The 59,985-nt window shown below is 32.6% G+C and overlaps 4 protein-coding genes across 10 annotated transcripts; 2 read left to right on the top strand and 2 right to left on the bottom strand.

The window, feature by feature from the left end:
* The first annotated feature begins 9,174 nt into the window (after positions 1-9,174).
* LOC134266305 (catenin alpha-2-like) lies at positions 9,175-30,497 on the top strand. Of its 7 annotated transcripts, none has more exons than XM_062748518.1 (23): positions 9,175-9,201; positions 9,700-9,822; positions 11,685-11,874; positions 12,134-12,300; positions 13,653-13,772; positions 14,648-14,737; positions 18,802-18,975; positions 19,482-19,685; positions 20,017-20,046; positions 20,912-20,992; positions 21,304-21,456; positions 21,705-21,797; positions 23,598-23,754; positions 24,004-24,204; positions 24,486-24,637; positions 24,959-25,016; positions 25,134-25,148; positions 25,805-26,033; positions 26,723-26,828; positions 27,434-27,571; positions 29,108-29,200; positions 29,495-29,515; positions 29,663-30,497. In XM_062748518.1, exons 2-23 carry the CDS (start codon positions 9,712-9,714, stop codon positions 29,825-29,827), a joined length of 2,748 nt encoding a protein of 915 aa, XP_062604502.1. In that variant the 5' UTR covers positions 9,175-9,201; positions 9,700-9,711; the 3' UTR covers positions 29,828-30,497. The 7 variants fall into 7 exon arrangements, with proteins under 7 accessions (XP_062604502.1, XP_062604503.1, XP_062604506.1 ...); XM_062748519.1 differs by lacking the exon at positions 27,434-27,571 and adding an exon at positions 27,236-27,370; XM_062748522.1 differs by lacking the exon at positions 20,017-20,046.
* A 10,418-nt stretch (positions 30,498-40,915) lies between these two features.
* Positions 40,916-44,365, bottom strand: LOC134266300 (trypsin-2-like). Its single transcript, XM_062748513.1, has 7 exons — positions 44,272-44,365; positions 43,566-43,806; positions 43,304-43,367; positions 42,426-42,543; positions 41,924-42,079; positions 41,530-41,660; positions 40,916-41,236 (listed from the first exon to the last, which is right to left on the bottom strand). Exons 1-7 carry the CDS (start codon positions 44,324-44,326, stop codon positions 41,081-41,083), a joined length of 921 nt encoding a protein of 306 aa, XP_062604497.1. The 5' UTR covers positions 44,327-44,365; the 3' UTR covers positions 40,916-41,080.
* A 2,031-nt stretch (positions 44,366-46,396) lies between these two features.
* On the bottom strand, positions 46,397-50,341 carry LOC134266299 (trypsin-4-like). The gene is made up of 7 exons (XM_062748512.1): positions 50,127-50,341; positions 49,254-49,521; positions 48,606-48,678; positions 48,099-48,219; positions 47,667-47,822; positions 47,243-47,373; positions 46,397-46,883 (listed from the first exon to the last, which is right to left on the bottom strand). The coding sequence occupies exons 1-7, from the start codon at positions 50,245-50,247 to the stop codon at positions 46,725-46,727; spliced, it is 1,029 nt and encodes a 342-aa protein (XP_062604496.1). The 5' UTR covers positions 50,248-50,341; the 3' UTR covers positions 46,397-46,724.
* Positions 50,342-51,260: 919 nt separating this feature from the next.
* LOC134266304 (putative serine protease K12H4.7) lies at positions 51,261-57,742 on the top strand. Its single transcript, XM_062748517.1, has 10 exons — positions 51,261-51,501; positions 53,208-53,389; positions 53,606-53,748; positions 54,042-54,137; positions 54,576-54,711; positions 55,100-55,214; positions 55,686-55,887; positions 56,181-56,277; positions 56,780-56,988; positions 57,510-57,742. The coding sequence occupies exons 1-10, from the start codon at positions 51,283-51,285 to the stop codon at positions 57,614-57,616; spliced, it is 1,506 nt and encodes a 501-aa protein (XP_062604501.1). The 5' UTR covers positions 51,261-51,282; the 3' UTR covers positions 57,617-57,742.
* Positions 57,743-59,985: the final 2,243 nt, after the last annotated feature.

Genomic DNA, 59,985 nt, shown 5'->3' with positions numbered 1-59,985 from the left:
GTTTTATGGACTTTAATATTGAATACTGTTCGTTATCTCCATATCCTTCATTCATGCATTGTAAAAGTTTCGTCCTCTACAATAAAAATATTTATGTACAACAATCATTGATTATTTATATATAATAATGCAATATACAAACAGTTATTAGGTTTGATTCTGTCTAATGTACTTCTAAATTTTTTTAAAAGTTTCATTCAGTTGGAATTATAATCTTGGCATTTTTTCTAAAAATGTTTAGTTGAAGTCTATCTTATTTATTTACATAATTTGTGAAAGTTTCTTTCCAATTTCATGTGCACAATTAAGACAGAGGAAGAGAACTTCAAATATTTATCAATATTCATGTTCCTTTCAACGCATCGTTTTTGCAAAGGATACAGTTGGAATTCATGAAAGCGCTTGTTTGGTTTAATTTTATGACACTTTTCGATGAAGAAAAACGAAGACAGGATTAGCACAGCTGGGAATCGAGGTATCGAGTAAACAACTAAATTCCAAAATTTACATAGTTTGCCAAGACTATGCACAATATTTCTCTAAATAAATTGTAAAAATAGCATAATGTTTTGCAGGTGTGCACAAAAATTTTGGACTTTCTTCCATGAACGCCTTGACAAAATTGCGAGAAGTAAAGTTGAACCCAAGGATGTTACAGAGTAAGAAATCATTAACCGAAATTACCTCGTAAATGATCCCAAATGTATGTTAATTGCAAAACAAAACTTTTTGTTACAAAAAAAAAGAAAGATTAAAAACAAACCATACATCTTTGGAGGTCTTTTAAGGTTCTTTCCCTCCAAAATTAATGAAAAAAAAAAATTGTATAAATCAAAAGAAATAAAATTTTATTGAAAGATGGAGTAAAAATATAAATGCTCTAAGAACTTTGAAATAATGAAGATGAACGCAAATCTTTATCTACAAAATATTTATAATTATTTTCAATACGCAATATCGGAAATAAACAACTCAGTCTGTGTTATTTTTATAGTAAAGCATTGACAGCAATGGTAACACGGTACAGTACTATATATCCAGGTCTGATTTAATGAGAAGTGCCTTCAATGCTTTCTTCCTAAATATATCAACACCTGTAAAAAACAAAGATTGAAAAAAAAATGTTTCTTTTTTGATATATCAGATATGCAACGCATATAATTGTCTGTCCTTTGCAATCTTCGGTATATAGACGGAATGTTTTCTCATTTTCCAGACATGATTGCATAAATTTTACTTGTATTGCATGATAAAATTTTGCTAAGAGAAAGAGAGAGAATGAGTATGTAATATAAAATGGTCAATGGTATACATATGAACTTGACCAATATTGATAAAAAAAAATTACTAACATGTAATTAAAATCTATGAAGATATCACACAAATGGGCCTGGAAGTTCTAGAGAAGGAATCAGGTTCCAAAGAGGAATAAACATCCACTGTTCACCAGCCACAACCGCCCTGTGTATAGGTCAGGTAGAGCTGTCGTAGACAAATAAGTATATGATAAAGGCCTATAGCAATTGGTCTTAACCAAGTCGACCCAATGATAGATTATATTTGCTAACAAGATCTTTATAACGACCATATAATTCATGAAATGCTCACTTAAAATGAGATTGTTGTTCTACATGCCGAGGTGACCATGAAGGCCACTGCAAGTGTTTTCTTCTTCTTGTGTACAATGTAGAAGTTTTTTTTTTGTTTTTTTTTAAATCTTCTTAATAGGAATAAAATTGAAGGTCTGGAGTAATGCTATTGCCCATCGAAGTTTCAACAAAAAACTACATAAATGTTGTTAATTAAGAACCACAGCTTTATTTTAATATCAACTTCAGAGTATTTGTATGCATACGTGATATACCCGGTATGTACCAGTCGTGTAGAGTATGGCTGTCCTTCTTAAATATTTCCTGCTGAATTACTTGCGTTATAAAGTAGACTCCCTCAACCTCCTGCCCCCCCCCCCAAAAAAAAAGGCTCTAGAGTAGGATTTTGCCTTGGAAAAAGGATCATAAGGACTATTTTCCTCTAGAAATCCTCCACCGGATTCAAATTTTTCCTGCTCTTCATACAGTTATAGAATGCAATTTCCTCCAGATCCAATTTTCATTCCATTAAACTAATACCAATTAGTATGACACATCCGTTTCATAATTTGTTATTTTACAGGAAAAAAATGTTAATTAATATCTATGGTAATTAATCTAACAACCAAACTTGATGAATGCGATGACCAACTTTTCTATCGTCAACTTCCATTGCTTATATAGAAATATGCAATTACTGTTATACTGTACCACCCTGAATATGGAGCCTAAGTATCTGAATATTAATTCGATACGCCAGAGCATGATTTACGTATAAACAAAGTATGAAACGAGGCAAGCTTTAAACAAACGAATTCATGAAACAAAGATGTCAAAAGTCTTTTATGAATTTATTAAGTCATTTCGCAAGTTTTATGGTTGATACAATTTACAACCTATCACTAAGTCAAATATTGAATGAGCTTTACAAAAATGAGTTACGAGATTTTTTATTAAATACCTTCAGTTGAAAGAAACGTCCAGTAATAATGAAATATAAAGACTGGATAATGAATATATTTAGCTACTAGTATATGCTTCAAATCAAGTTTCAATGATTTTTTTAGTTTTAAACATATTCAATGTATTTTTGTTAATAATGTTAATCTTTCCAAACATTTCCAAAAATTTGGCATACGTGGAGAACACTGTCAAGAAACTTTTCCTAAAACAGATTAACCGATCACATTTGACATTATTGCGGTGACGTCGTTTTGTTTGTGTTGTTGCCCGACTTTGCCCGCGAAAGTTCTACGTGTAATGCTTGCTACAAATTTCAAAATAGTTCCTTGCAATAGTAAGCAGAAAGTACCAGAGTAGCTACGATGAGCCAACTTGTCTATAGTGCACCCAATGACTTCTTACCCTAGAAGCCAAAGACCATGTTAATGTCTACTATTATAGAACCTTTCTCCCTTGATATTTATGAATGTGTAAAAGTACAAAGAAATACTCGAACACGAGAAAGATGAGCTAATATCTTAAGGATTTTCTCAGTAATGTAAACGACCTAAAGTTTTGTTTAATCCTGGGAACTTGGAAACACTTTGTCACGACACAATTAACTCGTTGGGTCGTTAGTTCGCAAAGCTAATTCTAAGTTCATCTTTAAAATGAATCTTTTTCAAGTTCTGTTTTTGTAACCAACAGATGTTTGCTAATATTAGAGTTCTTTAAGTTGAGATCGAGTTTACATTTCTTTTCTGTGAATTTCAATATTTCTGACAAAATTATCGTAGCTAGTTTGTAACAACACATCAAGTCAATCGGTAATTTGCTCTTATAATTTTTCAAAGCTTTAAATGAGTAACAGTTTTGAAAAACAATGTTTAGTGAGTACGTCTTTTGTACATACACCACAAGAATCTTTCACAGCTGCTGAGAGAAACCTCTCCCGATTAAGTTTTGTGTCATAAAGAGAGAACATGATAACTCAGTGTGAGAAACTCATGAATCTGACTCTATGTTTCATTTTAAACGACCCTCGGGGGATTAGCGTGATTAATGTCGGAAATTTTAGTTGATAAGTATGCCCTTCTTTGGACGCAAACTTGCGAACCATGAAATCTTGCACAGAGGACGGTTGATGATTAAGTAAAAGGCTTCTTGTCGAGATGTCGGTGACGGTATAGGGTTAAAGTTCTCAGGGTGCTTTTGGGCAAAGATGCCGATCATGCAGAAAGGGAATTTTAAGTTTATGCGTGTCTTAGTTTATTCATTTCAATATTGGTTATAAATGGTGCTTTGTATTTTGTATCGATGAAATAATTTATTTTCCCCCTTTTAGATTCAATCTAATTTTGAACAATGTGTCATATTATGCGGCAAAATGCAGACTTTAAAAAGCTTAATTGTAAATTAGTACAATGCATTGTCCACGAAGTCTTCCTATACATATAAATTATAATCGAATTTAGTTTTATTTATCGTAAGTTTTTACAAATTTTATTAAAGCTACATTAAGAAAAAGAAAATCCTTTCTACATTCTCAGTTTTGCACTAGCTTAGATTAAATCTTAGTGAGTACAAAACTATTGGTGTCACATTTATTATGAATTCAGTTAGGGAAAGTCGGATAAACATTTGGTTGATTCAAGTATATACTTAACAATACAAGCACCTCTTAACTCATCGCACAACAATGTTGTCTATATACTTTACCAAGAACAGACATATTCCTTTATGCTAGTAAGCTTGACTTGTCTCCCTTAATTATACCCGGGCACTGGAATTAATCAGGTCCATCTCTTGCTCAGAATGTCAGATGTCAGGGGAGATAAGTCCAAAGGTGACTAATACAATCTTATTAATTGCAAAGGAACACAATTGTCTGATAATCCACACGCTGTTGCCAATAAATGACAAAAGCACACTCGCCAATTTGTAATTAGTCATGAAAACTAATCAAATGACACAAGTTTCAGTGCTTATAGTTGCAGGGTTGGTAATAGTTACTCATAAAACGATAACAAAAATTTGGAATTCAAACAGGTGTATTCCCAGATTTGCACGGACATGTATATGGACTGATCAGATTAAGTTTTCCTCTGACAGTTAATGTTCTACCAAGCCTTTTTCTTTACTCCTCACTAATTAAAATATTTACAATAGTGAAATGAGAAACTTTAGGAGTACTGTGAAACACTATATTTGAAAAGTGGTGTGAATCAGATGTGGATCCATACATAAAATCGAAGGAACAGTCAGAAAAACTGAAATCACAAAGTTTTATTAAAATCAATAACATCAAGATGAACGACTTTTCTTCACTTGATACAACTACTCCCCACGATGAATTTAAGTCCAGGCTTATTGACATCATAGATGACAAACAGCTGCTTTTTCAATAAAAATGGAAGTTCTCAATATACATACCTTGCCACTAATTACCTGCAAAAATTATTTTGTTAAAAAGCATTCTGGTTGTTCACTAGGTACTCTGAAGTTTATACATGTATTTAAAAAGATGCTTGAGTTTCTGATGGACAATAGCTATATATGTCCGTGGTTCTTGGAGGCGATTCTTTCAACACTCTATTGGAATTTCCAGGGTACCAAGGCCGCCTCCCATTATAAGCAGACCTATTTTTATATTCACATACTTATGAAGCAGAATTTATTCATAAGCTTATACATGAGAAGAAAACACTTGTCCCCAACTCGACATTTCGATATATCGACGACGTATCATGAATTATCAATTGTGACATAAGTTATTTCCATTCATATGTCGACTCCAAATATCCCAGTGAGTTTGAAATAAAAGATACCAAAGAGTCTAACACATCTGTTTCATATTTGAATATATTTAACTAGAAAAGGGCGTTAAGGGTGATTCAACAGCCACGTTTAATGCATGTGATGAGTTCAACTTTTCAATCGTCAACTTCCCTTCTAAATTAACTTAATGTTAATTCGATACGCTATAGCATGCTCTACATATGAAATAATTAAACAAAAACACCAACATTCTCCTTTAAAGTCATCATTTCGCAAGTTTCATGGTCGATACAATTAATTACCTTGTCAGTAAATACATCGAATCATTATATAAAAGTAAATGCTGACTGATGTTTTTCATACTAACTGTAATGCTATTATTTAAACACTGAATTTTCTGCAGATTTTTTTCGCGTTTCTCGGTCATACAAGGAGCACAAGGGAGGTAAGACCTGTCGGTAGCAGATGCTTATTCCTCAAAGACGCATGTTCTCATGTTTTAGGAGGTCTGTATTAGCTCTGCTTCCGGTTTGTATTGTTATTGAATTCTTCAAAATCATTTGTCAGTTTTATAATATATTTTTAATATTCCTGACAACCAGAATGAATTTGAATTACCATATCCTTATTGGATTCCAAAACTTCATAATAAAAATCCTTACAAACAAAGATACATAGCGGGTTCCAGTAAATTTTCTATCAAGTCTCTTTCTTTATTCCTCACTGAAATATTAACAGTAGTGAAGGAGAAACTTCAAGAGGACTATGCAATAATATTTTCAAAAAGTGGTGTAAATCAGATGTGGATACTTAATAATTCCAAGAAACTTATGGAAAATGCGAAATCACAAAATTTTACGAAAATTATCAACATTAAATTTACGACTCTTAACTTTATATACAAGCATTCCCGAAGATAAATTAAAATCCAGGCTTTTTGATATTACTGACAGCTGCTTTTGCAATAAAAATTGAACTTGTAAATTAACTTACCTTGCCACTGGTCATTTGCAAAATTAATTTGTTCAAAACATTCTGATTGTACACACAAGTACTCTGAAGTTGATATCTAAAAAGATGCTCGGGCTTCTGATTGACAATATTTATGTGGTTTTTTGTAGGGTTTTCCAACAATCTATTGGAATCCCCATGGGTACCAATTGCGCCCCGTTATAAGCAGATTTACTTTTGTATTCAAGCAGATTTTTCCAAAATCGTCTACTGAAAAAACGAAGAAAACATTTGCTGTGGCCTTCAACTCGAAATCAAGATATATCGTCAACGTATTATTTATTAACAATAGTTATTTCCATTCTTGTGTCGATACGATATATCCCTGTGAGCTTGAAATAAAAGATACCACAAATTCTGACACATCTGTTTCACATCTAGATGTTTTACATGAAAAGACGTTAATGGTACTCTAACAACCAATCGTTATTAGGGCTAGGTTAGCGTTAGGGCTAGAGTCATAGTTAGGCTGCAAGGGTTAGGGATAAACGAGATGAATTTAACTTTTCAATCGTCAACCTCCCTTATTTATGCAGAAATATACCTTCATCAACTGCATACGGTTTTATATCTCTCAGTTGATTCGATAAACGAGTTTTAAAACTTGACAAACAAGTTGCTGAAACAAAAATATCAGCAATCTCGTTTAAAGTCATAATTTCGTAACTTCTATGGTCAAAACAATGACCTTGTCAGCAAATACAATTTATCATGAAGAATTTGATTGACGTTTTTCATACTATTGTTAGGCCATTATATACACACTGAATTGTCGAAGTGTTTTTCCGTTATTTGCCGATCATTACGTAGCACATGGCACCTGATCCCACCTCTGGTATTGTGGAGGTCCGTGTTTGCTCTGCTCTTATTTTGTATTGTTTTATGGACTTTTGATCTTGAATACTGTTCGTCTCCATATCCTTCATTCCGCCTGTAAACATCACAATTTAGACCTTATCTTCAGAACCATTAAACAATTCATATATGGCACCAAGTGGGTTTGAATAAAGGGGATTCTTAGTTGTTCAAGACCAAATTCCCCATCCAATGAAAGACAATCAAGAAAAGGCAAAAATAGGGAATCGTAATAAAAAAAATCTTTCATAGAACCACTGGACCAAATCTTAAATCTTTGTAGAATGCTTTCTGAGGTAGTGTTGCTTTTCTTAATTATGGTCACTGGGGTGGGGTCATAATGAAAGGTCAAAGTCTTACATTACATTCAATTATAAATAGGAGAAACTTTCTTTAAAAATCTTTTCTAGAAAAAATGAAAACTTCCAGACGTTGTGTAGAAACTAAAATGTTCAATATGCAGCAATGGGTAGGATATGGGACGTACCACACTTTGGGATCAAAGCTGTACAGTGTGTATATATATATATATATATATATATATATATATATATATATATATATATATATATATATATATATATATATATATATATATATATATATATATATTTGATATATAGAACAAATCTTTAAAAAATATCGTCTTTTCAAGAACAATTGGACCAAAACAAATAAAATAAAATAAAGCAAATGATAACGATTATGAAACTAAAAAGCATTTTATGTCAATAAGAATTATTTTTGTATTCAAGCAGATTTGTCCAAAATCCTGTATGTACTTGAAAAGAAGAAACGATTTGCTGTTTTTTTTTTTCTGATGCAAGGAAGTACGTAGCATCGTCTTTGAAAAAAGGGGGCAGTCAGAGATTTAAAAAATTAACTAGCTGAAAAAATCTAGAAAAATGGAGGGTTTCCAAACTCCATACTAGAAAATCAAATGGGGGTGGGGGTGGGGGGGATCGAGGTCGATCCTCGAACTAGTACCCCCCCCCCATATCTAAATTATAATTTTGACTATACTACAACTACATAAGTGGAGGGAGCAAATAAATTAAATCAATTGATAACACATCGGAGAAAATCCAATGAATATCATTTTCCCATCATAACCCGAAGTGGGTAATTGAGGCCCATATGATTTTAATCTTGATTAAAGTGTGGGGAAAAAATACGTGTGTATAAAGACAATAAAAAAAAAGATAAAATAAAGGAGCGAATCGAGGATCTGATTTTCATCTGATTGAAAAATCAAGTTACAGATGTATGTAGACATGGTAGATCTGCACATCAATTAATTTATGAAGTTTGATTTTTGCACAAATGTCAGCATTTCAATAACTTTTGTTTTAGAATAAATCAATTTACTAATAATTGAATCAGTCATCATATAACTACTTTTAAAGGTTTTTTCTGCAAATGTAAAAGTTAGTATAATTTTTATACACAATAGTGTATAGAAAATAATTAAAAATACTGATTTTCATCTAACATATCAGAAATGAATAATTCTTTTTTTTGTAATTACTACAAATATCATGTATGTCAGCAGAACTGGTCGAAATTACCCCAGTTTTCCCTAGATCTAAATGAAAAATATTTTTCTGACTGGTACACGGGCTTTTCAAGACACACAATTATTACACTTAAGGACATACATGAAATTCCGTACACCCAGGGATATACACTGGCATTTCTTTGACAAGGCCTAAATGTCACGTGATTTAAATTCCTAGCTGTTCTAATATTAAATTCCACAATGCAATGATTTTTTCCTGATTTTATCACCAGCAATTTTTGCATTATTTTTTTGAAAAACAAAAGAAGTAAAATGAGTTGTACTGCACTATTAGTTTCCAGTATATTTAATTTTTGCAAACTATGGAGAAATGAAATGAAATTAAAAAGAAAATGACGTAGGGGGTAAAACAGAACAGCGGAAGTTGTGATTCAGATTGTTGTCACTAAATTGGAATTTCTTCTGTCGAGTGTTGTGCATAAAAATACTACAAGTTATAGATATCTGGTAAGAATTTTTGATGAATATGAAAGCAGATAGAATTATGTAAACCTTTCAGATGCATTTTCACGGTAGATATATTCTCGAATGGCATATTTTATGTATTATGTTGATTGATAGAAATAATCTGCAAAACTTTGTGGAATGTACACTGTACGTTTGTAATCATCCGATGGTATACACAGTGTTTATAATCAACATTAGCATAGTTAACACATAACACAGAATCTAGTGAAAAAAATACACAAATTATACACAAATCCAAGGACTAAATATAATTTTATGATACCATTGACATGATTATGATGAAAGAGGTGGGATACATCACATGTTGAATGAAAATATTTATGGTTATCATTTTCTGTTTGAATAATCGATCTGAAATATTGCACATGTATTATTATAGTCTGATTCTCACACCTCTTTGAAATCTACATTATGCTTTCTTAATTGATTTTGATTTGTTCTGTTGTTTTATCAACCACTTGTTTCTCCCTTTAATAGCCCTAGTGTGCCATGAGTGTTGGTTCCCCTGCAGTGGGGTCCCTCCAGTTGAAATGGGACCCCAAAAATCTGGAGATCCGGACAATGTCTGTGGAGAAGACATTGGAACCTCTAGTTACACAGGTATTATGTTTTTTCTCTTACTGCTATGCATATTAGCAGGGCTCGACATTAACACTTGTCCGCTTGTCCGGTACCAATGAAAAATAAATACGGACAAGTGAATATTGCTGAGCACTTGTCTGATTGGACAAGTGCATTTTAATGTAAAGGGGTCTCTAAATAATAAAAAGAACGACTGTTGAAAGCTAAGTCCAATCAATTGAGCGAAATCGGTAGTCTCAAGACGGAAGCTGTACATAAAATCTAAACTTCGATCCCGATATGTATAGTTATTATTAATATTGAGTTCACATTTGATCGGGATCGAAGTCCACTAATTGCATACTACTGAAAAGTCATGGAAGATACGAACTGAAGTGTGAATTATTTGATGTTGACAGGTTCACTTGTGGACATTTATTTAGAAAGCCTAAATTAAATTTTGTTTTATGTGTCTGCTGTATTTATCAATAACATCAAGAATCAATCAAGCGCATGACATGTGTAAATAAATGGACTTAATTTTAACTTTCAAGTTGAAACTATTGAACTTTGTTGAAAAATTTTCCGACAAATGAAGTTGAAATTCGGACAAGTAAATGCCTTGGTCACTTGTCCGAATGGACAAGTAGGAAAAAAAGTTAATGTCGAGCTCTGATTACAGTGATTGGGATAAGCTAGGGAGTAAATGTGACAATGGCACACTCCAAGTCAGTGTCAATGTGACATTTCAAAATTTAATGCCCCAAACAGACTTTTTAATGGGACGTTTCCTAGTTACAAACTTGCAATTGATTAGTTGATGTTAGAATTTCAGTTGACTTTACATAATTGAAATTGTCGAATTATTGAATGACAACATTAAAAGATACAAAATTAGTATATTTAAATTCACAAGTGTCAGGAAATAAATAAACACTGCAAATTAATTTCAATTCTTTATTTTTTGTCTCCGATGTTTGACATCTTTAAATGATTTAAAGCCTGGTTTAGATCTATACTGCTTCCCTCCAATTCATTTTAAATTTTGGTTTTTTGGTTTTTCCTCCGAGACTACATCATCCATCTTACCGTCAGATTCATCCCCATGTCAGCATGTTATAGGTTCTTCCGAGTCATTTTCTACCGATTTACTTGAATTCTGTTTGTTAGGATTGTTAAAATTAAGAAAAGTCTGCCCTTTATCGATACGAGGTATTTTCTTAGGCAGCATGCTGCACTCCTGACACCATTTTATTTCGTGCGCGTTAGCCAATCAGAAAACACGTAACTGTTTGATCAGATACTGGAGAAAAGAAAGTCATAAGAATGCTTTAACTGAACGATATTACATACTGTATTTTCAAGCATAAATTGACAGTGATTGTTGTGGGAAAGACTACAAGCGCTTGGGGAAAGCTCAAAGTTTAAAAGTATGTAGTGCATGAATATATATGCGCCACGATGGCACAGCGTTTTTAATTTTAATGTGACATTTTAAAATTTGATGTGACTATGGCGCAGGGCGCATGCTTATCCCAATCACTGTGATTAGTTGTTATGATCAGAATTTACAGAGGTACAGTATAGTTGACACTTTGTTGATATTACAAAAATCTTTAACTGTTATATAGGTAAAATCAGTCCTTAGTGTTTGAAAAAGGTTAAATTTAGTTCTAATGAAATACACTCATGCCCTTCTTATGAACATTTTTCTGATGAAAAAGTGTGTATAATACACATGACTTTACATGAAAAAAAGTGAGTATGAGAACTTGGGAAATTTTTTATAAGAAGGGAGGTTTATGTTCAGAATTAAATATTCATACATTCTTTAGTTTATCATGTTTATAATCCAGGAACATCCAGTTTTGATAAAACCTTTTCATTTACCATGTTTACAGGTAACAACCCTAGTTAATCAAAAAAGTCCATCAAATAAAAAGAAAGGGAGGTCAAAGAAGGCACATGTTTTGAGTGCCGCTGTTCAGAAAGCCACAGAGAATTTCATTGCTAGAGGAGAGGAAATCGCCAATGAAAACCCAGATATCAGGCCTGACATGATGGCAGCTGTCGACGAAGTCAGGAAAACTGGTAAGTACAATGTGACTTATAGCCATTTATAAGGAATGGACAGTTGATAAGCTTTTCATTTGTTAAGTCAGAGAAGGGTCTAACCTACCCCATAGATCATTGATAAAGATGGTATTTCTGGTCATATGTAATGCATGATAAGTAATATCTAAACCAGGATCATATAAAATTAAAAATGATAATTGTGTATATTTATGAATCAAGCTTGTCTAATGAGGGACGCCTCTACTGAGTTAATATCTATGTATTTGTATTGTAGGGGAGGTAATGAGGGATGCCTCTACTGAGTTTGCTGCTGAGCCCTGTTCCCTGTCTAAGCGGGGGGCTATGGTACGGGCTGCTAGAGCTCTCCTATCTGCTGTCACAAGACTTCTGATCTTAGCCGATATGGTGGATGTTCATCTCTTGCTGAAATCTCTTAGAATGGTAACGAGGCTTAGACTAGAGTTCTATCAGTATATGCAATTTTTCAAAACAGTGAAATTTATGAATATTCCTTTTAGGAGACTAACATACTCTACCTGAAACATGATACCGTATAACTGGTTTTTAATGCGGGTGCAAATTTTTGCGATTTGATCCTGAAATAGGTATATTTATTTTTTGCGATTTTAATTTTTGCGATTTCACTTTGACAATAAAGTGTATTTTTATTGAATTTTATTGCTAGACATTTAAACAATAAAGTCTATTTTTCTTTTTTATTGAACAAACCAAAGCAATTTAAAATACAGGTGACTCTTGATGGCTTGAACTCAGATCTCGAGAAGTGAACCTCTGGTCCCGTTTTTTTCCTCTATATAACTAAGCAAATTTACTCCTGATCTCTCGAACTTCTATCTCTCAAAATTCTCTATCTCTCGAACCAAAAGCTGGGTCCCGTTACACATATTTCGTTGAATTTTACTCTCTATCTCTCGAAGTTTTGATTGCTCTTGTATACACGCCAGTCAAGCGTAAAATAGACAGTCTGGAGTTACCTGGAAACAGTGAAGGCCATGGGCTGTTAATTAGGTGATTACATAGATGACACTACACCTGTGGGTCGTCCGTGTGTTGTGATAATTAATGGGTTATTATTCACAGGGTAAATTAGAAACAAATTCACAATTATTTTGAATTGAAACCGAGACGATAATTCTTTGAAATTAATTTATAGAAGTTCGTTTCAGTAAGTTCCCATAGACTATGAACTTTCATTTATGATTATAAAGAGTTTATATAATCTCAGTAGGGGAAATATTACACAAGAAATTCTTTTCTCAAGGACAGACTACCGATTAAGAAAAATCTGGTAAACACTAATGAAGGACCCGATCAAGCCGAGGAATAGCCAAACCGACAATTGCTATTCGGGTTTCATATAAATAAATCATGAAATACAATGTAGGAACAAATAAATATTGAATCTTTAGGAATTCGTTTTATTTATTAGAAAAACAGTAATTGCTGTTGATATCAAATAAATTACCTGTAAAATACGGTTGAAAACGTGCAATGGCATTATTTACATATACTTCCGGTATCTGTAAAAGTAGAACTTCGATGATCGCAACTGAAAATTCCGGATTTTATTTAAGTATTTTTTGCGATTAAGACTTGATCGCAGAATTTCGCAAAAAATAGCACCCTATAGAAAAATCCAGTTATATGGTATATGAAATCTTGGTAATTTATGTCATGTTGAAATAGTATTTATTTTTCATGTATTTTAATGAAACATAATTTAAATGCTTATTTTCTGATTTCTGATTATTTAATTCTAACCATGCTAACAGGTTGAGGGTGACTTGGACAGAGTAAGGAATGCCACAAGTCAGCAGGAGCTGATGTCTAGCTTCAAAGATCTGGGGGAGAGCTTAGTGGATCTAGCTCAGCGAGCTGCCCAAAGACAGAATGTATGTGACAGTCTATATGTACATAATATACGTAGCGCTCAAATATGACAGTAAAGATTTATAAGTATCATACGCTCGACTTGAAAAGTGGGAAATATTTAGTCATATTTCAGTCTATTACACTTGGACACATTGTTGGGTATCCCTTATCTGTGACTGCTTTTCGACCATTGAGTGTTATTTAATGAAATTTTCACAAAGTCTTTATTATAGCATGAGACTGAACGATTCCTATTTGCATTTCATTGGGCAGATAGGGTTTCATTAGAAAAAATAATGATTTGCCATTTTGGATAAAATTTGGGGGTTCCAATCACTTATCGGTAACTATTCTTATGCCACAGAATGCAATGTCATGAAATTTTGACAGAATCTTCATAACATAGCGCAATTCTGTACCTCTTAGTGTATGTTTCAATGAGAAAGATAAATTGCAGTACCACTCAGCAAAACATGGAGAAGGGGGGTATCAATTTGAAATATATGTCTACAGGACAAATAGTTTATTAAGTATATAAAGAGGTATTATGTATTTTTTTGTATCACCCTGAGATGTTTTATTATTAGTACTGAGTACTCAGAAACTTGCTAGTTTCCCAGAGCACTCGATTAAGCATAATTTTTTTTTTTTTTAGCATTTTTTAAGTATTGTTATGCAACATTACTTAGAGGAAAGCATTCCCATGCTAGATTAAGCATTTAGGAAAATGACTATCACATGCTATCTTCATTAACAAGAAATATAGACATAAGTTGACCTTTAAGTGAGGTAATATAACAGTATTGAACCACCCAGTAGGTGTTTTCAGTTGATGATTTCCAGCTATCTACAGGTGTGTTTAATCACTAATTGTGTTAATCTTTTATTTTTTCAGGATCTGAAGGACCCGAGAAGGCGTGACGATTTAGCTGCCGCTAGGGCTGTCCTCAAGAAAAATAGCATGATGCTGCTGACGACTTCAAAGGTAGCTAATAATGAGTTTCTATTGTGGGAAAATGTGTATTAAGTGTACTTAAAGCCCGGATCTGACCTAGTTTAATATCCACACGGACAGCAATTAAGCATATTAGGGAGCTGGTCACACCTCCAACTGATAAGACTGCAGAGTGAAGCTATAAATAGATACCTGCATAGAACATACACGTGTTACACAGAAAGTAGAGATAAAACTCTGCACATGGTTTTACTATTTATTTCTCCGCTTTGAGTACACTTGTTTAATATAGCGCATCCATATTTTATTTCTAAAATTAAATGTTTTCTTTTTATAGTTCTTTTTTCCCTTTAGTCTTCTAGGGGCCTTTGGGTCAGCCTTGAATGAAGTAGAAGTATGTTCTCTGTTTACATTTTCATTCCAATGCAAAGTTCCAAGGAAAGCACGCACTTTATATTGTTCACTTCCAAATGCTATTCGTTTGTCTTGATAGATATTTAATGTATTATTGAAACTCTCCACAAAGTACGTATCTCTCCCTAAATTAAAATGGTCTGGATTCTTATAAATAGTTGAATTTATTATAACACTTCTGAGTAATTTTACTGCCACTGGATTTTCAATTACAACCTTTGAAGGTTCATAATTTGGATCTCGTTTGCACCTAGAGCTGGGGTGACATTGTTTGTGGCTGTTCTGGTAATGGTCCACAATATTGTCCAACAGATTTCTCAAAGTGGCTGAATTACCATCACAATGCTTGGTCGCCCAGTAAAAATGTGTTGCTACAGGCTCCACTTTGTCAATCAATTCTTCAGACCATGTTTTTCCTTCCTTATATCTTGGTCCTTTTGATATATCAGTCAAGGCTTTTTTAACACTCTTGATTCCATGCCAAAGATCGTTTTGATTGCATGTAAATCCATGTTCCCTTTCCCTTACAAATTTGTTGATGGCCATATTCCTGTCGTGGGTATGTACATTCACAGAAATGTCTCTATTGTCAAAATCTTCATAAATTTTCCTTGTTCCAACTATCTCATGTCTTTGGGAAACAGGTTCCTCTGCTTTCGAGACATGGGCACAATTCAGTACTTTATGGGATCTTTCCCCAATAGCAACAACACTGGTATCTTGTGAATTTTTTCTCCATCCATGGCGGGCATCAGTTATTATGTCTATTCCATCCAGGTTTTCATATAATCCAACTTCTTCTAAAATAGCAGTAGTGCACGAATCCTCATATTCTTCTTTTACAAATTGCTTATACATTTTGAAAAATGTATCTCGTTTCTCTACGGAAAGAATTCCAAGACCTGCAGCATTACAGAATCGCGAATAATGAGAAGGTAACATTCCGCTGCATAGAAATGCATGGTTGATTCTTTCGTTAACAAGGTATTTCCCGTTGGGTAAGTATGGAGAAGATGCCCAAATATAGGAATGTTTTCCTCTGTCGCCCCGGGTACATTTTAATTTTAACGAATGCACATGACTTCTCTTAGTGACTTTTTTGATTTCTAGAATTCCTCTGCAGTACTTTCCATGGGTTGCTGAAATATCCATCAGTTTTTTGATAGATTGCATTGATGTTACAAAAAAGTCCTGCTTCACTTGACTCTTCTTTACTTTGGTATACGTTCCCGGTGACTTGAAATCATCACTTTTACTCACTTCTAGGGATTTTCTCCAAGCATCCAGCAATGATTCCATTATGTCAGTGTTGTTGACAGGTCTCCCTAACTTACTGACCAAAACCTCCCTTACTTTCTGAAGACTTTGCATTATTTCTTGCTTTTTTCCTTCAGTAATTGGCATCTCAAACTTGAAATTGGCAGGCCGTTTTCGCTTGGTTTCTGCCATTTTCTTCACTTCTTTTGACTATTATTTGACTTTCTATATTCTTTCAATGTTTACTTGCTTATCTTCTTGTAATACTATATGAAATGTTACTTGCAGTTTTGTGGGTTTCCTATTACGGACTAGGCCACTATTTTTTGTGATGTAACAGGATACAGTCATATTTCTCATTTTCAGTAGAATTAATAGATGACTGGCAAATATGGTTCAAAGTTTGCTCCTCATGATGAAACTGATATTAGAATTGCAAAATCAAGTCTCACCTCTTGCGTTTGAAATAATGTGTATTTATGCAATTAAATATTTATAATCTGAATTTACCCTTTGTCTATTATCAAATGGAATAGACCAGTTACAATGTAACATGTAAAGCTGAAATATTTTCACAGTGGGGAGGCACTCCCTGCATCCCGCCAAATGTCAATAAATCTATTAGTCAGCACACCTCCCATGATGGGCCCTCAGGGGTCAAAGAATATGATGCAAGAAAACCCCCAGATATTATTATTATATTTAATAGATTATCAGTGTATTTATTTTATAACAATTTTGATGCCAAAAAAATAATAAAGTTTTAAATTTTACAAAAGTGACCAAATAGACAACAACATGTTTATAAACCTCCTTTGGTGCCCCATGCCCTAAAACTTTCCCTCCAATTCCAGTCATCGTTCTTATAGCAAAATGGATGAAAATGAGGACACAAGTGTAATTTCTTTGAGAGTGAATCCTGAACAAAGGGAAACAATTATTCAGTTTATAAATTTTAATGAATGGGAATTAGATGAAATGTTATGCGAAGGGGATACTATTGAAAATCAAAACACTAGTGATGAAGACTTTGAGAGGACATTCCGTATCCCACAGAATGAAAACTGTGATGAATGTCAACAGTGTTTTTGCAAACCCTGCATCACAGATGAGAAAAACACACAGATGTGGTGGCCTTCTGAAGCAGTGTTACCGGACAGAAGAAACAGCTCCTTCCGGAAGCAAAAGTATAAGTTTTTTTGGACAATGCTCTTTCACAGAGGTGTTTTTCTTGATGCCCGATACAAAGAAAGAAAACTTATCGCGCTGCAGTCAGACCCTCGATTGAAAAATGTTGCAAGCCATCGTAGGGACATTCTACCAGAATGTGTTGTTGATCTTGTCAGATTTTGGTATCCAAACCCAAAGGATATTCCATACATGGGACACCGATGGCAGTGAATGTCATGTTTAACAGTTTAAATACACGAATTAATGAAATTTATTTATTTTTGTGATAATTACATTTGTTTGCAGCTTCATATACTATACAAGTCTTATCTGTTGACTGGTCAGTGCTTATGTGCTAATTACTTGTACTCTGCGCGCTATGAACAGCGGTCAGTTGATAACAGCCTGAAACAGCAGGATGCACTTTTATCTGTTCTTGTTTACATACAGTGTGTTCTTTATCTCTTCATCAAATAAAAGGAATTAATGGACTTTTCTTTCTCTTTGCTGAGGTAAGAGAATTAGGCATAACCATATAATAAGAAGCCATTTTGAATGCGTCCATAGAGATTAGAGCTTCCGGTGTAAATACAAACAGAGCTTTGCTAGCTGTCAATCAAAACAGGCAGATTTTGAAAATCAGTGTCACTTCAGAATTTCAATTGATAAATTCTCCCTTTTTACAAACATTTGAAATATATTCTATGCATTTTCTTATGCAGAATAGTAAACTTTATTTACATAACAACTATCTCAAAATGGTAATTGGTGCTATAAGTATGAATTCAAAAAAATATCCCCTGAAGTGAAGAGTGGCAAGAAAATTGAAATTTCCACCATTTTCCTGATTGGCTGCTATTTATACCCCAGAACCGGGCTTTAATGGGTGGAGAGAGTGCTTGTAAATAATAGCACTGGCAGATATGTTGCATGTGTAATTGATAGAAGGAAATGTAGGTGTTCATTCATAGGAATTTCCATTAAGAAAACCTGATGTTTGTCAAAGATGTAAGAATCTTTCATAGATCCATGTATATCTGCAAGAAGTATGGATCATTCATAAAATAAACATAATGTACTTTATTTACAGTGTATGTTCGTTGCAATGTATGTAGGAGTTTATTCACAAATAATAATTTCGTGATGTACTTGTAGCAAGTTGTAGGTGTATGATAACATGTACTTAATCATTATTGCGCAGTTTATTGACAATTTGTATATGTGTTCATTCAGCAATGCTGTTTTTATTTCAGGCTTACGTAAGGCACCCAGAACTTGCTCCAGCCAAATCAAATCGAGACTATGCCTACCAACAGCTTGTGGATGCTGTCAACACAATATCTGGTGTGGCCCAGGCCTCGGGGGCCTCTGATGCTCACCCATATGAGGGAGCTGGGGAACTGGCTTCAGCATTGGATGAATTGATGGTAAAAATGTGCCAAACAATTTTTTTTATTAAATTTTCTTATGACTTTACATCAGTTTTACATGTTATTTTAACAGTTACAGTACAACCTGTTCACATATAGAGATCAGGTGTAAACCTCTGCCCTTTTGCAGGATATCTATTTGATTATTTTAGATATTGATTTCTGTGAATCAAAACAATAATTAAAGTAATATCAGTATAATGCAATACCTGGATAATCAGAATCTCTGTGAATTCCAAGCTTTATTTTCATTCCCATTTTACTATTCTTTTCTATTTTCTTAAACTGCGACCTGATACCCATTTTGTATTCCAGTGCATGTTGATCAAACATGTTTCACTGTACAAAGATTTAAGCAAGATTTTTCTATGAATACATGTAATCAATCTTCATGTTCAAATGGTGGGAAATCTCATATATAAATCTGTCTCACTGCCATGATTATCCTTAATAAATTAGACATCAGCTGTTGAAAAATAAAATAAATAATCATTTTTTTGTAGCAAAAAATAATCATGGATCCCTTGACATACAATGAAGTGAGGACCCGGCCGTCCTTAGAGGAACGCCTGGAGAGCATCATCAGTGGCGCCGCCCTGATGGCAGACTCCTCATGTACGCGGGACGATCGCAGGGAGAGGATCGTACAGGAGTGTAACGCTGTCAGACAGGCCTTACAAGATCTGTTAACAGAGTACATGAACAATGTGAGTACATGGCTGACGTATTTGATATCAGAGTAAACAGATTAGTATTCAACTTGGTCTTGTGATAGTTTATATTGAAATCTTTTTTTCAAATATTGTTCATGAAAAACTTTCAGAATAATTTTAAAAATCTGATTTACACTGTATATATACCATCTTACAGTAACAGTATAAAGAATAAAAAAAAATTACTACCTTTTGAGAAACATTTCCATGATAAGCAGATAAAGGGCAACTTTATTTATTAAAGATTTCCATGAGCACAAATTAGAAATAGCTAATATTAACTACATATTCTATTAAAACAAATACTTTTACTAAATGAATTTAGTGCAGGAAACCACAATCAAGTAATTTCAAGGTACAGGTAACACTGGAATGTTTTTTAAATCTTTTCTTCTCTAGGAAATTTCAATAGATTGTATTTATAATTGTATTGCCCATTTCCATATTGTACACAAGTTATTATGAATAACATAGTTATCTTGTCAACTTTTGCCTTAGAATTCCATTAACGAACTTGCTGTTAAAAAGAGAGAGCATACAAATCAATTGCCTGAATTTTATATTGAGTTACTTAGAATTATTTTAACAATCTACTGTACTTGTACTTGGAATGTTTTAATTGAGAATTCAACTGTACTAAAATTTTGAATGTTTAGTTAGACGTGATATTGTCACTGCCTTGAAATGAATGAAATGTGATAAGCATGTAGCTTATGATGAAGATATTTTATATGTAGTTCTGTTAATACATGTTTTCTTTTTAAATTAAGAATTGTTTAAATGAGTAGATAAGTTGTTAAGGAAAGTGACATAAGGAAACAAAAAGGTGGCTCATTAAGGATAAAAGCTGCATTCTATCTTTCTTTTCAATATTCAGAGAAATAATTCAAGACGTATTCATTTACCCATATTGCATGTGCATGTCATGAATTCAATTCAAAATTGAGATGTATTTTATATATCTGCCCTTCAGAAGAAGAAACTTTTGCTAGAACATCCTATTCATATTATAAGTATTTAATGTATCAATCTACAGCTTTTTCAGGTCAATAGTGTTTGTATTTTGACTTCTTTACTAAATCGTTTTGAAAATGATTAAAATGCCAAATTTTGCAGAAATGAAATGATTTTTATAGAAGTTTGCCCCAAGGAATTATAATAATTTAAAAGTGATGTGCAAAATGTGTAAAATTAATGACTCCTATCTGATTTGTTTGCAGTCTGGAAGAAGTGAGAGGAGTGAAGATCTTCAGAGGGCCATAGATAACATGGAACGTAAGACGAAGGACCTCAAGAGACAGGTAAATAAACTTGGAAATCAATGAAAAAACAGAATGTTTTCTGTCATAAATTAGGAGATGAAAACATGCATTAACTTTAACCAGATCAATTTTTCTGGGTTTTTTTTTTTTTGAGGAGGGGGGGGGGAGGAGTTGGGTGTGATTTGGATCAATTACATTTCATGAAAGTATATTTTATTTTATAAACTTAAAAGTGTAGGGGTTTTTTTTCAAAGGGGGGGGGGTCAAATTTCCTTATGTTTGATATACTCGCTAAAGAAGGGTTTCAATTTTGAAGGGAATATTTATAGTATGTTTTCTATTTACTATAGCTGAGAAAAGCAGTGGTGGATCATGTTTCTGACTCCTTCCTGGAGACCAACGTACCCCTCCTTGTTCTGATAGAAGCTGCCAAGGCCGGGGACGAGAAGGGAGTGGAGGAGTATGCCCAGGTGTTTGCTGACCATGCCAACAAACTTGTGGAGGTATAAAACTTGTGTTCAAATGCTCTGTAATATCTGCAATTTCATTGGTGAACAGAGATGATTTGTCAGATACTTTTAAATGATTGAAAATGCCTATCCAACAAAATAAAACAAAAACTTGCATTACAAAATTCATCATATATCATCTAAGAGTAAAATTTTAATTTGAAGTGCACTGCTATAGTTATATTGAGCAGTTTGTTTTTATTAATTCATTTCTTATTCATATGCCTTACCTCTGTACACAGGTAGCAAACTTGGCCTGTTCCATGTCCAGCAATGCAGAAGGTGTGAAAATGGTCAGAATGACTGCAGCTGAACTTGAAAGTCTCTGTCCACAGGTTAGTTGATTAATTTTTATGCGCCCGTCTTAAGACGGGACGTATTATGTTATAGGCTTCATGTCCGTCTGTCTGTCTGTCTGTTAGCTTTTTCGTTTCCGGCTCATAACTTTAATACTATGAGGCCTAGGATTATCAAACTTTGTCCTTTGATGCATCTTGGGTAGAAGTTGTGTCGCACACAAAAAGTAGGACGCTCTGACTAATTAAGAAGTTATAGCCAAATATGGAAAAATCCTTTCCGGCCCACAACTAGAAAACTATAAGACTTACAATCATCAAACTTGGCTAGTTTATGCATCTTAGGTAGAGGATGTGTCGCGACCTATTTCAAGGTCACTGAAATTTAATTTTAATGAAATTTGAAATAAAAAATGTGTCTTATTACTATTCATTTTCACATCCCAAATAATGTAAGAGTATTGCACTATTCTTATTAAAAAAGTGTTAAATCAAGAAAATACTTATTTTTTTAAGCATATATATTTAACAGCAGTCAATAACAAATATAATGTATGTTAGAGAAATCCTACCTCTCCCATGAGTGTAATTATCAAGCACTGGTCAATAAGAATTTTGATAACAGAAATTGCATGTCAAATTAGAGAGAAATTAATGAGTTTAGTGTGAGGAGCTAACTGGTAGAGCATTGGTGTTAATTATCTATATCCCTTGAGTATTCAGGCAAATGGGAAAGCCTGTTGGATTAAAAATAGCTCTTGTTGGCTAGCCAAAGTTTTAAAATGAATTTGATGAAAAGTAATTAAAACTAATTTGATATTGCATAATAGACTAATCTTATGTTATATGATATTATTAATTTAAAAACTAATTTTATGGGGTGGGTGGAATCAGCATGTCCCTATGAATTACATATTAAAATCTGTCAGACATTAAATCTCAACCAAAAAAAAATCTTTAAGTATTTTATATGTTTTAAAAAATGTTTATGGTAGATAGTGCAGACCCATCCATCTCTTGGTAGTAATGAGTAGTCAAGCATCCAGTTAAAGATTAATTAATGAGTTCAATGTAGGAAGGCTATCTGATCAAGAAGTCTTATCTGTATCCTTTGGGGATTAGACAGAAGAACTGCTGGTCAGTTTATAGCATATGTCATTTGATGGCCAGCCTTTTCTTTTCAAAATTAATTTGGTGTAGATTAAGGTGTTAAGACTAATTTGATATTGTTTAATATGATGGGCATTTTGATATTGTTTAATATGATGGGCATTTGACAAGGTCTAACACAACCAGCATAGAAATCTATCAATGATGTAATATTTATTATAATTAATGCCTACATCACAGGATATGGATAAATCATGGAAATCTTAGAATTAAGCTTGATGTGATTTTCTTGCACGCTAAACTGTTCCAGAAAATTGTAATTTTTTGACGGGCGTATCATACTGTGGCGCGGCACTTTATTTCTAAACATTAAAACAGATGTATAGTTGATCTTCAGTATGTCAAACATCTACATGTACATGTACATGTACATGTGGAGTACCTTGGATATTTCAAAGTCATTTGGAAGTCCTAACCCATTTCTCTATAAGTATGTATGTAACCCCCAATACCTCAAACCGGTGGATATTTCAGAGTTTTTCCTGTGTCCAATAGAGTTAAAGATAATGAGGTTTATTAAACATATTTAATTGTTTTTACCAAAAATGGGACCTAGTAAAGCCCTAGTTTGAAACTGTATTGATTAAGATATATTGAAATTGTCTTAACCATCAAATATCTGCACGAGTTTTCATAAAAATGTTAATTTTGAATATTTGTATCCTCTAGGTAATCAATGCAGCTCGAATTCTTGCCAGTCGTCCGAGGTCAAAGGTCGCTCAAGAAAACATGGACGTGTTTAAGGATGCCTGGGAGAGAGAAGTGAGGATCCTGACAGATGCTGTAGATGATATTACCACCATTCATGATTTCTTGGCTGTATCTGGTAAGAGGAGTTAACATATTTTTTAACTTCTTTTCATACAACTGCAACCATTAGCATTCCAAAAAAAATGTGTAATGTATTAACAGATTAAACTTTGCTCAGAGCTAAGTGAATATATTGTTGACATTCTTAGACGGATATCTTACACATAGTAATGCTAATATGTGCACTTGTATATAATGCTGTAAGTTGTTTTGGATATTTATAAATTTTGCACATTGTACAGATTACTCCAATCTTTATTTCCAGAGAGTCACATCCTTGAGGATGTCAACAAATGTGTGGTGGCTCTTCAGGAGGGAGATGCAGACACGCTTGACCGAACTGCTGGGGCCATCAGAGGGAGGTCCTCTCGCGTGTGTAATGTGGTCACTGCAGAGATGGAGAATTACGAGGCAGGGGCATATGTTGATAGAGTCATGGAAACAGTACTGATGCTTAGGGACCAAGGTAACCACTGATTTGAAAGAAAAGAAACTTGTTATGTCTACTTTGGTGCGATTAATTCAAAATTGAAACCATTCAACTTTCCTGTATCTATATGATCTGTAGATTTGTGTTAAAAGGGTAATTTAGAAAATGTTAAAGCTTTTTTATTTTAAAATGCATGTACATGTATATTCAGTATAATTTTGTTGAATTTTTTTTTTAGTGAAAACTATACTAAATTATTGTCTTAGAATGACACAAATTGTTTTCTCTATAATATTTATACATCTCCTTCATTTCAGTGATGCCTAACTTTGCTGAGAAAGTGGAGATAGCCGTGGATGCCCTGAGTTACAATCCTCCACGAGAGGTGGACGAGAATGAGTTTATTGATGCCAGTAGACTTGTGTATGATGGGGTCAGAGATATCAGACAGGCCGTGCTGCTAGACAGGGTATGTTACATACTGTATATACATGTATATTAAATAATTATGTATTGCTTAATTTGGAGCATTTGTTACAAAAAGAGAAGAATGTATTTATGTCTCCCTTCAGAGGGGAAACAGAAGGTTTCTTTGTTGTTCGTTTTTATTTGATGTTGAAGTTTAAGCCAATGTTATGAAATTTAGCAGAAAGAATTTTACTGGTTTCTGTTTCTTTAATCAAAATAGTAGTAGAAAACTGTAATGGACATTTAAGTTTATGAGTCAAATAAGATAACATGGTTAATGAGGAGAGTATACATACATGTATGTAATTTTTTTTCATTTTAGACTGAAGTAGAAACAGATTCAGAAGTTGAAGAAGATCCATATGAAACAAGAAGCAAATGTAAGTTAAATAATTTTAATATTTTGATTCAGAATAATTGATTATGTGCATTGAAGATACAGTAGTATATTTGGCAAAATGAACAGTTTAATTTACTAAATATGTTTTATAATACAGCTTCAAGATCCAAAGGTGAATTTACCATATCAAGCATTTTTTGATCAAGCATTTTTTGATTGTTTATTTTTGTTTCTTTTTTACTGTAGAGTATAAGTTTGATGAGTTATTTGTTGTATTGAACCTCCTTAAGAATGTGTATGCAATGAATGGGTCTTCGAAATTGAATTCTTTTAAGTTTAATAAAAAGGTGAATGCCATGTTAAAATTATTTGTGACAAGTGCATGGTTTGACTTCACCAGTTTTGTTAAGAAAATTCAGTGTTCATTTAATATTGATGAACAAAGATGAATACCTTTTGTACTTACTCAGTATATAGTTAGCATGAGGCAGAAAATTATACGATGATTTTGTCTACTTTAACAAAATCACAAGAAATCATCAGAATGTCACTATTCACATGTTAGGCCTTAGTAGTTTTTTAGCAGTTCTGTAATGTGATATTGAAACTTGGTAAAATGTAAAATTGGAGTTCATTTTTGTGTTACTTTAATGGTGCATTTTTGATTTACTCTATCTATTTTGTGATTTTCTCAGTCTCATTATACATTTTGTGTTACTTTAATTACACATTTTGTGATCCTCTAACTATACATTTTGTGTTACACGTATTATACACTTTGTGTTACCCTAATTACACATTATATTTTACACAAATTACGTATTATAGCTAGCTACATGACTGGGATGGATGACGACCATGGTAAGAGTGACAGAGCCATGATGAGACAACTCCCTGCGGAGGAACGAGAGAAGATCCAGGAGCATGTGCAGGAATTCCTGGCGGACAAAATGAAGCTCGACCGTGAAGTGGCCAAGTGGGATGACAGTGGGAATGACATTATTGTCATGGCTAAACAGATGTGTATGATCATGATGGAGATGACAGATTTTACAAGGTAGGAATCGGTTTTTGATGGGATTTTACGAGGTAGGAATCGGTTTTTTTTTGATGGGATTTTACAAGGTAGGAATCTGTTTTTGATGGGATTTTACAAGGTAGGAATCTGTTTTTGATGGGATTTTACAAGGTAGGAATCTGTTTTTGATGGGATTTTACAAGAGGTAGGAATCTGTTTTTGATGGGATTTTACAAGGTAGGAATCTGTTTTTGATGGGATTTTACAAGGTAGGAATCTGTTTTTGATGGGATTTTACAAGGTAGGAATCTGTTTTTGATGGGATTTTACAAGGTAGGAATCTGTTTTTTTTTTTATGGGATTTTACAAGGTAGGAATCTGTTTTTGATGGGATTTTACAAGGTAGGACTCTTGTTTTGAATGAGATGTATATTTGGTGAATAAACTGCAAGATTTGTGAAACAGTATTTGCATGGAATGGATTTTATGGTGTATTCATTCAGAAAATAAGCTCTCCATCATGGAGTGTAATATGTGTATATTTTGCAAACACTGTTTCAGTTTACAGTGTTGTTTAACTATATATTTCTAATTTTTTTGTTGGTGCATAGAGAGGTTGACCAAAAGTTTCATGAATTTTCCTTTATACATGTTAAGTTGTTTAGCACATTTTTACAAATTACATTTTGTTAAAAGTAGGTTTTAATCTATTTTGGTAAATTTAACAGAGGACGAGGTCCACTGAAGAGTACAATGGACGTTATCAATGCTGCTAAGAAAATCTCAGAGGCTGGTATTGGATTGGACAAACTGGCTAAACAAATTGCTGATCAGGTAGGGTGATGTTTCTTAAATTTTTCTGCACATAGAGTGAACAAGCTATAAAAGACTGCAGTTTACATAAGGATTTTTTTGACAATGCTTTCAGTTTTTAAGTTTATTGATACTGATGTTTTGATATTGGTTACCTTTTCTGGATCATCTAAAATACTGTATGAAGTCCTATTTTAAAAATCATTAAAGAATTTCAAATAGAATTAACATTATTTCTTCAGTGCAAAAAAAGTGTATGCATGAAATTTCCATGTTTCTTTGAATGAATAATTTAAATGATTAGAGTTCACAGAATGCCAGAAGAGTACATGAGGAATATAAGGTGGACTGGAATAATATTTCTATTTTCCAAGAGTCAGTCTTTGTGATTGATGCAATGTTCTTGCTAACCCAGTTTATTTTTTCAGTGCCCCGACTCTGCATCAAAGAAAGATTTGTTAGCTTACCTCCAGCGAATTGCTCTATATTGCCAACAGTTAAATATCACCAGTAAGGTCAAGGCCGATGTTCAGAACGTCAGCGGGGAATTGATTGTGTCAGGGGTAAGGCTAATTACTGGATAGTTTTATCAGATTCATTCATATGTGACCGTTTTCACTTTCTAGTGCCCAGACTCTGCCTCAAAGAAAGATCTGGTTGCATACCTGCAGAGAATCACCTTGTATTGTCAGCAATTAAACATTACAAGTAAAGTCAAGAATGACATTACTAGCATCAGTGGACAGGCTATTGTGGTCACAGGGGTAAGACTAATTACTCCATAGGAGTCTCCTGGGACTGAGGCTTTCCAGCTCATAGCCAAAAAACAGCCAATGTACTGCACTGCGCTTTAAGTCATGACCTTTCCTATCCAGTCTCTGAACCTGCTGGCTGCTAATCACTATACATAAATTGAAATCTATGTAAAAGATATATAGGCCTAAATCCAAATATAAAATGATTTGTTAAATATATATTTACTGTAAAGGTTACTGCAAATGAAGATGTATAAATATACCTGCCTAAAATGACCCTTACTTACATTTAAAATACTTTAATTTTATGCTATTAATCTATTAAAATTTTTAATATTTTTTTTTTTTAATAAAGTCATATCTGATTAAGAAAAATCTTAACATACATGTACTAATATTTCCTTGCAGAATGTTAACAAGCTTTATAATACATAACTGTATAAACAAGAAAGAGAGATCAGATGAAGCTTTTCGTACTTCTCCATATGTTTGTTTTTGGTGCATAATAATAGTTAATAAGTATGTTAAGATCTTAATTCTCACAAATAATGCATCTTCCCAGTTCCTAAACACTGTAAATTATTTATTTGCATGGCATGTAATCTGTAACTATCAGACAGATTCATGTAAATTGCCATTTTATTAAGCTCATTGTAAAAATCAACAGAATCAATCTAAAGATTTTTTTCTTCTCCTTATTGAAATTTGAAAATTAAAGCTGGCAAAATATGGTACAGATCATGGCTATCACATTTGTATTGAGCACAAACATGTAAACTACAATATAAAAGTGTTCTGGCAGATTTGGTTCAGTTTGATTTGTATATTTGTGATGTGTTCTTGGTGAAATCACTTTTCTGGGCATGTCACAGTCACCAGCTCCAATTTATTGAATACACTATGTACATTGTATATAAGAAGTATGGTATATTTTAATATAATGAGAATTAGGCCACACCAATTTAATTTCTTGTTTGTCGGATATTTGATGGAAAAAAACTACGAGCGGGCAAGCGGTTAAAAAATAATATTATTTCTTTTTTGAAGATAAAATTTTAAGGCAGAGCGTGAAAAAATTTGAGCGGACAATTATATTTTATCTGATTTGCAGAGTTAGCAGATTAAACAAATGAATAATAGAGCGGAAATGGAACAGAAAATAGCCCATAATTTTTATGGTGCGGGAAATTTAAATTAATATTATTTGTATAGTTCTGTTTGAATACGAGCGGGCGGGTCCGACGAACAAGAAAACTTATTGGTGTGGCCTTATGAACAGGTTTCATTGCTGAAAAACATTTGATTGATTTTATACATGTATAAAGCATAAACAGGCATAAACAGTAAAACATTTTGAACCAGGAACAAACAATATTTTGATTTGTTATGAATGTAATTCAGTAACTTAAGAAATGAAAATCACTTTATTGTAAGCATCAATTCATGATAAGATTGCTTGTTATAACTGTGTTTCATTGTACTGTCAAATGTTTATCAATACTTACCATATGTAACATATTATTTGAGGGTTTAATCTCTTTATAGCTGGACAGTGCTACTTCACTTATTATGGCCGCAAAGAATCTCATGAACGCTGTGGTCCTGACAGTAAAAGCCTGTTATGTCGCATCCACTAAGGTTTGTCTATGTCGCCCATTTCAATAGATATGTGTAACTATACAATGTACATGTAGATGTACAGAATCATCAAAATATATTTGTGGGAAATATATTATTACCCCTATATTTTAAATGATATTCACTTCTGTATATTGCCACTATTGAAAATATATGTGTATGCACAAAATATATACATTTCCTATCAATTTCCACTTCTTCTTTCCAAGAGTAATAGCTTCACAAAATTATATCATTCAAAGAAATAGTAGTATTTACATGTTCTATATATCGATATTTTTCTTTCTTTCACAGTATAAGCAAGCAGGTCACACAGTAAGTTTTCCTTTTTGTCACTGTATCAGCAATCCTTGTTTTTTAAGCATGAAAATATAAACTCAATATTTTTTCTCTTGTAAACATGTACTTCATTTACAGTGAATAAATTTTACGTCTGCTCACTTGTTAAAATTAATATTTCAGTCCACAGTGGTCATGTGGAAGATGAAGCCTCCAGAGAAGAAGGCTCTGGTCAAGCGGGAGGATCCGAATGAACTCCGGTCCAAAGTCCGCAAGGGGGCCAGGAAGAAGAACATGGAGCCCGTCAAGGCACTGAGTGAATTCCAGGAAATTGACAGCTTCTGTTAGAACCCAATCATTCCAACTAATACGCAATTCATTTAATGACAAGTGAGGGAAAATTGGGTGTTTTGTTTACTGACATATACATATTTAAAAAGGAAAGGAAATTTAAAACAGAAGCTACCAGTATATTTTGAAAAAGACCTCATTTGAGCATATTGATAACTTCTTGTTGATATTTTAAGGAAGCTTGTAAAATGGACTTAAATTAATTTTTTTTTGCAATTTCTAATATTTCATATCTTACTACATCCATTGATACATATTCTCCACAAATTACTATTTGTTATGAAGCACATATACCATCTCAAAGACTTTTTTTCTTATTTCTAGAGATAAAATACAACTGTTATTCAGATACATGTATTGTTCATCGTTTAATAGTGTATCATTTTTAAAATCATCCTAGATCGTTTTCATGTATTTAATTGGAAAAGTCCAACAGCTGTCACTTATTTCACATTAGTTGTTATCCATTACAATTACCACACCATTTCTTTTCTTTTTTTTTTTTTTTTTGCATTTTAATTTTTTTTTAAAAATCTTTTTTTAATACCAATGATTTCGCATAAAATGTGATATTATGTCATGGTTGTTTTTGTCATTTATATGTGTAGCATTTTATAGTGTTTATACACACATGTATAATTTAGAATTACGAAGGGTTGTGAAATATGACTGCTGTGTTAGTTGTTATTGTAGAAATATAGATATTAGAAAATCTGCAGGTTTTTTATTTGTTTGAACATATTTTATTGTAATATACAACTTTATCATGTTGTGTCTATCCATAGGCTAGGATTAAATAGTCTTATCATAAAACCATTTAAAATTAAAGGAAAAAAAACATCTGCTGTGTTAGTTGTTATTGTAGAAATATAGATATTAGAAAATCTTACATTAATGTCATCAGGCAGTAGAAAAGAATATGTGCAGAAGTTTGTAAAATAATGCCTTTTTTATTTTTCTATATCCCAATAGATACTACTTACAAGTTGATCTGAATTTTAGTTTCTACCTGAATTATATCATTCTCAACACAGTGCAAGTGACTGATATGAAACTTGTTCATGGTCCTAACAACTTGAATTGTAATACTGTAGATTCCTTATTTTTGGCGAGTAATTATTATCGCGGATGACCTTTTCAACGTCAAATCCGAGAATAATAATTCACGAATGGACGGTTGGTCAAGAGATTTTAGATTGATTTTACTACCAAAAAAAATAAAGACGAGCTATTTCATTTGGCGTGTGGCGCTTCTCGCGAAATTACGCAATAATTAATTCCACGTGTATATTTAGGAATCTACAGTAAGTAAAAACAGAAAATAAAAGCAAAGCAGATGAGACCAAGCCATATAACTTCAGAATAGATTTCTTATTTTAGTTTGTACTGTGCTATTGCAAGCATCAAACCATCCCCTTTTATTTTTACAAGGAATGCAGGTTGTAGTCTTTCAAGAAAATGTACTACACTTTATTTAAGGAATCCTGTCTAGTTAGTATAGTATGCCAGGGCATCAACGATAGTGGGAAACATGGGATAATTTGCATAACGGGCGAAGCCCGTTTTGCACTAATTATCCCATGTTTCCCACTATCGTTGAAGTCCCTGGCATACTATACTAACTAGACAGTGATTCCTTATATTTCCATTTCATTGTGAGATAAAATTGTACATTCAGACTTTTAAAATTTAGACATAGACTTAAATTACACGAGGACTCCCATGCCAAATTCAATAGGCCTCGCCTTCTGACGTCAAAGACAAAGGCCGCGGCACGAGATTTACATGCATATTTGGCCTCCTTAGTGTCTGACACAGAGACAGATGCGCACGAGATTTGCATGCATATAAGGCCTCCTTAGTTCCTGACCTATCGACCTGCCTAATTTACATTCCGGTAGAATTATCAATAAATCAACTCCGCTAACTTTCAAAGAGTTATCACAGAGAAAAAAAAATAGAAATGGAAATATTAAAACATAGTCAAACTATTATAAAGGGACCCATAAGTAACATGATAGACTGCAAATAGAATATATTACAAATTCAAATACTTGTGTTGGTAAACATAATGTGGAACTATGGCAAAAATATTCTAAAAACATTCCTGACATATGAAGATGACTGTCCAAAAGTCCAGTGAAACATTTAATATTGGGAGCAGAGCAAACACAGACCTCTAGAAATATCAGAGATGAGATCAGATGCCATGGAAGAGTAAGAATTTCCCTGTCGACCCATGTAACGTTGAATTTTGACCCGGGTTGAAAATTGACCCGGGTCAAAATTCAACGTTGAAAAGTGAGACCAAAGGTGTTGAATTTAGACCCTAGTCCGTTGAAAACTTAGCCGAGTCGTTGAATTTTGATCATGAAACCGGTTCAAAATTCAACAGCATAAAAACTAATTTTTATGACTTGGTTTTCACAACTGTGAATGAATCCATAGGCGTCGGGAATGGGGGGTGGGGTAGGGGGCTAGGGATGCTTATCCTTTTTATATAGACATACATGTAATATAGGCATTGAACAATGTTAAGTTGGTTTAGTCCCCCCTGCTTTTAACAGGCACGTTACAGTCTAGTCAAAGGAAGAAAAGTAAGTGGTAGTGCTTTAAAAAAAAAAGAAATTGGATCCTAACCCCTCCCCCCCAATAGGATTTTCGGGTTTGGACTACTACTTTGGACAATGGACAATTTTTTTTTCTTGTCAATTTTTTTTCAGATTTGATTTTTTCTCTCTTTTTCAATTACCCCCCCCCACACACACACACACTTTCAATTTGCTTCCGACACCAATGTAATCAATGCACACTTAATTCAGCATTAATTCAGTTATATTCTTAGAATGAAATATTTTTAAAAATATCTTAGATTTCAAAGTTACATGTAGCTTTAAATCGCAATATTTCGTGTAATATTTATTTAAACAGAAGTACATTTGTATATGTAAATCCTGAATATTAGTAAACATAGTAACACAATATACAATTTAGTACATAAATTTGTTTAATTAGATTTTTTTTTTGCTGACAAAATTTCATGTATTTTGATTTTAAAAATCCAAATATTTGTATTTGGATAATGGTGAGAGTTAAACGCATGATGCACGTATGTTGTAATGCTTATTTAGTTATGCACAACATTAAGAACTTAAAATGTCCAACTTGAAAACCGGATTTTTTCAAAATAAAAGGTTTAGTGATCTTTTTCGCATAGTTAATCAAACAGTTTAACGAGGCCCGATCTACTTGATCTGCGCATACGTTTTAACGCAGCGTCGACTCAGGCACGTCACAATACCCTTGACTGCCGTCACAATTGAACACAATAACGTCACAATTAAAATGACGTCAAATTGCGCTAAAATGTTTCGCTGATCTTGTTTACCTGATAGCGCTATAGACTATGCATTGAAAGCTGGCATTTCTTTTCTTTTTTATTTTAAATATTTAATTAATTATTAAACAATTTGGAACCTCATTAATTTGAGGGATCAATTTTTTGGTACAGATTCATTAATTTTATCCTGTTTTATTTCAATTTGTGAGTTAAAAAAAACAAACACTGCAACTTAAAGTAAACGATTTTAGTCTTCCTCTTCGAACATGTTGAAGTGTTTATACACACTCTTTTTATTGCGGACTTAAATATGCATGGATTATCTTCAGTTTTAAAGAATAAAATAATCTATAAATCATTTAAATTGAACCCCCGAAATATTTATTTTTCTATATATTACATGATATTAGTAAAAATCGCAATTTTTTCGGCTTTACCCCCCCCCCCCACCCCTTTTTTCCACGCAAAACAACGTCGCTTGTTAAGAGGAAAAATAAAGCATGGAGAGAATATTTTTTCATAATGTAAGAATTAATTATTTTTTTTAGAAACTAATACTGTATTGCAATCGTTTGTTGGTGTTATGTAAACCCATTGCGACCAATAAACTACGTAGTTAGATAGAATAAATCCAAATTTTGTGTTTTGACATGCCCCCTTTTCACTGCAATAAAGGCTATCTCCAATTTTCTTTTCATTTTTGATAAGAAGAAAGAAAATTACATGATATATGTGAAAAACAAAGAATTTCATCATGTATTTTTTTTTAAATTGTAAATTTCTTTGTTTTCTGAAGAGTTTTCGTATGTAATTGTGAATAAAAACACAAAAAATGGTCCATATCTTGACAGTGTCCCCATTTCACTACAATAAAGGCAAGGTAACAAAGTTTCACTCTAATTTTTCTAAGCATAAAACATACAAGTATATTTCCAAGAATTGAAATTTTTCATCATTCCGTTTTTGTAATTTTCAACTAGATCGGGCCTCGTTAAGTAGAGGATGTAAAAGGGGGGGGGGGTGATCTCCCCTTTTTGGGATTAGTAAAATATATTTATTTGAAGAATGTATGATTTTAGGGTTTTGGCTTTTCTTTTATTTTGTATTTGTGACTGGGCTGTTTTCATCATTTTTGTAGTTTTTTTAATCAAAAAATGTTTGCCTTAGAATGCGCTTTTTAGTTGTTTAGATCAAAAGAAGTAGCTGGGACGGTGTTTTTATTTTTAATTGCTGACTCTAGTTCTCATTCTCAAGGTTATGATTGATTTTTAGGCCGAGGCAGGCTACTGACAGTTTGTTACAGGGATTTCAACAACCTTGCTTAAAGTCAGCATTACTTACATGCTACGGTCGCTATGTTGATCTTTTCACAAATATAACCTATCATTGGATTCATTTTGACCGATGTGTTTCATTTTAATTTCTAGGCTTTTAATTCTGTGAATTTTTATACTGAATATGACTAGATGGGATGTTTTGCCCACCTGATCAATATAATATTATATAGGGCTCTTTGAATTTGTTATAACGATTTCAATCCATTAGAACAAATTTGTTGAATTCATTATAACGAATTCTTTAATTTGTTATAATGAATTAAATTCGTTAAAACGAATTCAAGAAATTGTTATAACAAATTAAATTCGTTTAAACAAATTCCAAGGTTTGTTATAACGAATTAAATTCGTTTAATCAAATTCAATAATCAGGACCTATAGAAAAATATATATGAATTCGATATAACGATTTGTCGATCGAATTCGTTTTACCGAATTTTATTCGTTATAACAAATTATGGAATTTGTTTAAACGAATTCAATTCGTTACAAGTTTTCAAATCTGTTTAAACGAATTTAATTCGTGTTAACAAATTTTTGAATTCGTCATCATGAAATCAACAAATTTGTTATAACAGATTAAATTCATTATAACGAATCCTAAGAAATTGTTATAGCGAATTAAATTCGTTATATGGGATTTCGACAATTCGTTATATGGGATTCAAAAATATTTTTCGATAGGTCCTAAATAGGCTTCCGTCTTTGTAGACACCATATTTCCAGTATTTTTGTTTTATCCCGTATTAAAAGTTTTGTAGTTATTTATGGATGTGGATTTTAGAGAGTATTGTCAAAAATAAAGTTGTCATGCTTGAAGATCTTGATTGTGAAATCTTGTACTGATCAAAATGTACATATGTAAACGGGATGATAGGTTTATTTCTATTATTCTTGAAAAGGGGAAAAAATTGAAACCGAAATATAAATTATATAGAGATACTGATAAATCCTGTAAAACAACTCCCCAGTTCAAAAGATGTTAAAACTCTGAGGTGGGGTCAATATTCAACAGGATCTATTTTCAACTTGTTTAGGTCACCGAGGATAAGAAAAAAAATATCAAGCTGTTGAAAAATGACCCCGGGTATAAATTCAACGACTTTTGGTCTCAATTTTCAACGGAGAAAAAACACCCCTGGTTCAATATTCAACGTTGAAAAATGAACCCCGGGTCAATATTCAACTGGGGTCAATATTCAACGTTACACCGGTCACACCTACCCTGTGCTCGATCTTTATCATGATCAAACAAACGGAAATTCGGTAGAAATTTCGGTATTAAAAATTAAAAATAATCGTCTAAACTATTTGTGTACAAAACATCGGTTTGAAAGATAATATTTTCTGACAAGATCATATCGACCATGCATAGAATTTGCGAAATGTGACTTAAACGAGTAATATGGATATCCTTGTTTCACCAACTCATTTTTAGTAGGTTGCCTGGTTTCAGAATGGACAGTATGGCACGCCGATTGGTTCAAAAGTATTTTCTGCACAACGATCAAGATTTTATACACGAGCTAGATGAAAAAATTACACGAGTAAAATAAAAATGCACGTATAGGTAAAAATAGTTTGAAAGATTTTAACACAAACAAAGTGAAAAACACACGAATCCGACATTTTTTGCACGATTTGGGGGTATAATATGCACAAACAAAAATCAAATATTGCACGAGCAGAGGAAACTAAAAATTACACAAACAATTTTACTGCGCATACAGCTGCGCATATCATTATTATGCACATAGAATATTCATTGTGTTCTTGGTTTTCTGTACTCTTTATCGCTTCATGTACATACTTAGCTGGATGTAATCGAGAATGGAAATTAAATGGCGTTGACGATGGCTTGTGCTTTATTTTGCTTCTTTATTTCTTTGCTAAAACTCGATCCGATTTCTAGCTAATGTCAATCGAACAGTTATGAAGTGTTTCCATGTGATCTATATGTGAGAATACGTTTTTCGAAAATATTATGTTTTTCTTATATTGACCGAGATCATAACCAATATACGGAGGTATTATCTGATGCTGGACAAAAATTGTGACAAGAAGGAATCGTATAATGCGGGTAAAAAAATGCATACTATGCATACTCGACTCCGAACTAAAAGTACCTAACGATAAACAGTACGTTTGACTAGGATCTTGATTTTCTAAAAAAAAAAAAATGTTAGAATTATTTTGTTATGTTTTTTTTATTTGAATAAACTACCTATAGCTTTTGAAAATTTCTAATTTGTAGATACATCTTTAACAGAAATTACTTGTATAAATATGAAATTAACACTCGCATAATGAATCGATTAATAAAGTTGATTCTTCAGGAAGTTGGCAGAACTATTGCTGATTATAATCATTAAGCTGTAGAATCAATTTTGGTACTTTTCATTTGTACCTATTTTATTTTCTTTACCACTCGGAATAAGAAATTATACATCTATATTCGATTCATTTAGCTGGATAAATATTTAAGTTTAAGAACGTTGGGATTACGTTAGATGTATACAGCATGTATTTAGATCTCATGCGTGCGCGGATCTAGAGGGGGTCGGATGGGGAGGGTTTACCATAGACCCTCTTGGAAAACGCTGACCCCCCCCCCGGGAAACGCGAATATGTGAGTGAAATGGATGTGGAAAATGAAAGATTTGAGACGATAGAAGTCATAACACAACTCTCTCCCCCCCCCCCTCCCCCCTACGAAATAGATTTTTGACGTTTTGGCGAGTTTTTTCTTCCTTTCTTTCTATCTTTTCTTGTCAAGAAATTTCTGGGATTGGATTTATTTTTTGACTGGGATGGACCCCCCCCCCCTTGGAAAAAATATCTGGATCCGCGCCTGCATCTAACGCCAAACATAAAAAATATTTTATTCTAATAACACATGTATTCATACTTATGAAATATCAGGATATCAGTTTCGTTGGAGATCTTAAGTCTACTTTGTTATGAATTCTATTCCATGTAATCTCATATTTTCAGTTATAAACTACTCAATTAAAAATAAGACATTTCTTGTGAGCGTTACTCTCATTCGTAATGACGATTACATGATAAATGTTTTCATTTTAATAAAAAGGACCAGAAAAAAGAAGGATATATATACCCTGTGTGTTTTATGTACATGCGCTTTTGTGTTTTATTACTTTTAAAACAGTGTGCTTTACTAAGTACATTTATATTACATACAATGTTACAAATAGGATGCAATAAAAAAAATTAGAATGGACACCGCAGTGTCATAGAACGCGTTTTATCACTCTTAAAAAATGCAAATAATTCATGTTCTTTATTCTGTTTACATTTCAAATTCGACTTCATGATTTTTAAAATTATTTTCCAAACACTAAGTTTCTTGTAAGATTACTTTTTTTTACCCAATTACATGTATATGGCCATTATAAAAAAAAGAACATGATTTTATATATTATTATGAAACAAAATTAATCGTCAATTAGGCCTATAGAATCCCCCCCCCCCCTGGTTTTTGTTGTTGTTGTTGTTTTTGTTTTTGTTTTTTTTTTTGCAAAAAGAACCTACTTCCATTGTAAAATGTCCACTGAAAAGCCCCCTATTTTGTTGCTGGATTGGAATTGAAGGTGCCTCACTACCTCAACGAAATAGGATTTTCGAGATTGGACGCTTTACCTTTTTTTTTTTTTTGCTTGTTAATAAGTTTTTTTAGGTTATTTGGCCCCCCCCCCTTTTAAAAGAGATACTACATATGTATCTGCATATTATAATTTTAAATTATATATTTTTGTTTAAATTGTCTAACTCCTTTATAAATATGCATTTTACCTATTCAAAATAATCTACTCTAGAAAAACAGAAATTAAGTTGAAATTCACAAAAGTAAAACACTGTATAATTTTACATTTTACATTTTCATGGATACATGTATTTATGTAATCACCACACGTTGTTCAACATTTAAGACTACATGTACTACTTTTTCACATTGGGCAAATTCCACAACCCAGATGACAGCAACATTGCTTCAATATCTCTGTAAATTGCTAATAACCTCCAATCAAAATGTATCATTGAAGTGTCAAATAACTATAAATCGATTAGCGTACACGTGTCTTTCATTCCATCCCAGTAGGGAGGAATTTCTTGATTTGAAAAGGTCACACATCCACATCCTTAATTATTACCAAAGTACACACAGTGGGTGGTGGAGGAGAAGAGTTTGTTTTGTTGTTAACTCTCCTGTATTAACTCACGCTGTTTTTATTTATTTACATTTACTATGATAATATCATTGTTTTAAACTTTCAAAAGATATTGCTATATAGAGGAATGAAACAAAAAATCTAACAATTAAACACGCAACTGATAATATACGGTTTATATGCACCCCCTTTTAACGTTATCTATATTTTAATCGGGGATGTTAATTTATATGCATATTGTGTGCCTGTCAATTTTTACATGTATATAACACGTTAGGCATATTCTTGAGAGTCTAGCGTAATTCTGAAAGACCGAATCTTTTTTAAAAGATTAATATTGTTAACACATTACTCATCCTCTTGTTTTATAACGTTTCAAGCTTCCAAGCCACACTGATCCGTTCTCTAATGAATATTAATGAAATGTGCGCAATGAGGATGCGTCGTATATTATGTCGATCTTGTATTCTCACTTGTGCAGTTTTCGTTTTTACGTTTGTGTAATTTTCTCGTTATATCGTGTAAATATTTTGTTGATTGTGTAGTTTTTGTATAGTTTGTGTAAATTTCAATAACTTTGTGTGTATTTTCCGCGCTTTGTGTAAGTTTTGACTAACTCGTGTAATTTTTGTTTAAGGTCGTGCAGAAAATACTTTTGAACCAATCGGCGTGCCATAGGACAGAGCATGATCTTGCGTATCGAATGAACTGGAAGGCATAGTCTCCATATGCAGGTGATTATGGTATATTGCTACATAAGTAAGGAAGTTTTTTAACGATTGAAAAATTCGGAGTCATCACATCATTAAAAAGTTTTGCTAATAAGTTATGATGAACGCCTTTTCCTAGAAGAACATTTAAATTTTGAAACAGGTATGTCAGACTCTGTGAATTTTGAACACCAGAAATTAGAAGCCAGAAAGGAATTCTACATCATTAGAATATATGCAACTTATATATGAATAAACTCACACTAAAACCGAACCTTCAATATTTTATTTGAATCATCAGAAAAGTGTAGTGCAGTAGCCATTCAGATGCTTTACGTGAAATACACAAGTAATTGAACTAGTGTTTTAAGCTTGAAATAATTTAGATCTAGTGTTTTTAAACTTATACATGTTAAAATAATTTTTTCTATGATATTTTTCGACATCAGGTGGTCGTTTGTCGTCTATTGTCAAAACAGACGAGGCCCACGGGTCTCATCGGTCACCTGAGTAACAACTTTCCAACAAATGAGTAAGGTTTGTGTTATAGACCATTGGCCATAAAATTCACAATCATTGCTCGTTTTAAGTATACACATAGCGAAGCTAACAAAGTAAAATGCATTTCAATTAATCAATAATAATAAGAAGTGATCCCAACCCACTTTAACCTCTGACCCTGGGGCCACACATGTCACAATTCGGAAAAGGCACCCTTGCTCATCGTAAATGTTTGATAAATACTAAGACACAGATTTCAAAGCATTAATTTATTTTCAGTATTATAATCATCAGACCCCCCCCCCCCCCCAGTAACCCTGACCCAACGACTTTGAAATTCACAATTCTGGAAGAAAGATCATCAGCATAGTACCCAGGAGCAGAGGAGAAGATTTTTTCAAATACATGTAATTCATTTTTCACTATATGAAATCATTAGAGCCGTGCCCTTACGTCAGAACCCGGCCCTGACCCAGAGACCATGAAATTTGTAATTTGGGAAGAGGCGATCTTTCTCATAAAAACTATGTACAAATATATCATTTGTTTAATAGCCAACAGTTTGCCTGCTTGATGTCCAGGAGTATACAGAAGATTTTTAAAGATCATATTTCTTTTGGTGGGTTCAGCCCCATCCCTCAGGCCCCAGGAGGGCAGGGACTATGAATTGCACAATTTTTGTTCCCAATCACCCATAAAATGGTGCTATATGCCAAAACCGGTTAAATTTTGTTCAGTGGTTTCAGAGAAGAAGCTGAAAATGTTCAAATGTTAACACACAACGCAAGACGACGGACAAAAACGGGAAGCAATACTAGTAGGTCACTAAATGAGTGACCCAAGTAACCTAAAACACGTACATGTACCGGTATATAGGAGATTCTTGAAAGTAACCTCGGTAGGTTCAAATCATGAAATACAGGTCTAAGGTTGGACCACAGGTAGTGTAGATTCAAGTTTTTTTTTCAATGAATGACCCCTTGGGAAGGTGGGGCCACTGTTTTGAATATAAATAGGGGGTGGAGAAGGACAGGTCCATAGTAACTTGGCTGAGTGGTGTAGGCCATGGACCTCTTGTTTATTCTCTAACTTCATGAAAAGAAGTTTTTTTTAAATAAAAAAAAATCGTATGCTTTATATTAAATTTTGGAGACAAGAAGAGCTCGCGCAAGTTATCCAGTGTAACTCCGTATCCAATCCAAGTAAGTAGACACGCGGACATAAATGGCGGGATAATTTCCAGGATCTCTTACGTTAGCCAGGGATGCTAAGCCAACTTGTATTAGGTTTCCGTCCCTACGACATAAAAGAGGTCCACCGCTGTCGCCCTAACAAGTAGGAAAAATAGATATCTATTAGGAATTTCGTATTGTTTATTATATATATATATGATATACCAGTTTTCAAAAAAAAAAAATAATAATAATAACTTCTAAAATAATATGATTTATTAACAAGGTAAATAATTGGAAATCTGCCAGGAATATTTGAAAGTGCATGTAAATGCTTCTGGTTGAAAAACTGTTTAATAATATTGCTTCACAAAAAGTGAATTTACTGTACTTAGCTTATAGTATGTGTATACATTGTAATTTCAATAATGATATAATAAAAATCTTACAGGGCATATTCCTTTGTTACGATTGAAGTATCCAGCACAGAAATTGTATCGTAGATCAAATCCCTCACTACAACTATCTGAATCATATATTGGGAGATCCACCGTACGGGCTTGATTGCTTGGTGGTCCGCCTGTTAATCAATAACACAAATCAAATATTGTTTTAAAAAAAAAACATTTTTGGCCATTTCATGGTGAAAAAATAAATTACACATACCTTCAATTTTATACTTCATATATAACCAATGCTCTTTGAACTATAGTTAAACAATTGTTAAGTCTGACTATTGCATATCTATTTTAAAAAAAAAAACTATGCAAGTTTTGTTCATTTCAAAGGGGGGGGGGGGGGTGTTACCGTATAATAAAGTTTGACGTAAGTTTTGACTCGTACCTCTTCTGGTACAGCCCCACCCTTGCGCTGTACACTCTGTACCATCTGGGGGATATGTGGAGTCTGAGTTGAGAACTATTTCCTGAACATCTGGCCCGAAAGATACGTCTTCAGAAAGTCGAACCACTGCAATGTCACCCTTACCATTTTCTAAATCTGGTATATATAAGTGTTAATAGTAAATTATGAGTTCAAACATGCTTTATACTCTGTAAAAGTAACCAATTGTGCAAGAAACGACCATGACCAATCCAACAGCTGGAAACCACAGTCCCAGTTTAAATTGATTTAAAATGCGCGTTACATTTTTAAAATAAGTTTTCAGGTTTAAGAAAGTTGATTACATTTTTTGGTCATTTTTTAACGATACCTGTAGAGTGAATTTGGACCCCCCCCTCTCCTGAAAAATTCTAAATTTGCACAATTAATATTAAGTTTTCTCATGCCGTGATTTTTTTTCAGTGCATTCGTTCGTACATTTAATTTGTTCATCTTTTAATACCTTCATCATAATCGGGATGTATGATAATGCTATCCACATTGACAGACCTAGGTTCTTTGGCGGCGGTTTTTCTGAACCACGTGAGCCTGTTTATCCACGAGGATCCGCCCCTTGTTTTCTAAAAACATTCAAAATCAAAAAAAGGATGTCAATGGCCATTTATCATCAACTTTTATCATTCTCGTTTAATAAAAAATACACACTTTGTCACATAAAAATGACTTTCATGTATATCTTGTTTTAATTCACTACCGGCGACTTTAACCTTTCTGCCATCCCCCCCTCCCCCTCCGAATTGTATACAAAATGTAAACTTTTATGTAAAAAGTTAATGGCAAAGTTATGAAATTTGATGGGGATAAAATTCCAAAATTTACAATACTACTGTCACCCTAGTTAATAAATTAATCCAACTGTTTAATAAACTAGTCCAACTAAAATAGATATATGTAACTCTTTAAAATAATATTTAAATATATTTTACAACGAAATTCAGCTCAATGAATTTACTTGATTTACAATTAAATGTTGTGATAACTCTTAGTTATTCAACTTTTTACAAGATTAGATTTCATGAGAATTTCACAGATTCATTATAACAGGTAAGGGGGTTAATTGCTTACTCCTCCATGGAACTTATTCCATCTTCGATGTTTCAATGGTATACATACTTGTTTGTACTGCTCCGATTTAGTTACCTCCATATTTCATAGTGCCATTATCATGCACTTCCTATTTTATGTTCAGATTTGAATACTTTGGCTTTCCCAAAATGAACTTTGACATAATACTTATATGGTAGCGAAGAGCAGAGAGTATCATTTGTTTTAAATATCCTTTGAGTACGGGTATGTATGCATGTTTAAATAATTACCAACCTTTAAAGCAACTGATCCAATCTTCATTTTCCACAAGTCTGGATCTTTGAAACTACGACCCAGTCTAAAAGACAAAATCATTTCACCCAAATTTAGACCAGCAAATAATGTTGAAATTATGTGCATTTTATTTTCATTTTTTTTATTTCTTTCAAAAAATCATTCGTTGATCAGATAATCGGAAATACAATGAGCCTTAAGAAAAAAAATATATACCGAAGAGAATTATAATATAAACTGTATCATAAAACCTAAAACATACTCATTTTCTCCATCGAAGCAGTGTGCTGTGGTCAGTACCCATCGCCTGTTGATCAGACTCCCCGTGCACCACTGCTCCGGAGAGTTAGGGTCTTCTCTCCTCCTCAGAGAATAAAAAATGCTGCGCCTACCCCGGGCAACTCTCTGGCCCCCAGCAACAAAGACGAGGTACGGGGCTTCTCCATCCTCTAGTGATTTCCCTCCGATGATACGACGCACTCGTGACAAGATATGGTTATCGCCTTTTTAAAACGAAATATACATGAAATATGGTTGCCAGTGATTGACTGAATATTGTTAAACGCCGAGTCGGCAATTTTTCAGCCATGTTTCGGCGGATCATGATATATAGATAACGAACAGTATTCAGGCTCGAAATAACGTTTTATGCAATGCAAAGAGATAAATTCATTATAACATAATTGAATTTAAAATACTTATAAAAGAAATTACATTACAAATCAAAAATGTTGAATATTCAGTCCTTCAGTCATTAATAAATTAACTTTCTCTTTGCGTTCTACAAATGCACTTTCAGGTGAAAAAAAATAATTATACACTATGTACTTACATGTTATAAAATAGAACCATATTCTATCGTGCGGAATGTGTAATTAAGTTTAAAATACCAAAGATTATAAAATTGTATTAATAACTGTATACATTTTGAATATAATATATCTATCGAAAATTAATTGATCTTTTACCTTTCACGGTAATGACTCCTAGATTAAAAACGAAAAGAAAAACGAAAACCTTCATCCTATTAACCTATTAACTTCAATCACAAAATGCATTTATTTCTTTTTATAACTTTTGAATTGCTAATTTTACCCACACCTTAATCTGTTTCATCCATTTTTATTAACATTTACCAGATGTGGCAATTATTTAGAAAAAAGACATGTATGCCATAACTTCCACTACCGTTGCTAGGTCATGGAGTATCAACAGGACATTGTACTTAGTTGTGATTTTATCATTCAAACCCCGTACCCATGTGCAAGTCCTGGGGCATGCAATGTGTCTCTTTTTTAATCTTTTCTATTATCCCGAAATATTTTTTACATAGTTATTTGTATTCAGTGTATCATTTTATTCAGTAGATAACACTTCAGACTGAAATACTTATTATATAGTATATTGAATGAATTGTTAGACTGTTTTGCCTCCAAGATTAAGTTGTATAGTATAGTTAAAGACAACTCCATTCTATTGGTCACGGTAAAAATGATCTCCAAAAACTATCTTATGATTCAGAACATAAGAGATATATCAAACAATATGAAAATGATTCGAAAAGTTTCCTTTGCTTTAAAATTATCAAACCTTTCTCTAAAAATAATTATCCTTTAGATTTATCGTAATATTAAAGTACTTAATTGTACGTATAATTCGTAATATACTACGCATGCACTACTGTAGATTCCTAAATATACACGTGGAATTATTTATTGCGTAATTTCGCGAGAAGCAGCACACGCGAAATAAAATTGCTTGCCTTTATTTTAATGGTGCTGAAATCTACGTTAAATCTTTTAACCAACCGTCCGTTCGCGAATTATTATTCTCGCGATTTGACGTTGAAGATCTAGAGCTCATTCGCGATAAAAAGTACTCACGAAAAATAAGGAATCCACAGTAGTTCTGAAATGAATTATGGGGATAATAAGCAGAAATCAAGCTCAAAGGTCCATTAAAACAATAAAAATGAGAATAGAGGAAACTGCTTTTTCTTAAAACATGAGAGAAAAGATCAGGTGCCATGGCAGAGTAAGCATCCCCTATCGATCAGTTACACCTGCCATGTGTTCCTTGATTGAGCAAACGGGAAAATACGTAGAAAATTTGATATGTAAATTAGTTTGAAAAATGTCAGAAGGCTTGATGATAGTTTGTATTCACTGACAAGTTTATTGTATCGAAGGCTTGATGATAGTTTGTATTCACTGACAAGTTTATTGTATCGACCATACATTGCTAAATATATATTGACTTAATGAGACTATTGACATCCTTGTTTTATCAACCTGTTTGCCAATACCTTGCTTTGTTTTAGAAATTGTTTGTACGTGTTGGTAGTGCATGCTCTTGCGGGTTTTTTTTTTTATCCAGTGTGAATTCTTAACTCCATATGCAGGTGATAAGGGTACATTTAATTATAAGAAAGTTGAAGATAGAGAAAATTGAAGTCGTTACTTTTACAATGTAACATAAAGTTTTGTTATTATTTTACCATTAACGTCTTTTCTAGTCAAATATATATGCGGATATGAAACAGATGCAGCAGATTCTGTAGAATCCCATATAACTCAAGTTCACTGAGATATATTAATTGAGGATAAATAACAGAAACAAACTTTTTTAAAAAATAAGCAATATTTCTCATAGATTTACATTTAAATTGGTAACCTGAATAATGTTTATTTGTTTACCAAGTATAGTGGGAGAATTTTATAAGATTTTTTCATAAGGTCAAAAATTTGTCAAAACTTTTGTATGGAATTATATATAGAAAGCAAAACAAAGTCTCATATCTAAGCACCAAGGAAAGCCTACGATTTCTTTATATTTCAGGCACTGAAATGATTTCTTTGCATGAAAGAATGTTTCTTTAAACAGATCACTCATGATCAAGTCTGTTAGCCAGCAGTTCCTTGCAGTATGTCGAGTTGAACTCCATGCACGTTTTTTTTTCTTCTTCTTATGAAAAGGTTTCATAAATGAATACAAGAAATGGTCAGCTAGTAACAGGGCGTAATTGATAAATAACAACAAACAACTGAGTTTTAACCGAGTCAGTTTTTAATGAGTATTTGTAATTGAATATGATTATATTGTACATGACAATTTAAGTGGAAATACTGCAAAAATAAGTGACGAGACTGAGAGAGTTAGACTATCAGCATAAACATATTCAAAGCTTTTTCTAAATTAATTAAAATACTTAATTTAATGTTACATTGGTAATGCTCAAACAAATGTTTCAGAACACGCTATTTACAGTTTTTTATTATTTAGTTTTGTTGCCATCAAATGATTCCATGGTAATTATCTGAAAGTCCAAAGGAACGGTGAGGAGGTGTTTCTGCTGACTTAATCATTGGTTGGTTCCTGTACATATACCAACTATAACAGCCTTAGAAGCCTTAGAAAATTGTTATATTCCAGTCTGTCTTTTTATCCAATCCAAGTATGACGACACGCGCACGTATATTGACGGGTTATTTGCCGGATCCTCGGGGTTTGCGAGATAGGCGACTCCGACTTGAACTAATTCCCCGTCTCTTTTGCAGAGAAGAGGTCCTCCGCTGTCACCCTAAAAAAAATATTTTAAAGACATCATGTCACCAAACCATATCAAAGAGAGAATGGAGTCATCGAAGTCCAATTTTGCAAAAGTTTTTGTTTTATATACAAGAAAGAGACGTTAATGGTAATCTTAAACAAAAACTTTATGATTTTTTTCTTTGTTACACCTTCCCAATTTATGTGTTAATATACCTCTAACATCTGCATATAGGGATTAAGCCTGCCTTATTCAGCACGTTAAAAAACAACAGCAAATTAATCCTCGTTCACAAAGCAATTACATGTATACTAAACCAGAATAATCAGAATAAAAATGCAAAAAATTACGACCTTAATTTCGTCGAAGATATGCACAAAAAATCTTACCAAACAAATGCCTCTTCCCCTGTCAAAGAATCCAGCGCAAATATTAAGATTTATGTCAAATGATTGCGCACAACTATCTGAATCGAATATAGGCAGAGTCGCAGATCGGGCAATGTCACTTCTAGGCCCATCTATAATAGAAAGAAAAGACAAATAGACAAAAACACTAGTCCAAATTTATGTGGATCATTTTAGAGGGATATGAAGTAATAAGCATATCTTGATTTGCAAGCACTCTGGTAGGCTTCTTCAAATTAATTTGTTATGCTTTGGATTTGTCATTAATCAAATTAAAGCTATAGCTAGCAAATTAAAATAATTTAACAACCTTTAATTGAGAGATCTTAACAATGGCCATTTTGAGCTGATTAATCAAAATATAGTCATTTACAAACAATTAAATACTAAGATATATTGAAATAACCTGGTCTGGTACAGCCCCACCCTTGGGCTTTACAAATCGTCCAGTCAGGCGGATATCGGGGGTCTGAGTTTAGTTTAATTTTTTGAACATTCGGACCAAACTCTATTTCTTCTTCCAGTTTTACTACTGCAATGTCACCCCTGTCGTCTGGATTGTCTGAGAAAAATGTAATGGTATCATCATCCTATCATTCTATTTCAATGATTGAAAAGATGCAGTCTGTACATGAAGAAATGCACACATTTTACCCAATCCTTAATGCCATTGAATATCCACTAATGATAAAATTCCGCATTATCGAGTTTTTCTATTTCTTAGTGATATCATTTAGGTCATAGAATTCAACATTCTACCTATGCTGTTTATTTGTAGTTGATTGGATGGGTTAATATAAAATGTAAAAACAAAACGCTATATCTAAATTATTTTTACCTTCATTGTAATCAGGATGTATAATTATTTGTTTGAGTCCAACGTACTTTCCATCTTGACCTCCATTGTTTTTAAACCACCGTGCTTTAAGTTTATTAATCCATGAACGCCCTCTTGATTCCTGTAACATATATGAAGTAAGATCTTTTAAATTAGGCCTTCTTTAATTCAAGATTATCAAATACACACATAAACATAAAGACGAAGTCATAGAGTATATTATCTTGTTAATTAACAAATTTTCATTGTGTTGAGTGTTTATTTTTCGTGTTACTTTTGCCAGCTATGGATGTAATCTCGACAATTGAAATTTTAAAGGAATTCACAATTCGACTTTATTTGGATAATGGCAGTTTATCTTTTTATAAAAGCATATTTTTAAAGAAAATGATAAAACATGTCATGAATTGAATACTATATTTTTGAAATTTGAACCATCATAATCATCACTTGACATTTTCTTTTAATTTTTAAGTAAACCACATTTTGACTTTCAAGGTAAAATACCTGTAAATCATTTAATGACACTGATCCTATCTTTACTTTCCACAATCTGGGATCCTTAAAACTCTGTCCGCTTCTAAAAGACGTAGAATGGATATTAATTTATAGAAGAAAGAGAAGTGTGGTGCCAAAATTTCTTGACGGAAAGGAGTTTGTCAGTTAATAAAAAAGTTTAATATGTCCATTATTATTCAGCCGAAAAGAATTAATATTTATCTTTTGTGAAATTCTCTTTAAAACAGGATAGTTTTACCCAAAACACTTTTGTTTTGCATAAAAAATACACTTTATTTCGTGTGATTGTGTGTGAGTTTTAACATTGATTCCAGCATCTGGAGATGAGAGTCAAAAGGATGGAACTTCCACCCCACATTCATGTACCCCCCCCCTCCCGGAGCGTATTATAGATTTTAGTCGTTTGTAATAGGAGTAAAAAAAAATTTTCTTAGATATTTTTTTGGGGTTGGAATTTTTTTTCACTGAGATGGACCCCCTTTGGATAAAAATCCTGGATCTGCTCATGAACACATTCAAAAATTTATCCAAGCATCTAGCAACCAAATATGGACACTGAAACAAATATTTGCCTGTTTGCCAAACTAAACTCTCACATATAATTCCCACAATCTTTCCTTCCTATTAACTACTTACTGAGTTCTGCCATCAAAACAGTGGGCTGCGGTCAGTGCCCATCGGTCACTGATCAGACTTCCGGCACAGTATTGTTCCGGTTCCCCGAGGGGTGGACTCTTGGTGGTGGTAGTTGTAGTGGTGGTCCTAGGGCGTGACCAGAAGATACTGCGCTTTCTGCGGCCGTTCTGAAAGTTACCTCCGACAAATGTCAGGTACGGGGCCTCTCCCTCCTCTAACTTCTCTCCCCCAACTACACGACGTACTCTGGACAGAATGTGTTCATCACCTTTTAAAGCAATAAGAATTGATTATAAAATATAAATCGGAGAAGGGATTTAATTCTCTTATATATAAAATGAAGTATTTTTTTAATACAACATTGCATTCCACGGTCAAAATATAAGATCCTCTCCTAATCTGGGAGGAGGAGGAGATAAAGAGAGCGAGCTATGAGTTGAATCCAGACCGTGGATTGAGACATTGTCTTACTGCATTACGTAAGCATTTCTGTTGTCAACAGCTATTAGTTCCAGTATTTTATGACTTTTCATAGTAACGTAATTAACTATATTTACAGTGATGGACATCTTTAAAATAGATATGGACACGCAATCATTAGTCTTTGTCCTGTAGAACACCCCCAATTCGTGTAATAATGTCGTACGTTGCAGTCATGACTGTTTATCATTGCGGCGTTTTTTTTTCGCATTTAAAAAAGTTAAACTTTTGTAATTTTTGCTACTTTCATCTAAGTTTATTTTTTGATTTCGTTTACAAATATATGTACTCCAGGGCTTCCATATATGTGCATTGTTCAGTTGAATAAAAACCCCTTTTATTGCTAAAAATATCTTTCAGAAGTTGGCATAAAGGACATGTAAAAACAGTTACCTTGAACAGCAAAATATCCAAAAGAAAAAACTAAGAGCAAATGAAAAGACATCATTTCACAGCAAGACGAAAAAATAATTATCAGGGCATTATCAGTGCAATTTTTATTGTAACCATGCATGTAACTTTATGCACTTTCAACGGCCAAAATTAATCATATGTTCTTACAATTTTAAGACCCTACATTAAAATTCACCAGATGTGCATTAAATAAGAGGAAAAATGTTCTTTGTATGCGCGACTATATACTCAGTATTAAGGTCCCTGTATATAACGAAAAGCCCGAGGATGATACTGGGCACGCGAAAAATTCCCCGGTAGCTACATAATGAGTGCATACATTGTACGTACATGTATGTACTTTTTCGTTTTTCCTGGGTCATGCGAGAGAGAGAGAGAGAGAGAGAGAGAGAGAGATATAATTGCACTGATACTCCAGTTAATGTTCGTACCACAGGCACCTGACGAATGGATGGTGTAACCCTCCCCCCTTCTGAGAATTTTTATTAGACACAATTTTATATTTCATTATATACTTTGTGGCTTATGAAAATTTCAATATCTGATATCATTTTCCGTTTTTGTTAAAATTCATCAGGGATATGGTTCTAAATGTACCGCCACTGATCCTTTTTGCCAATCTTCACTTTTATCATCTTGAAAGATAAGATAAGATAGATAAGATAATATTTATTTAAAGTCGGGTACATCAACAAAGAACATTAAGCTCTCTGAAGAGCTATTTTCCGACAATTAAACATTTTTGAAAGAATTTATTTGTAAGGATGTACTCATTTAATAGAGATCTTTCTTTTATATATCAAAAAAAAAAAATAAAAAAAACATTTCGTACATAAATTTCTACTTGTTGGCGCAAGACATTCATCAGTGCATTGAAATTTATGAAATAATTAATCATAATTAATTAACACTTTTATAATTTATTCTCCCAAAACTTAGTTTGCAAAAAATCATTATAATTAATTATTTTTTTTTTATTTATTTCATTTTTTATTTTATTTTTTTTATTTCATTTTAATATTTGAATATAGAAGGGGTTTTCTGATAGGCCCTACACAAAAAAAGTATCAGGAATTTGGCGCATGAAATCACGTGATTTAAAGTGGGATCATGTGATCAAGTCTCACAAGACAAAATGGCGGCCTCCATACGAACAGTGTTGATCTTGAATCTTGTACTGATTTTTGTGAATTTGAGTATTGTTTCGTGTCTCCCGAGGTTTCTCCGTGGGCGACCAAGACATGGAATGCTTGGAGCTCCTAAATTGCTCCAGGGGTCTGTTCTACCCCCGGATATGTGGATGACACAAAGATTAACGCATTTCAACGATGCAGATACAAGAACATGGCAACAGGTTTGACTACCACTAAGTGATTTTTTTATTTTTAATCTACTTAAAAAAACAAACAAAAATGTACCTTTCACTCACACGGAAGAGAATAATCTCAGCTAGATCAGTACCAGGTAGACTGGGCTAGACTAGAGACACAGGCACCTGACGTTACTTATTTTTCTATATATACATTTGCAAATGTTTTCATTTAAATATAACATTACTGAAAGCAAGCGTTTTTATAACTGTATAAATACAGGTACGGGGTTAAGAGGTTGTAGATGTTCCGGATAAACGTTCAACTTTTTCCTTTGAACATCCCTAAAGGTTCAACGCGCGTTCTTTCATTAAAACTTTGGTTTTGAAAAATAATGCATTTCAAATGTTTAAATCCAATAAAATATAAAGTATGAATATTTTTCACAAATGTAAATATAAGTAATAAGGCTGTTTGCTATTCATTTAAACCTTCGCTGCTAAAGAGTTCCACAATAATCTGTTTCCAATATATAATTCAATAAAACTATTTCTTATAAAATGATCTATAGTATGAATTATTCAGCAGCGAAGGTTTAAAAAAATATACCAAACAATATATTTTGGGTATAATTTTTTAAAAATAAACAACTTTATATTTTACTGGATTTAAACATTTTTTTTTTTGGTCTGGTAAGAAAGGAAAGTTTTATAGTGATAGACACTTTAAGGGATGTTCAAAGGAAATTAGGCGGGCAGAAAAGTTAATGAACAATTGTCGATTTTAGAAAGTTGCAACAGTTTAAATTTGAAAAGATGATTGACTAAGTTAAAGTTTGAATATGTCTAACATGTTAATGATGACCACAATATTTTTTTTTTTAATTTTTAACAATGAGATAATTTAGATCAAACTTGAATGAATTTGAGAAAACTTAAGTAGCATACAATTGTATATAGGGTGTATGTTATCAGTGTCCTCAAACGGTCTATATATATAATAAACCATTATGACAAAATTTTCAGTCTCTACCGATCTCGCTGAGATTAGGGAAAGAAAAATTAATGAACAAAAGTCGATTTTAGAAAGTCACCAGTAGTTATTTTTTTTTCAGTTGATCTCTCTTAAAGTTCGAATATGTCTAACATGATGATGACCGCAATATTTGGTTTTTTTTTTTCTTTTTAAAAATTTGAAAAGGATAATTTAAATCAACCTTTATGAAAATAAAAAACTTTTGTAGCATACAATTGTATATAGGGTGTATGTTATCATTCCTCAAATATCTCCTTCTAATCAGGATTAACCTAATAAACCATTATGACAACCAATGGTACCTTATCTAGAACTTATAATTTTTCATATCTTCTTAGATTTAATTGTTGATACCATTTCACATTCTGGACAAAAATCTATTTACCAGAGGTTTTGACACCAGCTAGTCCAATTTTTTTTCATTCATCAGAGAAAAATCTCTCAAAAATTACAAAACATAAATTTTCAGAGTTTTTAAATTTTTTAGAAAAATTTGAAAATATATAGTAATAAAAAATTTGAAACATTGGCTTTTGTGTCAAAAAGTATCTTTTATGCTCATGATGTTTTTCGGATGGTTTGTTCAACCATCCACATCCAAGAGAATTAAAATGAAAAAAAAATTGATTTATTGTTATCGCAACTTGTATGATATGGATAATATCTTACAGATACATTTTGCATATTTGATAATTCTCCCAAACATCTTTTTCAGAGATATTTTGTCAATGACACTTTCTATAGACCCGGAGGTCCAATCTTTGTAATGATTGGAGGAGAGGGTACAGCCAATCCAGCGTGGATGCTGCAGGGAGCCTGGATAGAATATGCCAAGACTTATAAAGCCATCTGTTTTCTGCTTGAGCATAGATTTTATGGAAAAAGCCACCCTACATCGTAATTTCTTTTAAGACATTTAAATTATTTCTTATGAAATCTCAGATAAAACTTTCACTTTTATGAATTTTTTTTCCAAATAATGATAATAATTAATAATAAAGTTTCTGTATTTACCCTCATAAAGATTAGATTTTTATGTTTGTGGTTGAGACATTGAATTCATTCTATACTTTTTCTACTTTGGCTGTATCTTATAAGTACTGGATTTTGTAGTGACTTGAGTGTGGATAATTTGCAGTTTCTGAGCAGTGAACAGGCTCTTGCTGACTTGGCCTACTTCATCCAGTATGTCAAACAAAAATACAAGTTATTGTCAGATAAACAGAAACTTATAACCTTTGGAGGCTCATACCCAGGTAATCTATTTATTTATTTAAATAAATAATAGTGAGGAATAATTAATGAATTTAAAACATATAGCTACACTGCACCCGGGTTATATTTTATAATGTATAAAATAGGTTGGGACATTTCATGCTTTATAACTGCAATATACTAACAGTGAATAAAGCAAAGCAGAAAAATTCCTATTCAGTTCAGGTGAAATGTAAATTCTTATAAACCAAAAGGATGAAAATGAACTGTTGCTTACCATCTGTTAGTTGAATTAATCTCGGCTTATTTAACATCTTTTTGATTATCATTTCAGGTTCCCTGTCGGCCTGGTTCAGACTTAAGTACCCCCACCTGGTAGATGGTGCGGTGGCCACCAGTGCACCCATTGTGGCCAAACTAAATTTTAAAGGTTAACTGATCATGCTATTTAGAATAAGTACCTTCCCACTTAATATTTTATGAATTATTCAGGACTTTTAAATCCTTCTATGAATTCATGTTTTCAGAAAAGTTAACCAAGATAGGAAGTAGAAATGTGCTACTATGAATCAATTATGTACATTCATTCACAATGACTTAAGGTATATATTGTAAACTTACTGAACATAAAGAATTATGCTTATAATGAAGGAAAGTCAACTGTCCTTAACATTTGGTTATACGCATGCTTTACTGTGTAGGCATATCGCTACCAATCAAAAGTCCAAACTATCTAGGAAATTGTACTTCAAAATTAATTCCTAAATTCACATACTTTCTGAAAATCTTGGAGCTACACTTGTACTACAGTAACTTTTTAAAAATGGTGTGGACAGGATACACATATACACTTTTGTTCTATTTTCAGAGTATTTACAAGTTGTTGTTAGTTCCTTAGCAACCGCAGGACAGGGTTGCAATAAAAACATTAAAATGGCTACTGATGCCATCACAGATATGCTAAAGACTGATGAAGGGAAGAAAAATGTGGAAAAGATGTTTAAGTAAGACTCAAAGGTTCAACAAGGTCCAGAAATAGAAATTATTTGAAGTAATGGTTTAATTCTCAGGCCTTCAAATCTTTTCCTTTTTTTTTGTTTCTTATACATGTTACAGGCCTATTCTCATGACCATGAACTCAGAATAGACTTAAGTCAAATTTTAAATCAATATAACTTTTGAAAAAAAAAATGATAATGATACTAAATCTGCAGTATTTGTTGGAATTTGAATATTATACATAACTGCATAATTTTGAGAATATCTGTTAACTAAACTTTAAGTTATTCAGAATCAAAATTTTTGACTTAAGTCTATTCTCAGTTCAATAAAAATATTTCTTTGTGTATAGCAAAGAATGTAACATGTAATCATTTTTTTTTATAATTTAAGAGTATGTGATCCTTTGGATACTTCAACATATCTTGATGGTGCAAATCTATTTTCCAACTTGGCAGGGAATTTTGAGGGTGTGGTGCAATACAATAAAGATAACAGGGCATTTGAGGTACTAAGCTTTATTGCATGTAGGAGGAATATACAGGATATTTTAGTTTGAGATAGGATCAGCATTGTATAATTAGAGAAAAATATTAATTTGCATATTTTGAAAATAATATATCATGTAAAATTCCGTGAATTTTTGGAATTCTATTCTTCAGAATGGTAAAACCGTACCTGTATTACTGTAAATCTCTTTTTATTTGTGAGAACTTTATTTTCGGGTAATTACGCTAGACAATGTGCTTGTGAAAATTCAATTCTTGCATATAATAGTATTTTTTAAGATTATATAGAGCAATTACCACAATTCCAGAAAATTTTGCCTCGCTTATCAAGAATCAATGACTATCTCGTGAAAAAAAGGTGTTGCAAAAATTTAGTGATCTACAGTATATTTAAAGAAGTAAAATGCTAAAAAGTAAATTTTATTTCTGTATTAATTATAATCATATATCTAACAATCGTTTTTCATCAGGGTGCCATTGGAACTAATATAACAATAGACACTATTTGTGGCATCATGACAGATGAGAGCACAGGGTCCCCTCTAGAGAGATACGCCAAGGTCAATGACCTGATGTTGTCTACGTACTCACAGAAATGTCTAGATAACAGCTATAACAGTATGATTAAACAGTTACAGAGTGTGTCATGGAATGCTAGTGCATCAGAGGGAGGTAAAGTTGCTTTATTTTTAATGTTTTTTAAGATGGAATTAAGAGCCATTCATGACTTTGGGGGTGGGGGTGATTTCATCCCCTTTCGCTTCACAAACGTAATGAAAATGCTTATATTATTTTAAAAAAACAAATGTGTTTTATAAAAAAAAAATATGTTGATATGATATTCAAATTAATTAATGCATGGAGAATTTTAATGTTTTGAAATTACAAACAACAATGGTTCTAAATTAAAAAAAGTTTATCCAAGTTTAGTGTGTAACTACATGTACAATGTTTCTTGCTTACAGGTAGACAATGGATGTACCAGACTTGTACAGAGTTTGGATTCTTCCAGTCATCAGACCTTGGAGATTCACAGCCATTCGGAAACTTTTTTGATGTCAAGTAAGTTTTTTCCAGTGGGAGAGACAGTTTTAAATGTACATGATTATACATTATATGTAATTATGTACAATGTGTTTGTATTTTAATATTCAGATATCCTAGAAAAAAAGACATACTTGTACTTTTCCTATTTTTTGAGCATTTACTAGTGGTTTTAATATCTGAAGTAATCAGTAAAATCAGTTTCAATTCCACCTTTCTACACTTTCTTTTTCCTTTTCATGTATATTCTTTTAATATTTAAAATTAAGTTTCCATTTTCTATGTTGTAAAAAAATGCCCTTGGATTACCAGATAATCCACAATATTGTTCTGAAAAGAAAGAATTTATCTAACATTTTTATTTCTACTTGTGAGCAATGGAATGTTTTTTTATTCATATTAAATGATTATATGAGTAGGTGGATATAGCTAACAAAAAGATAGCTATTTTATTTCTTAGCATTTTTATCTATTTTCTGCAGCAAAAATAAGGTCTCTAAAAGTTACATTATTTTTACAGCTTCTCTATACAACAATGTATTGACATCTTTGGACCCAAATTTAACCAGAATCTAATACAACAAGGAATAAACAGAACCAATACAGATTATGGGGGAATGGGGATGAGAGCCTCCAGGATTGTGTTTCCCAATGGATCTATTGATCCCTGGCACTTCCTTGGATTTACCAAGGATTTATCCAAAGAATCTCCAGCAATTTTCATCCAAGGTTAGAAATTTTGTTAAGATTTTGTTTCCATTTCCAAGAAATGTATGCAATGTACATGTAGTAGCTCACTAGTCTATTTCAAATTATCCCTGATTTTGCATCTTTGCTTGCCAAGGGTTTACGATCTGCTCCACTCCTCCTGAGTGAAGTGGTTAACTCGTGGCTTGTGAAATTGAAGAATATGCAGATTGCTATTTAGCTTGGTGTTGGTTTCTCTTTATTTTCATAGGCCAAGGTCAGAATTAATATCTGTGTTATGGAGCTTGAATCATATGTTTGATCTGTCAGTGAAAATCTGAAAAGTAATACTCTCAAAAGTTTGTTTTGAATTAATAACATATTTTGAAAATTAGGAATTTTTAGTAAGAATATACTTTAACAAAATTGAATACCATAGCGCTGTATTAGAGTGCAGCCAAAGTATATCAAATTTTGATGTTGAAGCACCGAGCATGGAATTTGATTAAAAAGAAATTTTTTTTTTTTTTTAAATATGACATGGAATTTATTTACATTTACAGGAACAGCCCACTGTGCTAACATGTACCCTGCTGCCAGCAATGACCCACCACAACTAGTACAGGCAAGGGCTAACATAGAGAAACTCATTGGAACCTGGCTTATGTAGAAAACATACCAACATTTCTTTTCACAAAAAAAAATGTGCCATGTGTGATTCTTTCAGAATTGTTAACTGTGTATCACCGGGTAATTACAGCATTTACAAAGTCAAATATCTGAGGCTGACAATTCATTGTTGTATAAACTGTACATGGATGACTTTTCTTCATTTCTTCTTTATTTACCATGAGTATGAGTTCTGATTTATTTGAAATACAGGTATTGACTTATAAATGCATTTTTAAAATCAGTAATTTACATGTACCTCCATTCTATATTAAGTGCCAAAAAAAACTTCCTTACTAATCAATATACCAGTATATTGTCTCATGCCTGTTACATGTTATAACAATTTTTTCTGTACTTATTAAATTTATATGTTTTATAAATTAAATTACCTCCAAAAAGGTGTGTGATGTGTTTGAGATTTCTTGGTATTTTTAAAGATAGCAATTAAAACAAAAATATAAAAAAAACATACATCTCTATATATGTGAAAATTTTTACCTTTAGTTATACCAGTAAAATCTTTATGTACATGTTAGTATTAGTAATTTTTTGTTTGTTGTCTTTCTCTGAATGTCTAGTTAATTTGTTAAATATCATTTCAGTTACAATTTTGTGCTCTCCTGGTTCATTTTTCTTGAATTTCTTTAATAGCTTCTTTTTGGTATCCAATCAACTGTTATATGATTTTCATATTTTATGCCCCCTAAAACTGATTGGGTATATGCGAAACATCCAGTTGAAATTTGGTGTGAGTGGAGTTCTTTCAATTGCAAGCTAATTAATTTTCAATAAACATAACTACACTGTAGTGCATTGAATTTATAATTTTCAGATAAAATTAACGGATTAGCTTTTTTACTTTGTATCTGAATTAACAATGGAATATTGACAAAGTACTTCATAATAAAGTTGCGTTTTGTTGCTTTGTGCACTTGTTGGGGTATGCAAAACAGTGAAAAACAAATGGAATTTCTTGTTTGGCAAATGAATAGAGATTTCGAGACTCAATCAAACAAAACGCCGATTTACAATGCAGAACAATCAAAATATTTTCAAAGACTGCTTATATTATAGATATTGTTTAGTCAGAAAGTAAACATCTTTTCAAAGCAATCTTTACTTGTAACATTGTGTATACAACTTTGGTTTAACACTTAATCAGTCCTGCAAATGACCAATGACAAAGCCTTATATAAATTTACAAATTCCATTTTTTTTTTTGCATAATAAAAGCAGCTTTCAATAGCAAAAGCATGGACTTTAATTTTCAAAGGGCATAATTTGTATATAAATTAACTTTGTAATAAAGTTTTTATTTTGTTGATTTTGGTAAGATTTTGTGATTTCATATGTTTCAAAATTTCCTTGGAATTTTTTGGTATCTCGTCTGATTAACACCACTTCTCAAATATATTGTTGCACAGTTCTCTTGAAGTTTCTCCTTCACTACTGTTAATATTATAGCGAGAAGTTAAAGAAGAGGCCGACGTAAACAATAACTGGAACCCGCTTTATATGTATGTATCTTTGTAAGGTTTTTTATGAAGTTTTGGAATCCATTAATATACGAGATATATTAATTAAAAATCGTTTAAGATGTTGTAATAATTTAAATATATTGATAATCCACATATGATTTTGAAAAACAAGTTTTGCTTAGAAAAGATTTATGGGTGTTTTTGGATTAAAACTTTCTTAAATATAAATGTTTTCATTTCTAAAAAAATTAATTTAAATAATTGTGCCTTACACTTTGACAAAGTTACGATGTTGATGATTTTTATCAAGGACAATGCAAGTTTTGGTAATCTAACAAATTCCCGGTTAAATAAGCATGTCAATTCAGTGCATTGCAATGTACTGCTTGAGGTACATGTATTGTATATTCGAAACGTACAATGTACTTGGTCAATATTAACTCAGGTGTGATTTTATCATGTTTATGAAAATGAAAATGTACTCATTTTCATATTTTGTGTTCTGCCTACGTTTATTCATAAATATTAGATAAAATTAACTGAGTTGTTCTCTAACTTTGTATCTGATTAGCAGTTAATATCTGTCAAAATCTGTGTTAGAGTTACATTTTGTTCTCCATAACTTTTATGTAAAACAGTGGAAAAACAATTGAAATTTCTTGTTTGGCTAATGAATAGAGATTTTGAAACTCAATCAAACGAAACGCCGATTACAATGTAGAACAATCAAACGCGCTCAATGACCTTTTATTGACTGTGACCTATTTGCTAAAAACTCAGCTTTTTCCTAACTTTGAACGTGCCATCACTTTTGAAGCTTGAGAGATATCACTTTATATTTGATATGATTCTCCAAGTCTTATATAGGTTACAAACTTGACACCAAGGT

The sequence above is a fragment of the Saccostrea cucullata genome, unplaced genomic scaffold (assembly GCF_032062105.1).
Source record: "Saccostrea cucullata isolate Sc308-1 unplaced genomic scaffold, CSIRO_AGI_Scuc_v1 ctg979, whole genome shotgun sequence".
NCBI lineage: Eukaryota > Metazoa > Mollusca > Bivalvia > Ostreida > Ostreidae > Saccostrea > Saccostrea cuccullata.
Note: the sequence above shows the minus strand (reverse complement) of the source record. Positions and strands in the feature narration are given on the sequence as shown.

Bases quoted from the DNA above. Each gene is read 5' to 3' on its own strand.
- LOC134266299 (XM_062748512.1), bottom strand. From the start codon at position 50,247: ATGCATGGTTACAATAAAAATTGCACTGATAATGCCCTGATAATTATT. The intron at 48,679-49,253 runs GTAAGTAGTTAA...TACGTCTTTTAG, and splicing joins TGTTTTGATGGCAGAACTCA to AAGCGGACAGAGTTTTAAGG. The intron at 48,220-48,605 runs GTATTTTACCTT...TATATGTTACAG, and splicing joins TGTCATTAAATGATTTACAG to GAATCAAGAGGGCGTTCATG.
- LOC134266305 (XM_062748518.1), top strand. From the start codon at position 9,712: ATGAGTGTTGGTTCCCCTGCAGTGGGGTCCCTCCAGTTGAAATGGGAC. The intron at 12,301-13,652 runs GTAACGAGGCTT...CCATGCTAACAG, and splicing joins TGCTGAAATCTCTTAGAATG to GTTGAGGGTGACTTGGACAG. The intron at 29,516-29,662 runs GTAAGTTTTCCT...TTAATATTTCAG, and splicing joins ATAAGCAAGCAGGTCACACA to TCCACAGTGGTCATGTGGAA.
- LOC134266300 (XM_062748513.1), bottom strand. From the start codon at position 44,326: ATGAAGGTTTTCGTTTTTCTTTTCGTTTTTAATCTAGGAGTCATTACC. The intron at 42,080-42,425 runs GTATTAAAAGAT...TATATATACCAG, and splicing joins ACATCCCGATTATGATGAAG to ATTTAGAAAATGGTAAGGGT. The intron at 41,661-41,923 runs GTACGAGTCAAA...ATTGATTAACAG, and splicing joins GTGGGGCTGTACCAGAAGAG to GCGGACCACCAAGCAATCAA.
- LOC134266304 (XM_062748517.1), top strand. From the start codon at position 51,283: ATGGCGGCCTCCATACGAACAGTGTTGATCTTGAATCTTGTACTGATT. The intron at 53,749-54,041 runs GTAATCTATTTA...TTATCATTTCAG, and splicing joins CTTTGGAGGCTCATACCCAG to GTTCCCTGTCGGCCTGGTTC. The intron at 54,138-54,575 runs GTTAACTGATCA...TTCTATTTTCAG, and splicing joins GGCCAAACTAAATTTTAAAG to AGTATTTACAAGTTGTTGTT.